At 38.1% G+C, this 72089-nt stretch overlaps 2 protein-coding genes across 6 annotated transcripts; both read right to left on the bottom strand.

Annotated features, from left to right (window-relative positions):
- Window positions 1-33850: 33850 nt before the first annotated feature.
- Window positions 33851-50836, bottom strand: LOC122316011 (riboflavin biosynthesis protein PYRR, chloroplastic). 5 transcript variants are annotated; one of them, XM_043132421.1, is made up of 10 exons: window positions 50681-50836; window positions 49789-50161; window positions 49294-49428; window positions 41090-41189; window positions 40878-41003; window positions 40466-40779; window positions 39407-39526; window positions 37230-37475; window positions 37027-37152; window positions 33851-34449 (listed from the first exon to the last, which is right to left on the bottom strand). In XM_043132421.1, exons 2-10 carry the CDS (start codon window positions 50131-50133, stop codon window positions 34147-34149), a joined length of 1815 nt encoding a protein of 604 aa, XP_042988355.1. In that variant the 5' UTR covers window positions 50134-50161; window positions 50681-50836; the 3' UTR covers window positions 33851-34146. The 5 variants fall into 5 exon arrangements, with proteins under 5 accessions (XP_042988355.1, XP_042988358.1, XP_042988356.1 ...); XM_043132424.1 differs by having other exon boundaries at window positions 33851-34410; XM_043132422.1 differs by having other exon boundaries at window positions 49789-50263; window positions 50681-50832.
- Window positions 41196-48883, bottom strand: LOC122316012 (uncharacterized mitochondrial protein AtMg00810-like). Its single transcript, XM_043132427.1, has 2 exons — window positions 42623-48883; window positions 41196-42523 (listed from the first exon to the last, which is right to left on the bottom strand). Exons 1-2 carry the CDS (start codon window positions 42806-42808, stop codon window positions 41645-41647), a joined length of 1065 nt encoding a protein of 354 aa, XP_042988361.1. The 5' UTR covers window positions 42809-48883; the 3' UTR covers window positions 41196-41644.
- Window positions 50837-72089: the final 21253 nt, after the last annotated feature.

Below are 72089 nucleotides of genomic sequence, written 5' to 3'. Positions count from 1 at the left end.
CAGTTTTAGTTTTGCACATAAAGTAACGAATTCGTCATATTCATTGGGTGATTAAGTTGGACCCGAATGACTTTTAATAGTTGTTCATAAAGTATTTTTAAGGAATACTATGTATTGTGACACATGGAAGGAAAATGCTCATTATAAAGAGCAATACCACCATGGTTCGTATATAGGATACCTTAACAGAATTAATGGCATTATTTTAGTTATTTCGGTTTTACCTATTAAGTGAACCAAGTGAGAGAATGTTAGACTTTTGGTTTTCCTAGAAAACCTTTGTCTTCCCTAAAGTGGTTCACTTTATCTAAGATGATACACTTCATCTATCAAGCATAGGTAATTACCCTTCATAAATAAAGTGGTAACCCTTACTATTTTTTTATGGATGAAATAATGAGGGTAGCCTAAAAGTTGTCGGAGTAATAAATGAGGGTCCCTAGTCTGGCCTATATAAAGGGGTTTGTGTTTTCCATTAGAACTACTCATAAAGTTCTAAGGTAAAAGACTAGAAGTCCATTTCCTACAAAATCTCTAGTCTTTTTTATAGATTTGAAGCTTTCCAGTTATCAAGTATAAATGGCCGGAGGTAAAAGATTCTATAGATCTTTTTATTCATTAAAGTTATTTTCTTACAAATATTGCTTCAAGTGAAAAAATATTTGTTTGAGAGTCTCCGACCCATTATTTCCAAATTATTACGTCATTTGTTTTTGGGCTAAGAGACGCCATAAAAGGCTAGAAGTATTGATTCGAATCAATTGCTTGGAGAAATCAAAAGACCCAATCAAATTTATAACGTCAACGAAGCATTTTGGTCAAATGATGAAATTGAAAAATGTAGAATAAAACATTTTGGTCAATAATTAGGAAAAATAAAAAATAAAAAAACATTTTGGCCTATAAGTTGAACAAATAATAATATTTTGTTGGACAATTATATTAGGCATGTGGGTGGCTCAGCTTCCAAACATAAACAAATTATTTTTTGATTAGACTGATTCATGTTATGTTTGATTGTTGAACTCGATTCAATTTATCTTAAATTAATTATTGATGAGATTTATTATTTTTTTTAATTTTCTATAAAAAATTAAACACATCTCAACCTACTTAATATATTTTAACTTAAAGTGTTAAACATATCTCAACTTAAAAAAAAAAAAAAAATAGAACTCATCTCAATAGAATTTATAAAATAATACTATTCACAACTTGTTTCAACTTACCTCAACATCAAATAAAACATTTCTAGATACATTCAAGAATAAAGGGATATTTCTTATTCTCTACTCAAAATATTTATAATTTGAATAAAGATTTAGTGATGGGGTGGATCCCACTTCTTTGTTGAGATAGATTCATGCACCCTTTCGAATCTGTCTAAATTAAGGTACTATTTGAATAATGAGTTGAGATGTGATCATATGAGATAAAAATTAAAAGTTATATAAAATATTGTTAGAATATTATTTTTTAATATTATTATTATTTTGAGATTTAAAAAAATTGAATTATTTATTTTATTTTATGTAAAAATTTTAAAAAATTATAATAATTAAATTAAACGAAACACTTTTAATATTCTAACGGATGCTAGAAAAGAAAGGCAATTATTATATCAAAGACATGAAGTTAACATTTTCTCAAAATTTCACGTGTTGTGTGGTTGGCGGTGGGAGCACACAACACGTGAAGTAGACGAAGAGGGTTAAGCAATTGAAGCAAAGGAAAACCATGCCCATAGACACTTGTTTTTGGGAAACAGCTAGGTGGAAGAATTGGGCCGTTTTGAAAATGATTGGAAATGGAAATTACTTTCATTTTACTTTATTTTTTATTTATTTTATTTTTGTAAATATGTACTCTTTTTATTTAATTTTTTAAACAAATTACAATTACTTCTAAATTCCCCTTTAAAAAATAAACACAGAAACATTAAACATGGTAGTAACTTATTACCTCAAATCTCAGTCTTCTCAATTTTATCTACACCCTTAGGGAAATGTAGAAATAGTGAAATATTTAGTTTATACAAAAATATTAAAATAATAAATTTATAAATCTACATGTTTTGACGTGGTATGCCGGATTATAATTGTTTTTTTTATAATAGATTTAATGTATATCAGATCAAATTATATTATTATATAAATTTATTTTTATAAAATCTTTAAAGTAGCACCGCCCCCCTCCCCCTCGAGCCCCGTTTGGATGGCGCAGGCAACTTTGCAACCCATCCCCAAGGCTAGGCTTAAGCCCAGCCCAAAAGAAACAAACACACGCCTGATAAGTTTTCCTTTACCAGCAAGGCTGGATGTTCCAAATCTTAAATTATTTTAGGCACATTAGAAAAGTTAAAAGGTTTGGGCTGAAATTGCTGGTATTTAGGTTGGGCCTGAATTGTAATGAGCCCAACAAATCTGGGTACACCAAACCAAAGCCATCCCGAAGGCAAAGAAATTTGGACTTTTGTTATTGTTTACCAAAGATGAAACCGTAAAATAAAAATGTATGCGCTGCTTTCTATCTAAGCCCCATTGGGCGAAGATATCAAAAGTCATTAAAATCTTACCACCCAATTTATAATTATCTTCAAATTATCAATCTTCACAATTACCTCTCAATATATCAAAAGATCGCTCTATTAAAATTTTGCATCAATACTCTTGAAGACATAATAAAAAAAAAAAAAATTAAAAATGAGTATTAAAAATGAAGATTAAAAAAATAAACAAAAATTTAAAGTAAGGAAAAAAGTAAGAAACTAAAAAAGGAATTTGTTTTAACTTCGTAATATTTTTATTCAATTTTTTTTCTCTCATTTCCTAAATTTGTCATCCTACAAATTTCTCATTTTATCTTATTCTCCATACATCCCCTTAGTATCTCTAAAGTGAAATTTTGACTTTTACCTTAAGCCATTTATAGTATGGAATTGTCTAGTGTCCTTTTGACTCCTGATATACTTGAATAGGAGCCTTTTAGTCTCGATCGTCCCATTGTAGGATGACAAAGATAGACTTTCAAGACAACGTGTGCATGTCCTTACAACCTGCCTTAGGTCCAAACCACAGTCTCTCCTTGAATGGGGTCTCTCATGTGGTGCTGGACCATATGTTTGGGTTCACTTGGTATAGTTTGCAATAATATGTTTGGGTTCACTTGGTATAGTTGGCAATATCGTAGCTTTTTCTCTGTAGATCCACTCCAGATGTGACATTTCAAGTGAAGTGTGGGTTTCTGTATATGTAAATGCTGCCCTTTAAGCATTGTCGTGTTATCCCAAAAAACTCGTACATCTACACTAGTCTTGTATTTGACTGTTGCTTGCCTTAAGCCCGCTTCTCGCCTTTGTTCCTTTTCAAAAACTACAATCCTCTTCAGTTCCTCATTCCTTGCCTGGTACTTGCTCACCTGACATGGGGTGAATTTTCTTGTTTATGTGCTAAAAAATAGAAGAATGATAGCTTTGCATAGGTTTCTTAGGAATCACTTTCACTTTACATGAGAGTTAGTCTCTTATCTTATTTATAAGGTTGTGTATACATTTACATATAAGTACATCACAATTAGTAAGATTTCACACACTTACAATTAAAGTCACATAGCATGTAGTATGCGACATAATTTGCTACTCAAACTCTGCTTCTTCATGTAGAAGCTGAATGCTACATAGTCAACAATGAAGGGCTAAGATGTGTAGAGTCAGCTGCTTCAATAGCTTGTAGAGTACAGTCAGTTGTTTTAGTAGAGTCAGCTGCTTCAATAGGCCCCCTCAAATTGAGGCGAGGTACGAGACTAAGTTTGGCATGCAAATGAAGCAATGAAGGTTTACTCAAAGGCTTAGTAAATATATTAGCAAGTTAAGAGGAAGAGGAGACATGCTGAGTTTCTAAAAATCAAAGGGCAACTTGCTCACGAAAGTAATGATAGTCAAGTTCAATATGCTTACTTTGAGCATGAAAAACAGGATTAATGGTCATGTAGAGAGCACTTAAGTTTTCTTCTTCGTGATCTTCAGGTTGTTGTTTCTTCTCGTCCACTTTTACAGGATGAGTAGATGAGAGTTGGCCAATAGATAATAATTGCGTTCTAACTCAGGAGTAAGCAGAACATTATCTAAATGTATTTTGGAGGAACCAAGTTGTATAGACGTATCACCCATGTGGGTAATAGGCAAAGCATTACCGATAAGAACATGATCCTCACCAATATATGGATGCAAGTTACTAAGAATACCTACATCAGATGTCATATGAGCACTAGCCCTCGAATATGTTGTCCATTTTGCATAAGAAACACGATTTTCTATAGTCATGACAGCAAGAGCTCTAGGAAGATCATTAGCTTGATAAGAATGATTGAAGCGATTCCAACAATGGAGGACATCATGGCCATGTTTGCTGTAGATCTGACAGAAAACATCTTTATTTCATTCTTTAGAACCATTAGAGTGGAAAGTTTGACCAGAGAAAGAAGATGTATGAGGTGTTCTATTTGACTAGGGGAAACCTTTGCCTTTAGAGGTGAACTGGCCATTATTGTTACGCCCATTTTTAGGACTGTGAGAGGACGGATTTTTGGGATTATTATGGCCAAAAAATGCAACATAATTATTAGAATCATGGGCATGATAGTAATGTGAGTCTCATAACTCTGTAACAAATGTATGATCTCTCCATATGAGGGCATTGGAGATTTTAACATAGAAGTGGTGAATGGTTCATATTTTCCACCAAGACTATTCAACAAAGAAAAGACTTTAGTCTTGTCACTTATTAGACTTCCAATGGCAGCTAGGCTATCACAAACATTTTTAAATTGTTTGAGATAGTCATTGAGAGATGTGGGAGCATCCTTACGGATGTAAGTTAGTTGTTGTGTAAGTTGAAACTCACGCTCTTGAGAAGCTTGAGCATATGCCTCCTTGAGAGCAGTCCAAACTTGAACTAAGGTCTCTAAGCCAATCATCAGTCCAAGTGCCTCTTCAGATAGAGTCCCTATGATCCATCCACGAAGAAGTCGATCAGCTTTCTTTCATTTTTGATATTCAGGATTTACGTCTTGTTTAGCATCATTGGAGCTGTGACATCCCGTTTTTACGTGTATTTTCACTGAAGGAGTATTTTAATTTAATTAAAATATTAGTTCTTTTATTTTAAATTATTGTATTTTAATTAGTTTTATTTTAGTTTATTTTTAGATTTAAAATTATGTTGTTGTTTTTATTAGTTATTTATTATATTTTAGCTTGATGTGGTGTTTAAATTATTTTAATCGTTTTATAGCTTTTAAAATTATTTTCGTTGGATCAGTTTCTTGATTCAAGATGTGAGAATTGGATCTCACTTTCTTTCTTTCCTTTTTCTTTTCTGCTCTTTTTCTTTTCTCCTTTTTCTTTTTTTTCTTCTTCTTTCTTTTTGTTCTTCTTTTTCTTCCCCTGCTTCTTCCCCCCAGCCCATGCAACCCAGCCCCCCCTCTCCCTCCATCCGTTTTCCTTTAGCCTGCCCAGCCGGCGGCACCTCCAACTGCCGTGACCCACCTCCACCTCCGGCATGTCCCTCCCACACCGGCAAACTCTACTGCACCGGTGGTGTGCTACACCGGCCACCCAATCTCTCTCTTTTCTCCTCCAAACAAATGGGTCTTCAAACATTTTTCTCCTCTTTGAGCCACCATACAAGGCCAAATCAGCCACCAAGCACCACCAATGGATTCACCATATCAAGAGCTTCCTCCCCATGTCTTTCTTTTCCCCTAACTCTCTCTTTTTCTCCGATGGGTCTCCATAGCTAGAGTTTCGGTTGCACCACCGTATGCCGCCGTACATGGCCACCCATGGTTTTTCACCACCACCATCTTGTTCCTCTTATCACCATGACCTTCCCCAAGAAATTTCATGGCCAACGGAGTTGTGTATAGCTCTCAATCTCCCTCACTCTCCCTTGGCCTCTTTTCCTCAAAGTTGGCCGATCTCCACCGTGCGCCGCCACCCACGGCCAACTCTCACTTCCAATAACTTCATAAACCCCTCTAAGCCATTCCCTATCAATTTCAAGTCTTGGTTTGTCCCCGTTCAAAAGTGGGTATTTTACAACCCACGGCCACAGTGTATTTTACACTGTTACGTTGCTTTTTCTCCGTCGTTCGCAACGTCGTGATCCTTCAAAAATTATCTTATAGCGTTGTAAGTAATTTTCAAATTCTATTTTAGATTTAAATATATTATTACTTTTTCAATAAATTCATTGACTGGTTGGTTAATTCCGAACTGAGTCCGAGGAGTCGGGGGTCGGATGGATTAAGGACGGAATTGTTTGGTTTTGTTAATATTTTGATTGGTTGGATGATTTGTATCTTGAGGTGTGCATTGCATGATGCATTCATGTGCATTTGTTAATTTGAGAAAATCTGGTTTTATTTGTGTAAATAGATTTTCGGGTGCATATGTATCACGACCCCAAGCCGGGATGGAGTATTATCTCGGTAGAGCTCCTCTGGTCACTAGGGAATGGATAATACTGAGTGACATCCCCTGGGTTATCGCTGGGTGATGACCTGATCGCACGATACGGTAATACTGTCGTGTCGACTCCGTGGTTCCTAGGCTGGTGGGGACTAGAGGATGGCCTGGTCTAGGTATACGCTGGGCACGAGACTGGGCATCGCTCATTTAGGTGTCACACGCGTAATCATTACCTGCGGTGTGGCACAAGAGCCAGAGTGTGCAGATGATCTTTAGGGGAGATCATGGTGCATGCGATAATTGGAACGAGTTTTGGATATTGGATACGGGTCATTTTCTAGGAAAATGGCGAGGTTATGTTTGAGGTTTTGTGATCCATTTTCTGGAAAAATGGCGGTGTTCTTGATTTGGGCCATTATCTGGGATATTGGCAAGGATTTGTTTAAAGGATATCTTTTGGGCCAAAATGGGAATTTGGCGTACGTGGAAAACTGAGGTTTTATGGGATATGTGCATTTGGCATTCTTTCATGCATATTGTTGAGTATAATATGTTTTTATCTTGTGGTGTTTGGATCTTTACTTACTTGCGGCACCATTTTGGTACCGTAGATTTTGATGCAGATGTCGAGAAGGAGGAGGAGGCTGAGCCCGAGGAGGCCGCTCTGCCAGAATATTGATTTGGAGTTTATGCCTTGTAATTTGGTTTGAAACGATATTTGAGGCTTGTAATATTTTATTATGTACGTTTTAATCGGGTTTGTATTAAACAAAGAAAAATTCTAGTACTTAATTAAGAGACTTTTGTTATCCGCTACATGTTTTTATTTGCACACTTGTTGCATGTACACACACTTGGCACTTGACGATAGGGTGGTGACCTGTGTTGTCATCATCTCTACGTCTTGATTTTTACGTGTCCGTATGTGGGATTTGGGGGCGTCACAGGAGCCATCTGGAACCAATAATAAAAGAGAAGGAACTGAAAGTTCCCCTGTTAGATATCCAACAAGGTCTTGACTTTCTGCCAAGCCAAGAACTTGCTCTCTCCACAATGGATAGTTATCGGGCTTGAGTTTTAATGTAACAAAATTCCCAACATTCAAGTGTATAGGCCATTAATTCCTACTCTCTCTATCTCTCTCTCTCTCTAGAGTCTCTCCTCACATCTCAATGATTCCCCACTCCTCAATGGAATTTTCCCTTTATTCCTAAAATTTCAACCCTGCACTTGCTCCCATCACACTGATGAATATGGATTCTTCTTTGATCTTGCAAACTAAAGCACTCTCTTGGAAAGACCTCAAGCTTGAACCTACAGTGGAAGAAGTGGAAAAAAAATAAAAAAGTTTAGTTGCAGCACGCCCCTTGAACAAATTTTCCATCCATGAAAGCATCAAAGTTGTATGGAATTTCATACAAAAGTTCCTAATTGAAGACTTGGAAGCCAATTTGTTCATTTTCACTTTTCAATCCCCTCAAGACAAGAACAAAATCCTCAACCAAGTCCCATGGAATCTCAAAGGATAGTTGCTAATTCTTAAACCATGACCATTTGATTCTACTTTGCAAGAGATTTGATTGAACAATTCAGCTTTCTACATACAGACTTACGGCTATACATATTGGGAAGGCTCTAGGAAACCTACTAGAGGTTGAAGAAAATTCGCAATTTGGAATTACATACAGGAAATTTATCAGGATCAAAATAGAGATTGATATCACCTCTTCACTACAGCAAGGTTTTATTCTTCCTAGAGACTACAACTACAATACGTGGGTGGCTTTTAAATACGAAAGATTTTTGGACTTTTGCTATGCTTGTGGAGGATTAGGTCACTCTCAAATCTTCTTCACCCTCATTAAATCAATACCTACAGATCTTCCATGGGGACCATGGCTCTGAGCTGAGAACCCCAACTTGACTCAATCTCAGACAATCCTACCCCTAACCCCACTAATCTCGAGCCAAACAGAAGAACCATATCCATCCCCCTCCAACAATTAGTCCCCAACAACATCCCTTCATAACAGATCAATCCCACATGTCCATCCAATTCTAAATATTTCCTCATCACAGAGTACAACTCTTACAAAAAAACTCTTTAGATTTTGGATTATCAACCCTCAACTCAAAATGAAAAGGGAAAAGAGAAAATGGTGGAAGAGGCAATAGAAATACAAGGGAAAATTATTTCAAAATCTCAATCGATGGATTTTATAGGTGGAAAGAGCCTAGAAAAATTCAATTTTGCTATAAAAGCCCCTTAAAGATCTCATAGCAATCGCAAAACCCACAGAACTTGAGGATTCCAATGCATTTTTTGGCAAGCCGAGGTAGGGAGGTACTATTGCATAGCATTTACTCTCCAGAAATTAATTCGTCGGCACCAACCTCACCCAATCTAATCAGAGAAAGGTTAAATTTCTTCACTATTAATGATATCCCATCTCCATCTAAGACATGATTGCACCTCTCATCACTAGAGAAAATTATACCCTCAAAGCTCTGACAGATATAATTCCTCAAGATAAAACTCTCTCTTCAATAGTTGAGTCAAAGAAGGCCTCTTACTGCTCACAATGGAGACAATTTCAGTCAGCAGTGCAAGAGTTTAAAGCATAGAAAGTCAAACACAAGGCCCATCAATTCTTGTCCCTTCAAAGTGAGTCGAACTATCCTTTCTCTCATTTTATTATGCAAGGCTATTACTAGTAAACAAGTCTAGTCAGCCTCAAACACAAAATTGAGCAATCTAGAAATTACTAATATGCTAGTTAACTCAATACCCATTGTTGAGAGCACCATTAGCTTAAATAGCCCATCTATAGTAATAGAGGTCACCCACTCATCCTTGCCTAAGTCAGAAAAAATAACAATGATGTTGAGCACTCCTTCCTTGACTGATGACTTCCAACCTTTAAAAAACTACAAAGAAATCGTCTCTTGTTCAAATGTTGCGCTAAAAATTTGACTCAAATTAGTGTATAAAAAATTTAGTACAATTTTACCTGTAAGTATATAGGTGTTGTAGTAAATAACAGGGTCGAATCCACATGGATTGACTTATGTGATGAAGAAAATAAACTCAAATAATGAAAATAAATTATTAAAATGAACGTGTAGTCAAATAGAAAAGAAAATTACTAAGATGATGAATTTTAAATTAACAGAATAAAATGAAAATGATAAAATAAATTGATGTGGAGAATGACTAAAGTTTTGAGGATCTGTCTAATAATTTATAATATTGTTTCCGATCAATTTACTTCAATTAAACTAAAATAATGATTCCGTTGAATTGGAAGATTTAACATTTAAGGTCAAGAAAAATAGTCACTAATGATTAAGTCTGACCAATTGATAGTTAAAACATTCATAAACTCATTTGAATATCACATGGAAAAAATCATTCATTGTATTCAAAAATCACAATGAATCAAGATAAATATATATATAATAAAAATATCCAATAATAAAACCATTTAGTTAATCAAACTCACAATATAAATTCTAATGCTGATTTGAAAATAATGTCTAAACCATTAGACTTCACGTCTAATCTTAGTACGGAAGTTTAGCCAATCATGTTCAACACAAGAGTTATGAACACCAAATAAATATTCTCCATAATAAAGCTAAAATAAAATATCAAATCAACACTAGAAAAATAACCCTCCAAAGAGAGCAAAGATGAAGAGATAATAGAGCTAAAAGCTCCGTCAAACTGGAACCAGTCCCCTGCCCCAATCTCCTTCCGTTGAAGTGCCAGCGTCCATAGCCTCCTTGTACATCAAAAGTCCACCCAGCGTCAAAATGAAAATGAGATCCTCTCTCATCCTGGTGACCTGAAGCTCTCTCACCCCTGCTCTCCTCTCTCTCATAAAACACTTAGCATGACTGCCTGTTCTTCTCGTCTCTGTCCTTGTCCGAGAACCAAGAAGAATAACATTCTCCTCCAAGCTTTGCTTTCCAGACCAGCAAGAAAAGAGCCCCTCTATTTGGCTCCTTGTCTCCCGAAGCTCTCTCTCTCTAAGTTAGTCTGTCTCTCTCCTCTCACTTAGAAAAAAATCCCAAAACTGTTGTTGAAATTTAACTCTTTTTTTTTTCCTGCTGAAAAATCCACCTCATGCTCTTCGTTTATTTGGTTCTACCTCTCTCTACCGAAACTACAAAAAAAACTCCAACTCCCCATGACCAGAACGAAAAAGAAGCCAAGAAATCACCTCTCCTCTTTTCGCTTTCATCTGCTGTCCATCCTACTCTGCTTTCTCTCTCTCTTTTTTTCTTTTTTTTTTTCATTTTTGTTAATCTCTACTGTCCAATGACCTGGCTTCTACCTCCCTCCCTAGAATCTCTCGCCCAGATGAAAAAGTCCACCCACTTTGTGCTCCCTGGTTTCTTTTTCTTTTCTGGCTTTTCAGCTCCGTCTTTTCCTTCGTCTTTTTTTTTTTTTTTGTAAGTGTATCTCCTTCCTTCCCCCCCCCCCCCCCCCCAAAATCTTTCCGTCCCACCAAGAAAAAATGATACCCAAAACCTCTGGTCTCCTCCGTGAACCCTAGGCTGATTTCCCTAAAACAAATTCTAGTTTATGTGCTACATGTTGGTCGGAGTGTGTGCTGCAGGTCCTTGATTGATGGTTGAAATGCAGTTGCTGTGTGTGTGCATACTTCCCAACATTTCTACATGTATCAAGCACCTACAGAACTTTCCATTCTTATTTGTAGAGTAGCTATGTGTGCAAAGTCCAAAAAGAGCCCCTGTTGCTCTCAACAAAAAAGCTAGTCAATCCACTGTCAAGTTCTTTTTTTCTTCTTCTTTAAAGCCCTGCATTTCAACATGTCGAAAGCCAGTGCTATTTTCGTTTGTCAAGCTTTTTTTTTTTTTAGTTGGAGTTTAGTGTGCCTTTTGAATTTCCTGCATGTAGAAACATATAAAAACAAAAGAAAACAAAAGCTACCATCCATGTACAAAAGCTGCCATCCATCTACAAGGATTTTGGGGGAAAAGTTTATTTAAAAATCATTCTAAAAACAAGAAAGTAAATAACATATAAAATTAGAAACTAAACAACATAAATTAAAATAAAGAATAGAATATCACATTTGTATTGTGCAGATGAGAAAATATTGCCTAATTAAATCACAGGTTATATAGTTAAGCATAAATCATGATGTTAATCAATTTAAAAATTATAACTCATATTTATGCCTATTAATCAATTTTCTATCTAAAACCAACAATAATGTTATGAAATAATTAAAAAGTATTTGTTTTAAATATATGAAATATATAATATTTCAGCTCAATCAGCGAACTAAACCCAGGGCTACCTGAACCTATCATTGATGACTCAACTATGGCTATCATGCTTGTGGAAATGCAATCTGACTCTATAGGGAAAATCAAGAAATACAAGGAGCAACCAAGGGCCACTTCGTACCTCAGATCACAGTCATACATGTCTAGAAAATCTAAAAATGCTGAAAAGGCAAGCTTAAAAATGCCTCCACTAGCTACTTGAAGACAATAGTTTGAAATTACAGGATACTCGCCTGACCCAAAGCAATAAGATCTCTAAGGGCTAATATTATAAAATATAATCCGAATATTATTTTTTTGTTGAAAACTACGGTGCCTACTCTCTACTTTGATTTACTTTGATCCTCCATATCATACATGTCTTATTACTTTTGTATACGCCTTTGTGTAGTGGCATTTTAAAGCAAGCTTTTGGAAACACATGGATTCAATAATCAAGACTTTCTCAAGACCATGGTGTTGTTTAGGTGATTTTAAAGATAGACTTAGCCAATCTGAAAAGTTTTGGAGGATGCCCCTTTGTATCCACCTCAAAATGAGAACTGGAAAATCTAATGGAAAGTCAAGGATTAATTGACATTGGCTTCACAGGCCCAACAAACAAGGTAGAGTGCGACACATGAATTCCTTGGTATTGGATCATCACCTTCTACTATTGAACACATCAACTTAGAAAAATTGGTCAGATTCCTTTAATCTAAAGAATTCTTGATCCATGAACCACTCAGTCAAATAATAATCCAAGAAGCATGGAGCAAACAATTCAGAAGAACTCCAACTTACATACTTTGCAAAAAAGTTGAGGCCACTTAAGATGCTCTTAAACAATGGAACAAAGTCCATTTCGGAAAAATCCATGTCAACATTCAAAACATCGAAAGTGAGATTCTTGAAGTACAATGCAACACTTCAACTATACAAAATCAGATAAGGGTAAAACAACTTCAATACAACCTCCAAAAGCAACTAAAAAATGAAGAAATATTATGGCGTAAAAAATCCAGAATCTCATGGCTAACAACCTCGGATCTCAACACCAAATTCTATCATTTATAAAAAATTATCAGAAGATGGAACAATGTGATCGAATCGATTAAATTGAGCATGGCTAATTGGTCAATGGATTAGTTTTTACTTGTATCTACTTTTATTAATTATTTCTGGACCATACCATATATGCCACCCCAAATCTGACAATCTCGAGACAACCATAAAATCTTTTCAACAAGAAAATCTCGAAACAAGATAATGAATTTCTTAGAGCACTACCCAATGAAGAAGAAATTTTTGTGGCACTAAAACAAATTCCAAATCAAAAAGCTCTAGGTCAGAATGGAATGATTGCTCTTTCTTATAGAGACTATTGGAATATTATCAAGAGTGAAGTCATCATGATAGTGAAAAATTTCTTTCAAAGTGGTGAATTACTGAAACAAATGAATGACACAAATATTGCACTCATTCAAAAAAATTCTCAATCCAAGCTCACCCCAAAATTATTGCCCAATTGGCCTAACAAATGTCATCTAAAAAATTATCACCAAAATCCTAGCAAACCGATTCAAAACCCCTCTTCAGATGGCTTTTGTTCCTAGCCAAAACATAAAAGAAAACTCGATGATTGCTCATGAGCTATTTCACCTCCTAAAAAATAATTAGGGAAAATGGGATTAAGGTCAATAAAGTTTGAGATAGGAAAGACTTTTGATTATATAGAACGGAAATTTTTGTTCAAGATGGAAGTTTTGGAATTCAACACCACATGTATAAATCTGTTAAAGAGAATGTGTCACAATGACATCTTTTTCTATCCTCATCAATGGTTCCCCAAGAGTTTAAAAAAAAAAAAAACTCAAATTGGACTTAGACAAGGTGACCCCATCTCACATTTATTATTCATTTTGTGCATGGAGGTGCCATCCAAACTAATAATTAGATTAGAAGCTCCATGAAAGTTTGAGGTTATTCAAGTAAACAGAAATAGTCCTCAATTTCCCATCTTTATTTGTGAACGACTAATCGTCTTTGAGAGAGCAAATGAATAAAGTGCTCAAATCATATTTGAAAATCTAGGAAAATATTAGGAATGGTTGGGACAAAAAATTGAGATAAAAAGTCTATCAATTTTTATCACTAGCAACACTTATTCTACTATCAAAGCCTCGATTACTCAAACAGTACCATACAAGCCATCCTCATCCAAAATGAAGTATTTATGCCTTCCAAACTCTTTTAACAGAGCCAAAAAATAAAGCTATAAATATTTATTGGAAAAATCAACAAGAAGTTAGAAGGTTGGAAGTCAAAATTACTCTCGCAAGCAGGACGAGCAATGCTAATCAGATCAGTTGCAAGCACAATCCTGTCATATCAAATGTAATTTTTATAATGTTGAAATCAATGTGCAAGTCGTTGAATACTAGATTAAAATATTTCTAGTCGGGTTTCTCCAAAACTCAGAATCGCAACCTCTCTTTGAAGTCATGGAAATCTATTTGTCAACCACAACGTTTGTGTGGATTTGGTCTCAAGTTAATGGAGAACATGAACTTAGCACTATTAGCGTACAGGGGATGGAAATTGAGTCAAGCAAACATTGGGCTATGTAATGAGATTTTATCAAAAAAATACCTCAGCTCAATAGATTTTTTGAATGCAACTCCAAAAATAGTAGACCCATAGTTATGAAGGAGAATCATAAAGACAAAGGAATTAATTTCAAAAGGCAAATGCTATCAAATTTCCAATGGATTATTAATGAATGTATGGTTAGAGCCTTTGATCCCAACTATGAAAAATTTCAAGCCAAAGCCTATCTAGCAAATGAATGAGATATACTTGCTCTTGAAAGGTTATATATATATATATATATATATATATATATATATATATATATCATTACAAATAATCCTCGCTCCTAGAACATTGAGAAAATGCTAACTCTATTTGAACAAGAAACCATTGAAGAAATCCAAAAAAAAAAAAAAAATCCAAATCAAAACGGAAAATTCTCTATCAAAACCTCTTATCACATAGCGGCAAATGGCTCAAGTTTCACCTCTCCAAAATTTCCTAAATTGCAATTTTAAAAAACTCTAGAGTTTGAAAATCCATGATTCATCTCTTCATTGAGTTTCTGATTACGTGCATAATATGGCAACAAAGCTTACCATTAAACCTTACATTACTGGCGATAAACTCAATGACATTGGATACAACTAATAATCAACCTAGTACCAATACTGTGTTTAACTGCCTCAGAGAAACATCCTTTTCAGATTTTTGTAATAATAGTGATGGACTTTATATGGAAGCAAAGAAACTATATTGTCCACAATCAATCTACCCTCTCACTTAGGAAAGCTACAATCCAACTAGAAAAGACATACCAAACTTATAAACAAACATGGTAACAAAAAGTAAAAATTCATCAATGTCTAAGGTGGACACCTTTGCTTTCAAATCAATGGAGCTTCTCTTTTGATGTAGTAGTAAGAGACTTTTTCTCTACATCTTCAATAGTATGTCTGGACTTAGAAGGAAATATTTTGGAGGCATGGCCACACAAATGGCAAAATAACTTCACAAAAGACAAATTGTCCTAGAAGTTGTAGCTTAAATTGTTATAGATCCTATGAAAAATGAAGCTCTCATCAATATGGCAAATAACTCCTATCATAGATAACATCTGTCAAAATCTTCACCCTCAAGAAGATTGGAAAGTAACCAATGCGTGAACACTTTGTGATACAAAGGGCAGAGACTAATTTGATTTTTTGGTTGCATACCACTTAATATCATTCCCAGATGTATCTTATATATTGATTGTGACAAAGATGCTACTTAAACTTTATGTTAATACATCCTTGTTGAAAAAAAAAAAAAAGTGTATAAGCCATTAAAGAGAGAGATGTGTGGAGAAACTAAAAGAGAGAAAAGCCTACTCAAATTCAGATTCCCATATTCAAGGTCCATCCTTTATATTATGTCTAAAACTAGCATCGCAGATAACTACCATTTTTTACGTTGATTTAGCTTTTGAGGCTCCCAATAGAATATTTGGGGATTAAGCAGTTCATGGTTGACCTTAAGATGCCTTACATAATGTAAACATCCCATCAAGTCATATTGCATTTCATTTTTTCATGGGCAAGCAGGCTTTTGGTCGGCCATCGAGGTTCCACTATAATGCCATATTTATTGGCCATTCTCTTGGCAGGAAGCTGGATACTTGCTTGGGTAGATTGTTAGAAGTTGCTCAATCAGGAATTAGGTGGGCAGTTGCTAGAGTTAGAGGTGAGACTATTACTGGCTCACTTTTTGGTTTTTATTTTTATTTTTATTTTTTTTCTAGGCAATTATTCAGCCAAACTCATTGTTTGTTGTGGCCCATTGCGCCAAATTGTGCGCCCATTGATTTTGATGCCGATAAATTTTTTGAACTGTGCAGTTTTGGTAACCCTTCAATAGATTTAAAATGTCTAAAAGGATGTTGAAGATGGTCCAATCTGGAGTTGATGATGCTTCCTAATTTGGAGTTGCTAATTGCATTTGTGAATACTTGCTATCTCCTTCAATAACTATATCTGAAAGGTGTTGGGAAGATGCTTCCTCAATGGCCAATTTTGCTACCACTGCTTCACCATAGGTAGGGTTGACATAATCTATCTGTTGGGTTGCTGCAGAAATAATATCTCCCAAATTTGATCTGCAGATTGCAGCTGTCGTTGATCCATGATTCCTGACTGCTACATCGTAGGACAAGGGGTATTGATCAGCTGGAGGTGGGATCCATTTAGGTAAGATGTTTGATGCTTGAGTCTTAGCCTTCCACATGAGTTGATGTTCTATGAGGATTTTGATCACAAAATTCGTGAATGGGATGGGTGCCTATCAAGGGTGGTTACAGATAACCTGATGTCTTAAAAACCATAAAGAATCCATTGCTATTATTACAAATAGCTGGAAGTTGTGAGAAATCTCTTTATCAAATAGCTTGGATGGGTCCATAATTATTTTCAACCATTTTCTGAAAGTTATGCAGCAAAAGTAGAGAGGTTAAGACACCAGGGAGAAAGTCTCCAGAGGATTTTTGAATGTGCACACCTGAGGAATAAGTGGTATGTGGTTTCTTCTTCTATTTGGCAAGGGAGATTTCAATCTTGTTCTGGTTAGGAGTATGTTAGAAATGAATTTCCAAAGAAACAACTTGAGTCTTTCTTGTGTTTTGATTTTTCGTAGCTTTTTCGAATCTGGTTTCGAGAAGAAAGGGCTATTGACTGGTTGTGTATTTCTTTGTGAGATGTTAAAATCATAAGCTGATTTCACAGAGAAGTTGCCAGATGTATGGTTGATCCAGATTGGTTTTTCAGACATTTGAGGATGATATGATTGGGGTAAGTGAATTCTTGAGATTTCCTATGCACTTTCTAGTTGGAATAAGGCAGTTAGTATAATGTCATTTCATCTATGAGGTTGCTCTAACATTAGTTTAGAGATAGTTAAATCTTGATCAAGAGGAATGGAACTATCTTTGGGAGATGGTTTGAAATTCTGTAAACCCATGGATCTTTCCAGACTTTTATTCTAGTTCCATTAACAATCTGGTGGTAGAAATTAGCTTGGATGAGAGGTTTGCTTATGAGTATATTTTTCCAAAGCCATGAATCATAGTTCTATGGTGTAACTTCTAAGAAGGAAGATGTTTTCAAGTACTTTGAAGATAGGAATTGAAGACATAGACTTGGTGCTTTCATAGTGAGGTTCAACCTATTTTAGAAATGAGTGTAGAATTAAAATCAGCTGATTGTCTTATTCCTAAACTACCTTTGGATTTTGGTTGACAAACGGAGTGCCAAGCTTTTGGGGTGAAGTTTGATCGCTTCTGTGGATGAAAACCCCACCAAAAATTTTTGATTTCAGAATCCATTTTTCTACAGTTATATTTGGGAAGCATTAGACAGGACATGGAGTAGAAGGGTATAAGTGGCCACTAACTTTATGAAGGTGGTGCAGGTAGCTTGAGAAAGAAGCTTTGAACTCCAGCCACTAAGTCTTGATAGGGTTTTTTCAATGATTTCTGCAAAGATAATACTTTTGGATCTTTCAATTTTGAGGGGCAGGCCAAGATGCTTGATTGGTGAGGTGGTTGATTTGAAAGGAAGAATGGAGGTTATGGAAGAGATTATGGTTGAACTGGTGTTTGTGCTAAATTGAATGGTGGATTTGCCTAAGTGGATTTTTTGGCCGGACCAATTAGAGTAGGAGTTAAGACAATTGAGTATTGCCTGTGCTTATTCAGAGGTGGCTTTACTAAAGATAATTAGATCATCTGCAAATAGTAAATGTGATATTGTGGGGTCATCTCTACTTATCCTGATCCCTTAAAAAATATTAGCATTGGTATCTTTGTTAATAAGCCTAGAAAGAACTTCACTTCCCAATACGAAAAGGAATGGGAAAAGGGAATCCCCTAGCCTTAGACCTCTTGATGGTTTGAATAAGCCACTTGGTGAGGCATTTATGAAAATTGAATAAGAGGTGGTGGTTATGCATTCAAATATCTAGTTGATCCAGATTTAGCTAAATCCTAGGCGTTTGAATATAGTGAGGAGGAGGGGCCATTCCATTGAGTCAAAAGCTTTTTCTATGTCCACTTTAATGGCCATAAGCCCCTTTTTTCCTTTTCTTTTCTTCATATGGGAGAAAATTCCTGAGCAATTATGGTATTTTATTGGATAATACAATCCGGGACAAAAGCAGTTTGGAAAGGGCAGATGATGGCTGGAATTATGGACTTCAGACAGTTAGTCAGAATTTTTGAAATGATTTTGTAACAAATATTTGCCAGGCTAATAGGTTTGAATTAATGTATAGAAGTTGGGGATTGAGTCTTTGGAATCAAGGCTATATGGGTATGGTTCATTTATTTGATGCTATGACCATTTTGGAAGAAATTTCTGATTGCTTTTATCATATCCTGTTGGACTACTTCCCAATAGTCCAATTAAGCCATCTGGGCCAGGGGCTTTAAATGATGGATTGTTTTGAATGGCTTTTCTGATCTCTATGGCATTTGGTATAGAGGTTAGGAAGACATTTTCTAAATCTGTGATTTTGGATGGGAAAAAGTTCTCTAGATTTTCTAGGATGTTTGGATATGAGGTGGTGAATATCATTTTAAAATACTCAATGAATGTATTTTGAATGATGTCAAGGTCAGAGGTCCACGTACCTTGGCCTATCTTAAGATTGTCAATAGCATTGCTTCTGTTGTTGATAGTTGTTGATAGATGAAAAATATTTGGTGTTGAGGTCAGTTGTGGTAAGCCAGGTGAGTCGAGATTTTTGTCTCCAAAGTTGTTCTTCTCTCTTTAAAAGCTCATTTAAGTTTTCTTGGAAGATTTTTTCTAAGTGCTTGTCAATGGGCCCTGAGTTGGAGAATTGCATTTCTGTGAGAAATTCATTGATGGATAGAATGCCTAATTGGATGTGCCCAAAAGAATCTTTGTTCCAACTTTTCAAAGCATACTTGGTGGTTTTTAATTTTTTGTAGAAAACAAATGCAGGGGTCCTTGAATTTTGGTGAGACCAAGCAGTTTTGACAATATCTATGCTGGAGGGATCTCTAGTCCAAAATTTCTCAAATTTGAAGGGTTTGTTTTTTTTCCCTGATTCTTATTGCCAGATGTAGAGAGAAGTGTGGGGGCATGATCTAAGGAAGTCATTGGGAGATTTGAAAGGTGGGTATCTAGAAACATAAATATTCATTGATTGATTGTTTGCTATGCTTCTATCTAGTCTTTCTCTAATGTTAGCTAGTCCACTTCTTTTGTTTGACCATGTAAATAGAGTTCCAAAGGCTCCTAGATCTACAAGTCCATTTTGATCCATGAATGAAAAAAGGCCTGAGGGGCTTGAGGTACACACAAAAGGTCAACCCCCTCTCTTTTCTGATTGGTTAGTAATACAATTAAAATCTCCTGTTCCTAGCCAAGGTCCTGAGTAGGAGTTGCTGATTGAGGCTAGTAATTGCCAAAATGCTTGTTTTTGCTTATGCTGGGCAGGGCAATATACAAAAGTAAGTAACAAAGGGTTATGTCCTGGATTAGAATACACCAAAAGAGATATTCCATTACTAGAAATTCTTATAATCTCCACATCAAATCATTTTTTCCACATAAACAACAAACCTCCCCATTTTCCAGTCAGGGAAATATTAACATAAAAAAGAAAGCCTAGTCTATTTACAACATCATGGGTATTCACATGGTTCAAAAGTGTCTTTGCACCAGGATATTTGAAGATGATGCAATCCGTTTGCTTATGACCTTCTGGAGTTGAGTTGATAAGCTCTGAAAGAGAAATGCAATTTTGGCAAAATTTCTCTTGCTCCCGTGGAAGGTTGGTTTATTGAGGAAAGGTAAAATTTTGAAGAGCCCATTGGAATGGAGAGTGAGAGGGGAGTTAAGGTAATGGTTGTTGGATTTTCCAGTGTTGGCTGACGTTAGAAAGAGTTATTTTGTGAGGGTGGGTTTCGGTTGGAGGTTGAGGGGTGATGGGGAGCTAGAGAGATGTTGGGGATGTGATTTGGATTGGGTTGGGTTATGGGTTTACCAGTTGGGCTGACTAGGAAAGAGATCTTTGGGTTTGATTGGGAGAAATCTAATTGGCTTAAAATTTGGTCAAATTGGGAAATGATAGTTTTGAAAAGGGATGACCTAGCTTGGTGGTTTGTTTGTGGGGTTCTAAGTTGGGGAGATAGAGAGAAGGACTGGTCATTAATTAGGTATCAAGTTTTTGGGTTGGAGATGAAATTTAAAGGTTGGGGGGATCTCTTGGATTTGTGTATTATCTAGATGGATGGTTGGATTCAAAGGGGTTGGTGAGATGGGGAACAATATGTTTATTTGGGCATCCCATAATAGGCTCGAGGGGTTGTGCAAGGGGACAAGCCATTGGGTAATTAATGGGTGTGTTTTATCTGAGGGTGCTGATGTCATCATGCCACGTGGTGCCAATTGGTTTGCTGAAGATATCTCTTGCATGCATGCAAAATCAGATATGGCTTCTATAGTGTTCCTATGGTGGCTAGGGTTAGGTGTGGGGATTGCTAGACCAAGGTTTGTGTAATGGGTACCACGAAGCACTTCAGGGATTTTCTCAAATTTTTCCTTTCCCTTGCTAGAAGAGGTGCCAGTATAAGTTGAGAATTGGTTGGTGTTTTCAAATTTGACAGTGGATTGGGAAGGGTTGACCATTGAAATACCTTGAGTTGGGGCCATTTGAGGGGGGTGGATGAGAGTCTAGATTGTTTGTAGACAATTGGTTAGGGATTTCTTGCCTTAGCAAGCTTCATGAATTTACCCTCATCCAAGGGAAAACATTTGGAGTTTCAGAGGGTATGGCTTCAAATTGCCTAAAATAATTTCCAAACCAATAAAGGACGAAAGTGTGTCATCCTTGAACCAGGAGATTGGGTTTGGGTTCACATACACAATGAAAGATTTTCAACCCATAGAAAAACTAAGTTGCATCCTTGAGGAGATGGACCTTTCCAAATTTTTGAGAAAATTAATGACAATGCATATAAAGTGGATCTTCTAGGTGAGTACAATGTTTTTGCTACTTTTAATGTTTCTGATATTTTTCCTTTTGATGTAAGTGAAGATTCGAGGTCGAATCCTTTTAAGGAGAGAGGGAATGATGGGCACCAAAATGGACCTAGTCTTTAAGATCCGTTGCAAGTTTCAAATAGGCCAATTATAAGATCAAGAGTCAAGAAGATCAAGAAAGCAATGTAAAGATTGGTGCAATCCACTTAGGATGAAGCTAGTAAGAGTCCAACACTCAAGATGGGCTTGAAGGATGAAGATCCAGTTTTAATTCATTTGATACAAGCTATGGAAGAGAGCAACATGACTTAAAGGCCTTGGTCACTTGAAGGTTTCAACTTATTTAATTCATTTAAATTTATTATTTCGTTGAACTAAGGTTTCAAGAGGGTTACTGTAGTGCAATACTATTCACGGACTGTAGCGCGACACTGTTCACTCAAGGGTATGTTTGGAAAATGGGACCTTATTTTGGCTTAGGGTTAATTTTATTGGGGAGTATTTAAGCATCTTGGGCTGCCCACTTCAAGTTTAGACAATATTGAATTTTCATTGTGAGTTGAGTTTACTCCTCTTGTTCTTGATTGAATTTTGAACTTATCAAAAGTAAATCACAACTTTTGTGATGTTCCTCCTTATAATCTGGGTTCTTGAGACAAGTTTTTCAATCGGTCTAGATTTTAATATGATCTAGATTCTTGAAACGAATTCTCAATGGGTTTAGATTCTCCAACCATTGGCCTGATTTTGGCTCTCTTGGGTGAGTTTTCAAAATGATTGTGGGTTCAAGGGATTTCAATTCCGCGGGTTCATATCATTTAGGTAAGTGCACTGATGTTGTGTGTGGCCTTGTCTTCCGTAAGACATTCATATTTGAAAGAGATTTTTGCTTATGGTTGGTTGGGTCTAGGGAGATGAAAACCTTCTTGCAAATGGGCTGAAGCCAAGATGTTGATTTTGATACTTAAAAATTTTTTTGGGGAAGCTCCTAGGTAGGATGAATAATCTACACGAGTTGTAGTCAATTTTAAGTATGGTTCTTAGAACCTTGCCTATTTTTACGACATTTTCAGAAGTCATCATCTCTAAGGAAAGCCCATGGATTTGTAGTAAAAAATTGGTATGATCTAGGTCTGCTTCCGAAAGGCTTTGCCTTGGTTTCCAGTGTTGGAGAATCATATGAAAGCGACAAAAATTCCATGGGTGTTGTGAAAGGATGCGATCTTTGTCACTGGCCAATGGGAGTGTGAATCGAAATGTGTTGTTGTCTTTGTCTTCTGTGGTAATTCCTACTGCGAAATTCCATATTACTTTGTTGGTTGAATGAAATGTATCTATTGAGTGGGCAGGAGGAAATTAGACAACCTACCAGTGTGTGATTTGAGGTGAATGTTGTAGCTTCTATTGCAAGATCTAGGAGTAGATCTTCCCACGAAAGTGCTTACGTGAGTGAGATGATGTTTTCCACATCAGGAGGGTCCATATGGGAAAGGTAGATGGGGAAAGGTGGTTGTGGTGCTTTGTTGATTTGAGGTGGGAGATTTTGATGGAGGGCTAGATACTGGAAAGGACCTCACAGAGGGTTAGAGAGAGCTCACTAAGGGGCTTGGTGAGAGAGAGGATGTCTGCATTCTCTAGCTAGCTGTTCCTTTTTTGGTTTCGGTGCTTTTACTCGGTTCAAATATTTTTTAAGCATGTTTAACCTTTAAAAAAAAAATCACAACTTTACTAATATTTACTTTTTTAATAATTAAGAAAAAAAATCCGAGTGGTAACTTTGTAGCGACAAAAACATGGGATTAAATATCACTTTCCTTTTAGTTTATATACATCCCTAGTTTTGATATATGCGTGCATACATGTGTATGCATACTATTTTTCATATGAAATTAGAATTCATTTCTAACGTGTATGCATACTGGTAGGTCATATGTGTATGCATACATGTGTATCCCTATCCCTAATTGAAATTAGAAATGTATTTCTATGTATAATTTACAACTTGAAAATAATTACCCATTTTTAATGGATCCATTTCTCTATGTTTAGATAAATCCCAATCACAATTAGAGGACGTGATTGAATTTGAAGTGAGTGAACTATACTCTCTTCATTTGAATTTTTTGTTTTCAATGCGAGTGGTTGCATCCCCTTTTTGCAAATATTTTCAAATTCTAAAATTGTGTGACTTTTTACAGTTAGTAGCTTAAAGAGTGTACTAAATATGGAGATCTCATTGAAGTTTGATAATTATTCACATGAGTAACATGCTAAATTATTATTTGACAAAGAGTTGATCCCATAATTTTGTTAAGTGACCCAAGAAAGGTCACAAAAGGTGCAATTAAGTTAAAAAACACAAAGGTGACCTATTTGAATTGGTTTTGGAAGGGATGTTCTCATCCCCACTGGGATGGGCCTAACTCAACCTCGAGAAGTCTAGTAATAAAAGTGTAACTGTCCCACCAACCAGCATACGAAGAAGGAAGCCTAGGGCCAACACGGGAAAAGGTCCAATGTGGAAAAATGGGATGGCTTTCGCTCTAACACGGCCTTGCACACACAAGCGGCAACAGAGCCACATCGCATTAAGGGGTCAGAGTGTACAGATGATGGCTGCACTCACCAACTTGCCACATAGGACATGACCTAAGGGAGCCACTCTACATTAAAGACGACAACACGGTACCTAGTATGGAGGATGGACACCCCTGACATAGAGGACGAGGGACCCACCTTAGTAGAAAGTATAAAAGCTAAATTCCAAGTTAGAATTTGGGCTCACTTACTCTCACATATAAAAAATTCTCTCTAAGGACCAAAGGATTGACATAGTCATTGAAGGTGTATCACAATCGGGCCCTCACATTTCTCGTGTTGCAAGAATATCGAGCCTGGTAATCGGTGTGAAAAACACGTCATTATTAGTGGCGCCATCTGTGGGATCTTTGTAATGTAACATGTCATTCACATGCCAATTACAACGCGCTCTCAAACAACCAATAGACAAGAAGCATCTTCAAGGAACTTGGAAGGGAGATTTTCATAAATGGAGGAGCACATGAAGAGAATGGCAGCAGAGATGGAGAACCTCCGACAAGAGAATAAAGTCCTAAAAAGAGAAGGAACAACGGGTTGTAGGAGGACACCTAGCCAAGTCAAATTGAGCATGTCAAATTACAGAGTGCTAGAGGAACATATGTCGACGAAGAGGACAAGAGAAAGATGCACCGAACTCTGTGGTCTCATGGACAAGTAACCAAAAGGATGGGAACATTGTCGTCGGTTGACCAATTACTCACTAGCATGGACTTACCCTACAATACAAAGGTGATGGTAGCACCGCTGCCATTGAAGTTCTCGAGACCTTTAAAGCACATATGACTCTTCACAGATTCTCTAGTGAAATAGGTTAAAAGCCTTCCCTCAAATGTTGAAAGGTGTGGTGAGAGGGTGGTTTAGAGCGTCATCCCCAAGCTCAATTGATGGCTTTAGAGAGCTAGCCCAGCTATTTTGACACAGTTTATGGCAAGCAGGAGAATGAGGTGCCCCGCTACTTATCTCCTGACTATCAAACAACAGAACAAGCCAATAAGCCACTCGTAATACCCCTCACAGGGCCCTAGTCCCCAAAAATAGCCCCTGGGTGTGATTCATTCCATAGCTTGGGGCTTTGCTGAGGGTGGCCCCACATCATCCAGTAGAAAGGCACATTCCATGAGGGCCCCATACGAAGATTTTTTTTTTTACTGAAAGACCCCCGGCTAACTAGATGAGGCATTCGAAGATGATGATCATCTCGTTTGGTGAGGAAGATAGTAAATGGGTATTTTATCCCTACTAGACTCACCACGAACCAATGGGCAGTGCAAGTCCCTTAATTGCAAACCCTCGTACAAAATGAAAGTCAAGTCACTGGCGTGACTTGCCCTTCCCTCGCGTGAATAAAAATGAAAGGTAAAGAACATAGTAGAACAACAAAAGGAAGAGAACGATGAGAAAAAAAAGAAGAGATGGAAGCTATACATTGGGAAAATTCATCTCCATTAGATTTAAAAATATATAAAAAAGGAAATAAATATACATTTAAGAGCCTAGAGCAGTGTTCGGAAAAGCATTAGGCACCAAATCCATGCCTAAGGAGTTGGCAAATTGGAGTGCATGACAATCAGGCTCAAGGGAGATTAGGTCCAAGAGTCCCTAGTCTACGGGTTCTCCAGTAGGTGATCCCTCAACTTGTCCAGGCTCTCATTGTAGTTGTAACCCCAAACCTGGTTGCAAACTATCTTCTCATTTGTGTAGAAAGAGGGGCCAGGGCCCCCTTAGTGTCCACAAACTTAGGCCTTAAGGCTTCAACATCCAAGTCCCGAGAGACCAGGTCCTCTTGGTAAGTGGCTAACCTGGACTCCAGAGCCTCTATTTGCAAGTCTTGAGACTGTAGCTCGCCCTTGGCAGAATTTAGTTTAGACTCCAAAGTCTTGACTTGCTTGTCTCGAGACTTGAGGAGCTCAGTCTTACACTTCCAGGACTTGATAAGGCCTTTGTAGGTTTTCTGCAACCAGTTGTGCAACCTTATGTCTAAGTTATTCTATTTAACCAGCTTGTCCTTCTCGCCCTTGAGGTTGTGACATGCTTTCTTGAGTAAATCTGCCTCATAACAGGCTGACTGGTCTTGCAAATTGTCTTGCTTCTCCTCTATAAGCTTGGTCTTGAGGTGGCAAAGAGTGATCTCAAGTCTCTTAGAGGAAAGTCTTATTTTGGCAAAGTTTGGCAATCTTCTTCTTCTTTTTGCGCTTGTGATTGGAGTACACATGGACGAAACAACATCGTCCCTCTCTTTGTTTGCCTTGCACACTAGGATGGCAAGGGACCACAATTGTTGGACCTCTTCTTCCATTTCCCTATTTTCATCCACTATCAGGGTAGCCAACTGGTCAATTCAAACAATATAAAACATAAGTAGAAAGGAGGAAGTATGGTAATGATAAATAATGATAAAAATATCTTACCAAGGAGAAGAAATCCTTTAGTTTTTCGGCTTCCCAACTAATGGACTTGACCCAAGCTCTGTCAAAACCTGGACCATTCCTTGAATTGCCACTCCCACCGGCTCGAGAGGTCTTCCCCACGCTTCCCAGCTACAAGAGAGGTGAAGGAGGAACCCAAGAAGGAAAGCCTTCACCCTCGTCTGGTGCTAACTCAAGCAGGGTCTCAATGCTACCTGTGGCCAAAACTATAGGCACTTGCCTGGATGTCCCCGGGGCATCTGTATCAACCATTGGCTCTAATTTGAGCATCCCCTTGGTGCCCCCACCAATCGTAACCTTCAGCCGAGGCATGCCCTCATGACTTGCTAGCACTTGCCTGGATGCCCCTGTTCATCAGCGTCAACCACTAGATTCGATTCGAGTGTCCCTTTGGCAACCCCAATGGCCGCGATCTTCTACTTAGTCATTGTCGAAGAGCCCCCATCAACTACTAGCACTTACCTGGTTGGCCCTATGGTGTCCGTGTCAACCATTGGCTCCAGCTGGGGACACATACGCCCCCTCCCCTAGCTGGAGAACTCCCATCAATAGTCGGCTCCTATTCAGACATCACCAAGGCACCATTATCCATCACCTGTTTGACTTGGTTTGTGATGCCCCCAAATCCCACGTACGGACACATGGAAATCGAGACGTCTGGATGATGACAATACGGGGGTCACCACCCTATCGCCAAGTGCCAAGTGTGTGTATATGCAACAAGTGTGCAAATAAAAACACGCAGTGGATAACAAAAGTCTCATAACTAAGTGCCAGAATTTTTCTTTGTTTAATACAAACCCGATTAAAACATATATAATAAAATATTACAAGCCTCAAATATTATTTCAAACCAAACTACAAGACATAAACTCCAAATCAATACTCCAGCGGAGCCGCCTCCTTGGGCTCAGCCTCCTCCTCCTCCTTGACCTCTGCATCAAAATCTACGGTACCAAAATGGTGCCGCAGGTAAGTAAAGATCCAAACGTCACAGGATAAAAATATATTAAACTCAACAATATGCATAAAAGAATGCCAAATGCACATAATTTATAAAACCACATTTTTATTCCCACGCACGCCAAAAAATCCATTTTGGCCCAAAACATATCCTTTAAAATCAATCCTTACCATTATCCCAGATAAAGGCCCAAAATCAAGAAAACCACAATTTTTTCAGAAAATGGATCATAAAGTCTCAAACATAACCTCGCCATTTTTCCCAGAAAATGGCCCATATCCAATATCCAAAAACCCGATCCAATTATTGCATGCACCATGATCTCCCCTAGGGATCATCCGCACACTCTGGCTCTTGTGCCACACCGCAGGTAACGACTACGCATGTGACACCTAAACGAGCGATGCCCAGTTCTCACGCCCAGCGCGTACCTGGACCAGGCCATCCTCTAGTCCCCACCAGCCTAGGAACCACGGAGTCGACATGACAACGTTACCGTATCATGCGATCCGGTGGTCGCCCAGCAATAACTTAGGGGATGTCACTCAGTATTATCCACTCCCGAGTGACCATAGCAGCTCCACTGAAATAATACCTCATCCCGGCTTGGGGTCGTGATACACACGCACCCGAAAATCTATTTACACAAATAACACCGGTTTTTTCTCAATTAAATAAATGCACATGAATGCATCATGCAATGCACACCTCAAGATACAAATCATCTAACCAATCACAATATCAACAAAACCAAGCAACTCCATCCTCAATCCAATCGACCCCAACTCCTCGGACTCAGTCTGGAATTAACCAACCAGTCAAATAATTAATTGTAAGAGTAACAATATATTTAAATCTAAAATAGAGTTTGGAAAATACTTACAGCGCTATAAGGTATTTTTTGAAGGATCACGACGTTGCAAACGGCGGAGACAAAGCAACGTAACAGTGTAAAATATACTGTGGCCGTGGGTTGTAAAATGCCCACTTTAGAACGGGGACAAACCAAGACTTGAAATTGATAGGGAATGGCCTATAAATGTTTATGAAGCTAATGGAAGTGAGTTTTGGCTGTGGGTGGCGGTGGGAATGGCGGTGGAAGCAGAAAAAGGGAAAATCAGAGTTGAGCTCATGGGAGCTGCTCCGACAACGGATCAGGGGCAAAAATGGGTGGGTTAGGACGATAAGAGGTAGGTAATGAAGTGGTGAATAGATAGTGGCCGGAGGTGGAGCGACGACGGCGGAAATGCACAAAAACTGTGCGGCTTAGATGGACTCTCGGCGGCAAACGGCAGCTCGGATGGAGGTGAGATTTGGTGGAGAGGTGCATTAGCCGGAGGGGGAAGTTTCTGGGTGGGTGGTGTCGGCCACGTCGCTGGCGAGCGGCGGTGCTGGGCGGCACAAGCTGGACGGCGTTAGTGAGGAGAGAGAGAAAGGACGTAGTGCACGCGGGGAGGAGAGGAAAAAGAAGAAGAAAGAAAAGAAAGAAAGAAGAAAAGAAGGAAAAGAGAAAGAAAAAAGGAAAAGGGAAAAAGAAAAAGAGAAAAGAAAAAATGGAGAAAAGAAATGAAGTCCAATCTTCACCTCCGAAGTCCAAAAACTGATCCGACGAAAACAATTTTAAAAACTATAAAACGACTAAAATAAATTAAACACCACATCAAACTAAAATAAAATCAATTAAAATAAAATAAATTAAAATAAAAGAACCAATATATTAATTAAATTAAAATACTCCTTCAGTGAAAATACACGTAAAAACGGGGTATCACATGGGTGGCCATGAAGATGCCCCCGACCTATTGATCACATGGTGAACCCATATCACCCGATGGAAAGATCACCACGGTAAACTCCTCTAAGGCCGCCGAAGAAACGACCTCATGCTTAGGTGATGTGTTGAAGGGACATGAATATATGTAGAGCCTCCCATCACTGAGGTCAACGACCAAGGGATGGCAGAGGACAACCCCATGGAGCGGTCTGTGTTGAGAATGGGCATGGCCACCATTGCCCAAGGACCTCGGCACCTTTGTATCAACCGTAGTCTTAAAAGCAACGGCACTCGCTTCAGCATTTTCATTTGGGGAGGTAACCCCATGGAACAGTCAGAGTGTGGAGAATGGGCATCCCCGCCATCGCCTAAGGACATCGACACCTTTTTATCAACCATCCTCTCAAGAGCAATGGCACGCACTTCAGCATTGTCATCTGGTGAGGCAACCATTTACGGGACGTCCTTGAATTGCATGATGGAAACATGAGACTCCCTCAGAGTAGGGGCGAGGAAGGCCAAGAAGAAGGTCATCTTGAGCTTTTCTTCTTCATGGCTAGGGGCCATGATTGGCCCTTCATCTCCCAACGGGGTGGCAGATGGGAGCACCATTCGGGATGAAGAAGGAGGTCGGTTGGACAAGGGGTGTCCGAATGACCCAAGGTAAGTTGCTTCCCTGAGTTGCCTCCAAGGCCCCCGACAAGGACAGGGCCAGCGAAGACTGGCTCAGGGAAGGCATTCCAGCTGATTTGGAGCTACTAGACCCTGATGTCTTGCGAGCCACCTCGTCCTCGGTACGGGACTTCTTCCCTTTCCTCTCCAATGAAACTAAGAGGCCTTTTTCGATCCAACAAGTAGACGACTTTCTCGGGATACAACGACCCTCGAAACAAGATAAATTTGGAGACACCAAAAATCAGTTGATGTTGGCTTTGGTCGGTAGGGCGTCGATCCAAACTTCTTCCTGGTGTGTCTCACCAAGGCATAGACTGTCGCCAATTGATCCTGCTCTAACTTGGTCAGAACCATGCAAATCTCCTTGTCCTCTAGAACGACTCCTCAAATGAAATGGATGGGAAACTCCCAACCTTGACCTGACACAAAGAAGAACCATTTGAACTAGTCCTTGACATAGGAAAAGCAGGGTTCCAAGTGAGCAACCTTGTATCCCCCTCGAGAATGGAAACTGCATAGGTTGTCATCGTGCAGCTGCACCCTGTGAGTAAAAAGAAACTCCCTAACAGTTAGGTTTGGGTAATCTTTACCATGGTCACCAAGAGCATGTGCCAAACAACACAACAAGACATCAGGATCCTTCATGCATTAGGTTGAAATTGTGATAAAGCCAACTTAAGGAAGTCTAAGACATCTGGAATAGGGCAACAGAAAGGAAGCCATAGTTTGTTGGAGAATATAGAAGGTTACAATGCCACTTTCGCAGCAAAACCATTCAAGTCCGCAGACCCGTGGTGAGACCCTAGAATTTCTAAGTTTATGGAGTCAAGCACCCCCAAAAGAAGATTTCATAGACCTCAAGTCTGTAGAAGAAGCAACCAAGGACCAGTGGTACCCCTCGAAGAACTGGGAATTGTCTCGGACCTTTGGAGGATACAAACCCCTTGGGACCCTGGATGTCCCTTTAGAATGGGACGAGCGTGAACCCTGGGATCAGAAAAATGGAGGTGTCCTTAGGCACCATCAGAGATAGGAAGAAGAAAAGTTAGGAATTGTCGAAGGATAAAGGAAGTTGGAGAACAGAAGGGCTAGGAACTCTAGAAGACGATAGCATGAATGAGAAGAGTGTAAAGGAAGGGAGACAAAGGGGGATTACAAGCTTAAATAGAATCCTATAGCAATTGGAGTGCCCCAAGTAGGAGAGTGACAAGTGTCACTAAAGGTGAAACGACGAGAGCAAATCCTACAATTTCAACTGCATGAGGGAGCATGGGGTCAAGCCATCACACGCAAACCCAGACATGGGGAAGTGAACAAGTCCACACAATGATCATCCATTCATTCACATTGGACATTACGAATTGCTAAGGCACTGTGGGGTAAACAATAATAATAAAAGAAAAGGAGGAAGAAGAAGAGGAAATTCTCACCGCACACGTGCGATAGGAATTTGAAGGATAAATGGAAGGGATTTTCTCACCCCTCAACAAGGTTAGGTCTAACTTGACCTTGGGAAGCCCAACAATCAAAGTGTAATTGGCACACCAACCAAGATATGAAGGAGGCCCAGGCCAATGCAGAAAAAGGTCTGACATGGAAAGATGGGACGACATTTGCTCTGACATGCAAGTGGCATCTAAGATTCAGAGCCACGCTACATTAAGGGGTCAGATATGGAATGCAGGATGGAATTCCGGTAGGAGCCTCTGTCTTTGATAAAGTGCATAGGTGATGGTCGCACCCACCACCTTGCCACATAGGACACAACCCAAGAGAGCCACATTGCATTAAAGACGACGGCATGGTACCTAGTATGGAGGACAGATGCCCCTGACATAGGAGACGAAGGACCCACCTCAACAGGAAGTATAAAATCTGAATTCGAGGCTAGAATTTAGGCTCACGTACTCTCACATACAAAAAGTTCTCTTTAAGGACCAACCAACTGACTTAGGTATCGGAGGTGTATTACTACCTCCCAAACCTCACATTTCTTGTGTTGCAGGAATATCAAGCCCGATACCTGGTTTGCAAAATACATCGTTTGATGGCTTTATTTCTGTCATTCATGTAATATGCTATTGTTTCGGGCTTCAAGCCTATGAGCAATCTTACAAGGCCTCAATAAGAATTGAGATTATCTTTGATACAGACAAATTGTTGTAAGACTATCTTTTGCCTATTACTTTCTGAATCTGGCCTCCCTCTTGCAGTGCCTTGTGACTTGTAGCTCTAAGCTTGGAAACACTAGCAATTATATGGTGTGGAAAATTTTAAAAAACAGAAGTAAAAAGTGTAGAGTTATTTCAATTTATTCCGAAAATTATAGTCGATTTGGACTTCGTATTTGTAGAATGAAAATAGACTTGTAACATAGGCTATAAGCCGCTATATAGCCGATTTTTGTAAGGCCTATAATCTGTAAGATATCTATAAGAATCGATCATTGCACACAACCTTATCTGGTGGGCAAATCGCACATGCTTGATAGACCATTACCTAAATGGGTGGTGCTTTGACCATTGGGCATGTCCATTAGTACAAATTTCCCTTTTTATTTTTTCTTCTTCTCTTTTATTTATTATTTATTTATTTTTTATTTATTTTTATACAATTTTAACATATTTAAATATTTTAAAAAATATATACCAATGCGCTAAAGTCACTTTCTTAATCATTAAGTAAAGAAAAAAAAAATTAGATACATGAGCAGTTAAAACGAAGGGGCAAACTCAAGCAGCACATTTCCTTATCTATATTTCCTCATTTTTAGATTAGATAAATATTTTAACCATAAAAGAATTTTATAAAAATAAATTCACAAAATGATATGATACATTAGATTGTAAAGTTACTTGTATTGTAAAATAAATTTATTATCATATAAAACCACATCAATTTAGAAGTTTATTTCTATAAAATATCTTTGTGGCTACTATAACACTTCTCGATAGATTATATTATTAATTAGAAAGATTAAGGATAAATTCATTATCATGCCAATATCCCAAACTATTTATCCCTATCAATCTTTTGGGGACATGTATTCCCTTCATCTCATATAGATCAGGTAATTTTCGGGTTATGTCGGGCCTTAGGGAGACGTAATTGCACAATGAAGTTACCAACTTTGGACGTCGTATATCACTCGAGATACTTATCATGACTCGACTTTTTAGTTCGGACTTCTTAAAATTAGTTATTACCATGTATGTACTAGCTCTGTATTTTATTTTTAAATTAATATTTCAAATCACAACTAGCTCCTAATGAAAGTCTTTTAACTCACCTTATATTATCTAATCATTACAACTTTTTTATAATTCACACACAAAATATAATAAATAATTCAATTTTTTCAAATTTTAAAATAATAATATATCAATTTATCTCTTCTCAACTCACTATCCAGACCTATCCTTAACATTCACGTGTGATCCATGTAGTCAACTTAACACTCGGAAATATAGAGTCAAACTTCTGACCCGAATCTATTCAAATAAGTTCACACATGCCTTTCTGAGTTTTGTCCTTCCCTTTCATGGATCGAGAGATAAAGGCATTTAGGTTGGAATAGGGTTAGGCTTGTAAGACAACAATATAACCAAATGATTTTCTAAAGAACCAACTTCTGTAAGGTTTCAGCTCGTCCTAAAATTTGTGTGCATTATCAGCATTCACTAACTTCTTAGCGGTCTAAGATTCCGCATAATCTTTTGACTCAAAACACATTATACAATTCGGAAAAAGAGACCCACCACTCAACTATCCACAGTTCAACGCACTTGTAAGACAGGGCCCTACTCAGGTTCAATTGGTGTGCAAAGGGTTCCACCACATCGTTCGTGTGTGATGTGACATGCTTTCACATATATGAACACAAAACATTGATGAGTCCTACTACTACCATATATATAAGAAGTCTGTGTGTAAAAACACATACCATGTTTATGATAGCTGATGTGACATGCTTTCAATTAGCAGATATTCGATGTCTAGTACATATGCTTGCAAACCGACTTCTTTTTCTCAAAACTGATTAGTTTGAATAGCCATTCTCAAACAGTCAAACTGCATTGTATAAAGTGAAAATGTTGTGTAATGGTGCACGTGATCAACAAGTGGCAAAAAGCATGAGGTCAAAACATAAGAGAGGTTGCTGTTGCAATGCCGGGGCTCTAATTTCTAACTCTTTGGCGTACATGTCCAGAGACCAATCGTTTATGGATGATTATGATATTACAAAAAGGAATTAATGCATTGTCATTACCAACTCATCGGTGCAAATGTAGTTTTATATATCATACGGCCAAGCAAGAGCTCTCACTTGAGGTCGAAGACTCACCAAGAAATTCTGATCGCAACTGCATCAACAGCCGGCCAAGATAATTTAGGCCCTCTCCATCCCGCCCTCCGCCCCAAAAAAGATCATGCGGTGAAGCTTCAACTAAAACAGAACCAGCAGTAGACAGCAACATAGAATTCAAATGAGGGTAAACTGAGAATTTACATTTCAGTGCCCTGTACATAACGTCAATCTTGACAGTGTCCCAATCTGATCTCACCTGAGAGCCACACAAAACACGAGTTTGAAATTCTTTTCCCTGAGCAAAAATAAGTTTGGATCAAATTGCAAGGCAAAATTAAAAAAATAAAATAAAATAAAATCAGTATGTTTGATCCACTTTTCGTTATGAGATATTGCACGATCACTTTTCAACAGCCTTTAACTTTTTTTCTGCCAGCTGCGAATAGACCTGTCAAGTGAATTTTCTAGAAACATATCGTAGCTGTAGTTCATTTGATAAATGCTTTTAAATAAGAATCATCACACCATGGCCTTTATAACAATAAATGGCAAGTAATATATGATAATGTAGTGTTGCGATTGGATACTAGGACTATGATCTTGAAGGTCTAGAAACATACTTGTGCTAACTAAATAGACTCACTTTGAACAAAACTTATAAAGAGGAAGCTAGATGGGTTTCTCAAAAATTACACCAATCGAGAAGCAATCAATCTAGGTGGCTGTCACTCTAGAACTATAATGGAATGAAGGTCCATAACCTGAACAAACCTAACTGAAATTGGTAGGGATCATAAGCTCTGTTTGGGGTTTGCCGGAGACTAGAGTTAAACCTGTGAATGTGACTAGGGTTTTAAGTGCAATTTACTGTAATTGGAAAAGCTTTGGCTCTAGGGAGGATATGGGCATGCTGGGATCCTCAAGAAATTAGAGCATAAAAAGCAGAACTTCTCAGACCAAGTTATGCCTCGTAATATAGCAGATGTAGACAAGAAATAATGTTGGCCTGTATCTATTGTGTATGATGATAACGATGCAACCAAAAGGAAGGATCTTTGAAAGAAATATCACGCTGCCTTAACTGCAAACATCGTTTGCTTGTCCTAGTGGACTTCAAAGCAACTCATAGCAGGAAAGGGAGATGGTTATGCTCAAAGACTAGTGCCTCCTTGAATGAATGATCTCCATGTTCTACACCAATTGGTTGAATTGAGGATCTGAGGTACATCAGGATGCATTTGACCTAATTTAATCCCAAGCCTAAGAAAGAATCCTAGATGGAGACAACTTGATAAAATGTTAGTCAATGAGGAAAAGATGGTCTGTCACTTTGGCAAGATTCTTACCTGCAGGTATATACGATCAGTCTCCCATTCTCATAAAAATTGGTGTCAAGAAATCCAACTCCAAAAAACCGTTTCAAACTCTTTGATTTATGGAGTGAGCACCCTGAGTTCTTTCCTACTATGGAAAAGGTATTCAGTACAGTTGTGAAAGTTTCTCCTACATTTCAACGTGTCTCAGAAGTTAATGCTACTGAAAGTTGAGTTGAAGATGCTAAACGAGAAGAGAAGAGATGGATGAGTTGCAGAGAAGAAGAATCATGGAAACACTGACCTGCTTGCTACTTAAAGCTGTGCAGTCAAGTATTACAGAAAAATGAATACAGCAATCACCTTTTAAAACATAAGGCCAGAGTTCAATGCTTACTTGAGTGATCAATGCACTAGATTTTTCTTCAAAACAAGATTCTTTCTTCTATTAAAAAGCTTTTTGTGGCTGGGGAAGCATGTCCTTTCAACAGATTAGAAAAGACTATACTCTCAGATTGGATGAGGAACAGCAAGACTGGCTGAGGTAACCAGTTACAGAAAATGGAGTTGAAGAGCTCGTAACTCTCCCAAAGACCACAAAATCCCAGGCCCAGGATTGTGTAATATTTTATTCTTTAAGAAAACCTGGCACAAGGGAGAGCTTTAATTGAAGCTTCCAAGTCCATTTACTTCAGGATAGTTGTTGAAGGTACTCGATGCCACTGCCATTTCACTGGGTCTGGAAGTTGCTAATCCTACTATGGTGACTGATAATAAACCTATTTGTTGATGCACCTGGTATGCCTAATATTAAGATTACTGCAAGAGGATTAAGAATTTTTTGCCTGACCATGTGGAGAAGCTCAAACAGCCTTGTGAAAAATAGAACTGGATATGATATTTTGCTCACTTAGAAACTATTTTGGAGCTACCTTAGAAATGCTGGTACTCCAAGGTTTGGTTTAAAAGTAGACCTCATGAAAGCATGTGGCACCGAAAAAATGAAATTCTAGGGAGGTTGAACAAAGAAGGATGCCTTTCCTAGTAATTGATGGTATGAATCATTAGAGTGTCATTCCCATTTCCCACTATCTGTCTAATTATCGTAAATGGTCTCCTGATAGCTGGCGAAATATTGTCACATGGACATGTCAAACTTATCCACATTGTCCACAGACTGTCTGCAGCACATTATCCCTGGAAGGAAAGTAATTCAAGAGTTTTTGGTGATAAGCAGTAGCTGCCTGAGAACATATTGCATGCAGTCAGGAATTGTGTGAGACATAGGGCTGTGTTAGATGAAGAAAGAGCAGAGAAATGGCCAGAAAAAATTGGCTCTAAACTTCTTGGAGACTTCCAGTTTTAATGTCTGGGTTCTTGATGCTTCAATGTAACTTTAGTTTAGGTTTCTGGTTAGCTGTGATACCATTGTAAAGCAGCGACATTGCTATTTTCTTTTTCTTTTCTTGAGTAATCCCCCGTGCTGTAATGTAGTTTTTTTCACTTCACCTTATTAACCGAAAAAAAAGGAGATTGATCATAAGTAAATAGAAACAAACCAGATGACATTGTTGTCTCTGCATTGACCTTCCTATTCGTGCTGCTTCCTCGGGACTTTTTGCAGATTTTATATTTTTAACCAAATCCCGTGCCAAAGGATCATCCACCTCAGAAAACTTGTGCGCCTACAATTTTATGAAAGATTGTACAAATACTACAAAGTCCCAGTGCACAAAAGGAAACCACTCAGAAAAGGAAGTACCTGGTAATAATGTTCTACACTCAACCAAGTGACATAATCACCATTCTTATCAGGCATTTGAATTGGATGAGGAGAAAAATTTGAAAAGGCACCAAAAGGATCCCATGCTTTATAAAAGAAAATTATGCTTGATTCATGAGGAGTGACGGTAGGATCAATTGCAAAGGTCTCATCCACAGATGGGATAACAGGAGTCACATCTGGTAAGGGCTGAAGGAATCCACTAATTAGCATGTCAGGTCCAACCTGTAGTTCATGTTGCAGAAGTAAAATGCAATATCAATCAATGTCCTGACAACACTACCAGAAACCCAGAATAGTCTACTTCAAATAAGCGCTTCTGTTTTCAACAAAGGCCATAGAACTTCATTTTTTTTTTCTCTGTCAACATCCTTAAGGTTGACCAATACGTCAGCAGGTAAAAATAAGATCTTTTAGGGCCATTTTGCACGTATTCTACAGATTATTCAAAAACAAAATCAGTTGATGGAGGGTAAAAAATGGGTAATCAAACCTTAGATAGGTTTACTTCTCATTATGCAATATAGCCCTTTTTTTCCAGTATGTTGACAGAATCCAACTACACCAGAATAGATGGTAAAATGACCTTCATCCTTTCATAACTTAGGGAAAATTCCAGCTATGAAGGAGACAAGTGGCTACTGGACTACAAGAAGAAAAGGTTATAGAATCGACATTAATGTCATTTAACCCCTCAGCAAAGAGGATAAAAATTGCATTCAAACGAAAGGCTCTCTTTTATCCCATGGAAATCTCTTCAATAAATAATTAAATTGTGAAGTGGAAAGGACACCAATCATAAAAAATAAATTTCAATTTTTACTGTTTCCATGGAGTAAAGCTATTTTACAACATTATTTCTCCCTATAGAACATAAAAGTATCAGTTTAAAAGCATGACCGTTAAACCAAAATATATAGAAATCATAAAAGAAAATAAAGAAACCATAGAAGAAAATAAACAAAGAGTAAAAAAAATAATAGAGAGCTATTATGGAGTCCATTTGAATAGGGAAGTAACAAGTAACCTGATTCCCTAAATTTGTATGAAATTATTTATTTATTTATTTATTTACTTTTTTACGTAGAGTACTCAAGTCATTCTTGAGTTTTTATTTTAATTTCTTTTTCATATTCAACATAGGACAAACAAATTTATATTTTTTTTATCGGTATGGACAAAAAAACATGTATATCGTCAAAGCATATAGAAAATACATTTAGAAATTTATTTTATGACAAGCTAAAAATCATCTTATATATGAACAAAGAAACAATTGTTTGTTGATCTTGATGTAGTACATTAGATTGTAAAGTTCTTTTTCTGACATATCACATCAAACTACATCAACTTGTGAGTTTATTTTGTGATATTCCTTTGTCAATCTAACTCAAGTATATATTCTTTTTTTATTATAAGCAAGCACTTATCAAGTATATAATACTGTACTATCACAGCTTTGGATTCATTTTCTCTGCCCCAACCCAAATTGATAATCACATAAAACACATTCATCATTTTTCCTTTAATGTGATGCTTAATTCCATTTCAATGCATACACAGACTTGTGTACATTCTATATACAAAGTCACAAATATGCATTATTCTTATAGCTCATCCAAGTGCATATATAATAATGGGTGCACTTATTGAGGCACTAGCAAAATTAATCCCGCGCTTGAACTATCAGACCTTAACAAGTTCATCTGCATTTAAAGTGAACGCTGCACATGTCTAGACAAGGCCTGCCCAGTGCCAACCAGGCCAATACCAGATCCTAAGGAATCCACTTGGATAATTTTTTTTTATAACCTTCAGCATTTTTGGTAAGAAGTGGCCACCATACAAACTCATGCACCTATGTTTCACAGCACAAGACTTAATATTCTTTCCAAACAGAAGCTCCTAGTAATAAAACATTTCAATCTGTTACACTTGCAAAGATATAAGGTCTCCAGTCTTTCATGGAGCTGGGAATGCTATATAAGAATAACTTAGTGACCAACAATTAATTACACATTGAAGAAGACATAACATTATAAAAGTACTAAGCTGGAACGAATACCAGCTTAAGAGGGAACACAAATTCTATATTTACAATTATGTGAATAAATTCACCCAACAGCAAGCAATATTTTCCATAAATTACCACGAACCTGCTCATAGCAAACATCAAGCAAATCTAACGCTTGTGACATCTCGACCATCCCAAGTTCAGCCACAGGAGATGGTGCATTCTTACCGCCAATAATTTTAGGAGCAACAAATGCAAAGACCTGGAAAATAAATTCATTGCTTGTGAAAATCCATAAGGTGGGCGTAAACTATTCTAAAACAAAACTAGTCCAAAGAGAGATTGCAATTAAATGAAATTATATTCCCCTCAACATCCTTGTATATTTTCTTGTATTGTTCTGGACCAATTGGTACAGGTTTAACTTGAAAGAAGAAAGCTTTTCTATAAGATAATGCAATTCAAATGAAGTAACTGTAATTTAGAGTTTCAAAACCATAGGACATCTCGAACAGAAGATACAACCATGGTTATGTTCACAAGAAAGTACCCAATCCCACATGTTGAGTCACCATAGATATATAACAAGTACATAGAGTGCAATAGAAGATTAAAATGGCAATCAGTAACTGGTTGTAGCTCATGATACCTGCAACTTCATCTTTACATTAAGTATGGGATGCAAGGCATTTAATACATAAACAACCGTTTTAAAAAGGAAAAATGTAAGTATTAAACTCATGATGGGAAAAAGTGGAGGGCACCATATAGGATTAAAAAAATGATTTAACATATAAGTCAACACCCCACTAATTAAAACAAGCCTGAGTAAGAAAATCATATACGTTCATGTCAATAAAGTATTACAATAGACCAATGGAATAAAGTGTAGATCCAATTTTTCTCCAATGTGAAGTGGTAAAGGTTGTGGGATGAGACTTTAAATAGGCTTGGGATTGCATGGATGATGCCTAAGAGGGGTGGCGGATCTATTGGCTTGTTGGAGGGGAATTTAGGGTAATCGTCAAATTGCTGCTGTTGGAAGATGGTGCCATTATGTCTTATGTGGTGTATGTGGAATAAGATTAACAATTACTTAGATAAGTTATTCAGCAGACAAATCCCCAATGTGCAAAATCTGACACAAATTCAAAGATGAGAAATATTAATAACTTAAAAAACAAAAACAAAAACAAAAAACCTTGTGTATCACTCCTGCTGAAATAGCAGATGCAGCCAGTGTACCCCCACATTCCCACAAAATTGAAAGATACCCCCGATCGTGAAAATATTCCATAACGTCTCTTGGGTTTAAAATGTCAAACTCCACCACCTCTACTCCTTTAGAAGCAAGCAATTTCTGGAAACTTCTCTGAGCACCCCTTTGTGTTACAACTATAGTTGATACGTCAGACACATCCCAAAGGTTAGCTTCCACAGGAAGATTAAGAGTCTGTGTCATTACAATGCGTACGGGCATGTGCCCTCCTCCATGTCTTGCAGTTAGTTTTGGATCTAATATGGAAAAGAATTAGTATAAAGCAATATCTTGAGCACCTGCAACTACTGCGCAAGAAAACAATCACATAGTTGCACGTAATGAAGATACTTACTGTCCTTGCGTACAGTATTTCCTCCAACAATAATGGCATCACTTCTACCACGCAGCTCAAAAACTCGATTTCTGGACATTTTGCTGCTTATCCATGCTGCATGTCCACTACTAGCGGCAATTTTTCCTGTTCACATCCCACAAAGTTATACAATTCACCCCATGAAAGAAATACTATAAAATTAATCCACAAATTATCAAAAAAATGCTCACCATCAAGAGTCATTGCATACTTGAGAACGGAGAAGGGAACTTGTGAAGCAGCTCTACATATAATTGGGGCATTGACTAGGAGGCATGACTTTTGAGCTTCCTACAATACACAATATTCAAACATGTTAGAATATAGCGCAGGAATTTACATCGGTAAATAGCTTGGGTATGACTCACTATAAGCTATGACTCACTAGAGTGATCCAAAACAAAAAGATTAGGAAGCTAATTAAAAAAGCATATAAATCATATTCCGGGCTATAAGAATTAAGGCCTCGTTTGTTCTCAGAGATAAGATGAAATGAGTTAAGATTAAAATTGAAAGTTAAATAAAATATTATTAAAATATATTGTTTTAATAGTATTTTTGTGTTGGGATTTGAAAAAGTTGAATTGTTTATTTTATTTTGTATGTGTAGACGAGATTTGATGAAATAATACTCTATTTTTTTTCTTATTCACAGTGTACACACAAGTATATATATACCCTAAATACAAGAGACCTATATACCCTTATACAAACACATTATAGACAATATATTCTAACACTCCCCCTCAAGCTGGGGCATATACATCATATAAACCTAACTTGAAACAAATAGGTTTTAATCGACTCCAACACAAGGATTTAGTAAACACATCTGCAAGTTGATCTGCGGACTTCACAAAAGGTGTAGCAATGTCACCACTTAGTATCTTATCTCGAATGAAGTGACAATCAATCTCTATATGTTTAGTCCTCTCATGAAACATAGGGTTAGAGGCAATATGCAGTGCAACTTGATTATCACAAAATAGCTGGAGAGGGATAGGAGCTGGAAACCCAATCTCTTGAAAAAAGTGTTGTAACCATGTCAGCTCACTAGTAGTATGTGCCATTGCCCTGTATTCAGCTTCCGCACTAGAACGAGCTACTACTGTTTGTTTCTTACTCTTCCATGTAACCAAGTTACCTCCTACAAAGGTACAATATCTCGTAGTAGATATTCTATCTAAAGGAGATCCTGCCCAATCAACATCTGAAAATGCTTCAACTCTAAGATGTCCATTTAATCGATATAGTATTCCAAGGCCAAGTGCTCGCTTGAGATAACGAAGAATATGAATTATAACATCCCAATGTGAGATCCTAGGCGTTTGTAAAAATTGACTCAGTACACTCACTGCATAAAAGATGCCCAGTCTAGTGATGGTAAGATAGTTCAATTTCCCAACAAGTCTTTGATACATACCTGGATCTCTAAACAACTCCCCTTCTTTCAAGAATTTACAATTGGGATCCATAGGGGTGTCAAGAGATCGTGCACCCAACATGTCGGTTTCTTCTAAAAGATCAAGTATATATTTCCTCTGAGATAAGTTGATGCCCTCTTTAGATCTACTGACTTCAATTCCAAGGAAATATCTAAGCTTGCCCAAGTCTTTCGTCTGAAACTGATCATGTAAAAATTGCTTTAGTCTAATAATTCCAGTAGAGTCACTTCCAGTAATTACAATATCATCCACGTATAAAACTAACAAAATGTGACCTACATCACTATGCAAGTGAAATACCGAGTGATCTGTTTGGCATCTGTGAAGACCAAATGTCAATACAGCATCAGAGAACCTTCCAAACCATGCTCGAGGAGATTGTTTCAAACCGTATAATGCCTTTTTCAACCTGCATACAGTACCTCGATACTCCCCTTGAGCAACAAACCCAGGTGGTTGCTCCATATAAACTTCCTCATGCAAGTCGCCATGGAGGAATGTATTTTTTACATCCAGCTAAAATAAGGATCAGTCTAAATTAGTAGCAAGAGAGATTAGCACTTGAACAGAAGAGATTTTGGCAACTGGAGAGAATGTCTCTTCGTAGTCAATGCCATAGGTTTGAGTGTAGCCCTTTGCAACCAAGCGGGCTTTCAGACGTTCTACAAAATCATTAGGATGAAATTTGATAGTGTATACCCATTTACAACCAACAAGTTGTTTACTAGGTGGTAGTGGAACAAGATCCCATGTGCCATTATGATGAAGAGCATCCATTTCATTTCCCATAGCTGTCCTCCATCCCGGATCAAATAATGCATCCTGAATGTCTTAGGAATAGAGAGTTTTGAAACTTGAGATGTAAAACATGAGAATGAAGGGGATAAGGCATGATACGAAACAAATTGACTAATAGGATGTTAAGTAACATAAGAACGATTATCTTCGCGAAGAGCAATAGGTAGAGAGTCCGAAGTACTGGGCAACTCAGGATCTGAAGATGGAAGCACAACTGGTTGGGGCATGGGAGCCGGCGACCGCAAGCGACGTGAGTAAACCTGTAAAAGAACTGGGGAAGGTTGGGTAAGGTTGGGTGATTGTGAGGGAGATAATGTAAGAGTAGGTAATGGTAGAGGATCACACTCAACACTCGAAAATGTATTTGAAAAAAAAGGTATGGACTCAAAGAAGGTAACATCAGTACTCGTGAAATAGCGTCTAAGAGCAGAACTATAGCAGCAATATCCTTTTTGAGTCTAGGAATAACCAACAAAGAGACACTTGGTAGAACGGGGGTCAAGTTTATCAAAGCCTGGACCAAGGTTATGAACAAAGCAAACACATCCAAAGATTTTTGGCGGAAGAAAAAAAGGTGAAGATGATGGAAACAAGACGGAGAAGGGAGATGAACCATTAAGAACTGATGAAGGCATACGATTAATAAGATGACAAGCAGTAAGAACACCATCACTCCAAAACCGTTTAGGAACATGCATATGTAGCAATAGTGCTCAGGTTACATCTAACAAATGCCAGTTTTTGCGTTCAGCCACCCCATTCTGTTGGGGTGTATATGAACATGATGTTTGATGAATAATTCCTTTGTCACTTAGGTAAGTAGCCAAGGCACTAGATAGATATTCTCTAACATTATCAGAATGCAAAATCTGAACCTTTTTGTTAAATTGAGTTTTAATTTGTTTCCAGAACACTTGAAATATGGAAAGAAGTTCAGATCTGGCCTTCATAAAAAACAACCATGTCACATGAGAGTAGTCATCAACAGATGTAACAAAATATTGAAACTTATTTGATTCAATGTTGATTGGTCTCCATATATCAGAGTGAACCAATTTAAAAGGACTCGATGTTCGTTTATCAATACGAGGAACAAAAGACACACGATGGTGTTTACTAAGTTGACACGCTTCACAAGAAAAGGGAGACGCACTTCCTAAGTTCCTAATTTGACACTTCAAAAGAGAAAGTGAGGGATGACCCAGCCGATAGTGCCATTCAAAAGCAGATGATGAGGGGGTTGTAAGGGCTTGAGTGGGTGACTGTTGAACATTTAGGTAATACAGACCACCAGCTTCATGCCCCGTACCAATCCCCCCCCCCTCCGCGTCTTGAGATCCTGAAAAACACATGAAGAGGGATAAAAAGTCACTAAACATTGTAGATTTTGAGTAATTTTACTAATAAATAACAAACTAAAAGGAAAACTCGGAGCATGTAGGACAGATGACAAAGATATGGAGTCAGTGAGTTTAGTAGATCCAATGCCTGTAACTTTAGCAAGAGAACCATTAGCAAGAGTGACACTTTTTACAGATGGTACAATATTTAACTTAGACAAGGCAGAAGACAAACCGGTCAAATATTCATTAGCTCCTAAATCAATGATCCATGGACCTTGAGTGGATAAGACAAGACATGCGGATGTTATACCTTAGTGGGTAAGAGTAGCTGTGGAAGATGAAGCCCCTGTGTGACCCAAAAACCACTCATACTCATCCTTTGATATATTAATCATATCTGAAGATCGGTTGGAGCTCGTTAACTGTGGATCATCTTGGAAAGTGGCTTGATTAGCAAACCCAAATGGTCTACCATGTAGATCCCAATAATAATCCACTGTGTGGTTAGTGCGACCACAATGGGTGCACTTACGAAATTCACTACCTTGAGTGCGATTATCTCTTCCCCCATGTGCACCTTTACCACTCCGATCTCCACGCCCAGCAGGAGCAACATAGGAAGCAGTTAAAACAGATCTCTCATTACTCTGACCAGAAGATAATGTAGCTCGCTGAAGTCGGAAGAATACATCAGGAAATGAGGGAAACTGTGGACTTGCCAAAATTTGAGAACGCACTGAATCATACTCCGGTTTTAAGCCAACAAGAAAGCGAACAACATTAAAATCTTCTCGTTGTTTTAGCATACTTGGAACATCAAAAGTGACAGGTTGATACATTTTAAGTTCTTCACATATGCCCATTACTTGAGAATAATAGTCTTCCAGGCCCAAAGCATTATGTTCCAACACGAATAATTGTTTACACAACTCATAAATACGAGTTATGTTTCCAGCACCTAAATACATCTATTTGAGATGCCCCCACACCTCTTGAGCAATGTCAAAATGTATTAAACTTGAGCAAATACTAGGTTCAATACTAGTCAACATCAGAGATAATATTTGAGCATCTTCCTACTCCCATTGAGCAAATGTAGAACTAGTCAAAGCAGGAATTGGATCAATCAGATGAGTACGACGAAGACCCTTGCCTTTCAAAAACATTTCAACGGATCTTGACCACAACATGTAATTCTTTCCATTTAACTTCACCGAAGTCATAGGCATATTAATATTTGGTGCAAGTGACATTGACTCAAATTTAGTTGCCATGGAAAAGATACCAAGATATCACAACAATCCACTTAGAAACAAAGATTTCACACAAAAAACATGAAATATGGACGAAAAACTGGAAAATACAATCTGGAAAAGTAGAAATCCAGATTAAAAACCCAAATCTTGGGCCTGTATCGGGTGAAACAAGTCTGAACCGGTCAAAAAAGTGTTGTACCGGTTCGGAACCGGTATGTATCAGCCTGAAAGTGGCCGGAACCGGACTGTATCGGCCGGTATCAGGTCTGTTTCGCCCGATATATGGCCGATATGGACCTGTCTCGGATTGGGTCCGGGTCGGTCTCGGATCGGTTCCGGGTCTGGCTCATTTGGATCTTTCTCGGATAAGCCTATCCTAACCCAGGATAGGTTTAAGCTATCCGTGTTACCAAACGCGTTTTATTCCAACCTGGAATAAAACCTTATACAGGTTCAAGGTTATGCCTATTCCAGAACTAGAATACGAGCTTACCTGCAACCAAACGGTATTAGATCGGCAACGGTGACCCCTTCCGGCGGCTGAAGACGACGGCAACAAGGCTTATTACCAACAGAAACTGCCGGCGAGTTCACCCCTGGTGTTCAGTACCGGAGATGATGCCAGAAAGTGGCCGGAAAGCGATTCAACCACCACACGGCACCTACGAGCACCCAAACCACACGGAAACACGCCGGGGAACACGGTGATCTCACAAACTACACCCGAAAAACACTCTCAACCCATACAGAACTCAGATTCGTGAGAATTGCGCTCTAGTACCATGTAGACGAGATTTGATGAAATAATACTCTATTTTTTTTCTTATTCACAGTGTACACACAAGTATATATATACCCTAAATACAAGAGACCCATATTCCCTTATACAAACACATTATAGACAATATATTCTAACAGTATGGAAATTTTAAAAAGTTGTAATGATTAAGTAAGATGAGATGAGATCTTTTGTGAAAGTGAACAAGAGTGCCAGTACATCATCCTCACTTAAAATTCATTAAAAATCTATGGGTCTTGCTTTACATCCATCTTGGAATCATTTGGACCAAATATCCGCAGCTGACCTCTCGAAGTATTGTTTCAATAGTCTCATTGGAAACACTTGGCATTAGGCATTACTATGTAATACCCTTGTATGATTGTGTATAGGAAGGTTGTGAGGACTGTGCCAAAGCAAGGGAAGAGATCCTCCTAAGGGCAAAGGGCTGTGAAGAAGAGGCAATGTGCGGCCAAACCAAAAGAGTAAGGCGAGTAGCACATTGTAGAAAGCCTGACTGATACGGTCCAGCATCGGGTGATAAAGGACTTTTCAACCAATGCCAAACAGACAAATATTGTGCCAACCGTACAAGGGCGAGAACGAAAAGCTGAAGAGTTTGGTAGTTCTAGAAAATGATGGCTTGTAGTACAAGGCGAGCAATGGTGAAGGATAAGACCAATACAAAAGTGAGAGCTCTCCAAGACAACACAAAGGTACTCAAAGGCGATAGGTGTCATACACAGAGGCCTACATTCCATTAGAGATGTCACATTTGAAGTGAACCCATGGAAAAAAGATTATGAACATGCAGGCCAAATCGTCTTATGTCAAAGGTATGGTCCAACACCACTTGGGAGACCCTCATTTAAAGACAGACTCTGAGCTTTGACCGAAGGCAAACTGCAGAGGACGTGCACACCTTGTTTATGTTAGTCTCTGCCATCCTATAAGGCTAGAGGGCAAATGGATGGATGAGATCAAAGGTCCCCTATTCAAGCATACATGGAGTCAGATGAACGTTAGAGATACAAATGACAGTTCCACAGTTTAAAGGCACTGGTTAAAAGCCAGAATCTCACTTTTGTGATTGTTAAGTGTTCACCCCTACATCTGGTCCAAGTCTTCAAGAAGCGACTTCAAATGGTGCGATGGAAGGAGTAGCACTAGTGCCACCGTAGTAAAAGAAATATCTCTTAGAAGTCTCACTTTAGTGGTCCCACTTGCGATTTCGTTTACTGGAGCCGTAGATCTTGATGCAAATGTAGCCCAAGCGGAGTTCCTCGAGGAAGAAGGATCGATCCCACCCGAGTTGTATATAGGCATGTCTTTGATATTAGATCTTTGTATTCGTTAAGATGTATATTTTAGTTAGGTGACGAACCATGTTCGGTTTGTTGTATTTAGATGTAGGTGATGAACTAATGACAATGTATAATATTATATGGGAAGAAGTGACATTTACATATGTATATTACTATTATTAATGGATGAATGTCCTCATTGGTATAAACCTCTGGTACAATTAGTTTAGTCTCTGACTAAAACTTTACTTATTCTGCTATGACTTATTTCATTTACCACGTATTCAATCCATGATTACGCACCTAGACCTGACAAGAACAACTAGAGTATTGCCAACCGGCTGGAGTCCCTGGCACCACGTATCCCCACCTTGCTCTTTACCGAGAAACGGGGCACCACAGAGGTGTTGAATGGGATCCCATATTGCTTGAGAGGGAGAAGTTCAAGCCCTTTATAATGATTCAAAGAGGCTCCAATTGTATCCTTGACTAGTCCCTTTGAAGCATGCGTCCATATGTGGCTTAGGCCTTCCATGGGTCATTAGATACAAAACCCCAATCTAACTTAAGATATTCTCTATCTGGCCTCCAAACATATTTCAGTCTGCAAGTCATAACTAGAATCAGTTCTCCAGTAAGCCATTATTGTAGTCACCCTTCCAACAATATTTCCAACTTCACTGGGATTTATAGTTCAAATTTATTGCACTCTAAGAGAAAATTAACTACTGCCTTACCTAAAACCCACTCATGTCTTTATTGTTCAATAATTTCCAGCATCTACAAGTCAATAAGTTTTTTCTCCACAAGTCAAGAATGATTCTTTTGTGTTTAATGTGGTGTTTATGGCTGGAAAGGAATCGGAGATGTTTTGAAGACAAAGCGTTCTTTTGAAGATCTTCGAAATTTTTTCTTTTCGACTTTGAGTTTGTGGGCTAAGATTTTGTAAGGAATGATGATAATGTACTGAATTTGTTTCTGTCTTAGTTTCCTACTTTCTAGAGTGCAAGTAGGTACTTCCGTTGTATACATCCTATGTACTTGGGCTGTGCCTATTCTTGGTAATAAAATTCTTATGACTATAAAAAAAAAAAAAAAAAAAAAAAAAAAAAAAAAAAAAGTAAGTTTTTTCTCCACTTTTTTCCTGGGCAGGCAAAAAGCTCCAAATAACTAAATAATTTGTCAATCTTTACAGTTTTTGGAGCAATATGCTTTTCTTTTTTACCAATACTTATGTCGTATAAGCATATGCGTGCATATATAATTAACACCAGCAACAAGAGTTTAAGGCCAGGCCATGCTGCACTTTGCAAATACAAAGCCTTTTTTTTTTCTAAGTTCAGACAGAAAACCCAAAGGGCCCACGTAGAAAATGGAAACACTCAGCAAGTCAGAGCCAAATCCAAGGCATCAATACTTGTATCCAGAAGAATCATTCTAATGAATAACAGGGATTAGAAAGGATTCACACCTCTAAAGTTTTACTTTTTAGATCCTCCCCAAGAACATCAACCTGAACCCCTTGACTTCTCAATGCACGAATCGAGTTTCCACGGAGATGTTGCAAAGGATGTCTCATTCCAACTACAACTCTCGAAATCCCTGCCTAATCAACATAGTTGTCAATTACACCAAAAAAATAAATGAAATAATGTAAGGAAGAAAAGAGGAAAAGAAAGAAGCCAAAGTTATTAACCAAAGCAAAGCATTGTGATTAAAAATAGAAAAACAACACCATAAACGTTAAATGAAAGCAGAATTCTGTGAAGCATTTGTAGAAAAATAAACTGAATAATTATTTGGCAGAATTATAATGAAAAAGGAAAAACCAAAAATAATAAGAATTTTCAATGTGGCTAGAACTGAATATTGTATCCCCAGAGCGTCATTTATCAAACAAAGAAAAGAATACAGCATACAACTAGTGGGCTTTTCCAAAATCATGTTTTCTGAGAAGCGGCCAAACCTGGACAAGAGCCGACACAGCCGAGTGGTCACCGTGGCAGTCCCCGGGCTCCATGTTGAGATATGCGGTGGCAAATCTGCTGCCCGGACCGGCGGCCTCCACGGCCATGACCTCGGCGGGCTTGGTGCCCTGCGCGTAGAGGTAACCTTCACCGGCGACCTTGCCTTGGGCGGTGGTGATTACACACCCAAAGTTGGGGTGCGGAGAGGAGAAGCCAGCGGACTTATCGGCCAGCTCTGCGGCACGTCGGATGTACGAGGCCTCGAGCGAGTGATTAGTGTTGTTGTTGTTGATAGTGGCCCTGCAGAGTATAGGTGGTCTGTATGTTCCTAAAGAGAACGCCATAACTGTGTGTCTCACTCCCTTCTATTGGCTTTGATTGGCAGAAACGAAAAAGAGTACAGAATTAGCAGAAGTGCTAGAACATATCATAAAAGAAATGACCAAGGCAGAAAGCTGGCTCATGGGTCACGGCCTGGGAAGGGACGCCAAGAAAAGAGAAGGAAAACCACATCATAAACAGAGCACTAAACAAAAGCAAATTCAGTAAATGCAAATACCCAATTTAAAAAACTGCAGTACAGCAACACGAGGAGCTCACTGCAGTTCAAGCTTAAAAGCCTTAACAACCCTTTACATACCAATATCTACAAGCCATCTTAGATAGATATCCAGACCGACTTTTAACACGCTTTGTTTCTTATATTCTTTTTCCTTGTTAGTTACCAAGAAAAGTGAGGAATATGATTCAAAAATTTGAATCTCTCATTTCCTTCCCTGAACATGTACATTAAGCATGAGATAGACATCCAGTGACGAGGTTTGGGTGTCATTGAGGTAGAGAGAGAATTCAAAAAATAGCCAACTCCGGGAAACGAAGATAAGAGTGTACCTGAAATTGTGATCGGCTTCTTCTTCAAAGTGAACCCTTCGAATAAAAAGCCGAGTGTTTGGAGGAATGGAAGCGAATTCAAGCACAAGATTTGAAACACGATAAGATATTGCGAACGATGTACGGTTTGATACTTGTTTCCTCTCTAGATAAATAAATTAATAAATAGGTCATCGCCAAAAATTAAAAAAAATAAAAAAAATTGCGTATATTCTTTACCAATACAAATTTATTGAATCAATTTTTGAAGTCTATAATTTCGATTAGGGTACAAAATTAGAAAAAAAAAATTATAATTTTCTCTACCTTTATTTGAAATTAAGCAACATTATTCACTATCATTTGAGTAAACTTATTTATGCCCCAATTATTTGATATCACGTGAAATGATATTGTGAATGTTGATGAGGTGTTTCCTACACATATATCAAGTTCTAGCAACCAAATGCAACTATAGAGACAAAGGTGGGTCATTGATGGTTTGGAGAGCCTCCAATGCTAAAGTCAATATTCTTTCTTGGAGAATTACTGTAGAATCGAAGTGTTCAAAGGATTATTTGTAACTAGAGTCTAGCTTTTATACGACATATCGGAGGGACATTATGGACCCTATGTCAGGGTTCAACGTCATGTTTAGAGTTGCCAGGCCATGGCTTCTGAGGTGACATCATTAATACAATGTGGCTCCCTGGGTGGCATCTCGACTGCAGACGATCAATGCAATTACTTCCCGTCCACATCGTTAGGGAATGGGGGGTTGTCCAGGATCTCCGTTCACTTGTCAACTTTGATTTTTAAATACTAGGTGTCGTAGGAAGGTGTTAGGCTCGGCGTGTCTTATCTGCGCCCCCCTCCCCCAACAACTTGTTTCTTGTGCGAGGGTATCCCTTTTCCTCTGATACAGTTCGTGGGCCAAGTTTCATAGGTGATTCCCGGGCCCATAGGAGGGGAGCAATTTAAGCCAAAATTGGCTTCAGTGTCCTTCCCAGGCCCAACCCAGGGGCAAGGATGGGAATATCCCCTCTAGTTACCCTGCTAATTCTTACAATAAGGGTACGGTAGGATTTCTTCTGTTTTCAAGGATGTTTTGGCAGCATGTTGCTGACATACTGGCGTGCACTTGAGTTCGCCCATCAAGCTTCCCTCGTCTGGGTTGTGCCTGTCAATTCGCCTCTCATGTCGCTTTGTGCAGTGCGTATTGCGAGATCTACACACAATCACTCTCCCTCCTGTCGCTTTGTTTGCCTTCACTTTCCCTCAAAGCCTTTGAACCCCTACCTTCTTGCTCCCTTGTCCTTTCCGCTCCCTTCCAACCAACTCTATTTCTTTCCATGGCTTCCAAGAATGCTTCCCATGCTTCTCATAGGGGCTCACACTCTACTCGCCCAACAGAGTCCTCCGGGACTCCTAGAGTTTGGACCCTCTTGAGGTCTATGCCAAGTTGTAGCACTTTGAGGGATGTAACCGGAGGTTAGAGGTGTCTTTGGGCGACCTTGAGGTCACTGAGGGCCTCCTATGGAGACCCATATGGAGTCCCAAACTCTGTTGTATTCGAGGTACCTGAGGCCCATCAAGGGGCTGTAGATTTCGAGGGTTATGCCACAAAAGTGGCACCATACCCTACCATATTCTCCAACGGACTACGTCTTTCTTTCTGCCACTCGGTCTACGACGTACTGGACTACCTTCGCCTGGCTCCTTCACAACTCCACCCTAACACGTGGAGGATTCTAGTATACTACTGTGTCGTCTGGTGGAGGAAATTAAGATAGACTACCAAGACCTTACTGCCAAGGAATTCCTCCTCATCCACAATCTATTGAGGCAAGATGGGAATTGATGCAACTTTTGCTATGCCAAGGGCAAATGGTTGACCACCTAGACTTGTGGTTTTAGCACGTCAAAGATTGAATCCTGTGATTCTTCTTTGTGTCTGGCAGAGGATGGGAGTACCCTGCCAAGCAAACCAATCGGCAAGAGTTCCATGTTTGCATTGTCTAGGGGGTCATGTCGGAGGACAAGGAGGTCCAGCTAGTCTCAACTAAGGAGAAGGAGGCTCGGTTGGAGACCATTCAAGCTTGGGTGAAGTCGTACCTACAGGATGTTTATATTGACACCCTGCTGAAGGAGGCCAACACAAGTCGATACTTGGCCCCCATGACATGCACTCGTTTCAATGACCATCACATTCTTCTGCGGTCACCAACCCTCCAAGACCATAAGAGGCCTCCTAGCCATTTCTTGGAGGCAAAGAGGAAAAAGCCCTGGGCCGAGGAGTCTAGAGACAATAGTTCAGATTTGACTCCACCACACCTCGCTAGGCAATCCCTCCAGGTGCGACATACCTCAGGCTAGTAGGAGGGCCCTTCTGTCACTCTCATTGCCGTTTCTCAACCAGGACCAACTTCTACCATTGTCGTGGGGGCCACCTCATCCATCTCATCAACTTTTGCTTCTAGGACTTAGCACCCTTCCACCCAACCAAGAGACATGGGCATTTTGGTATGTCTTAGGGGGTTTGGGTCTTGCCGACATGGTTGAAGTTCCCTTGGCTGTTGTCACCCTCTTGTCTCCCAAGCCGTGTCATGTCCTATCCCATCGGGCAACTTAGGGAGGACCAAGATCCTACTTGAGGAAAGGATGAGCTTGAGCTATAGTTTTACTGGGCCCTTTTCGAGCCTACCTCGAGGGAGTCCCAAGTAGTCATTTTGTGGCTAAAGACCGAAATAGAGATTATTCCCTCCCCGGAGGCTGACGAGCTCGTTGAAAGGGGCATGGGGTCCCTTTCTACTAGGGAATAGGCACATGTGGGTAAAGATGAGGATGTTGGCCATTCCTTCATCTTCAATCTCAACGAGGATAGGGTCTCCATCTACAAATCTCCCTTTGATTATTCCCCCAAAGCACAAAGTAGCCCCAACCGAAGTGCCCTTTTAGGTGGCTGCCTTGACTAAGATTGGGGCCTCAGATGTCCTTCCGGTGGGAGATGGATTGGGATCAGCGCTAGAGTCAATGATCGAAAAGGTGGTTCTTGAGGTTGGCGAGGTACTTGCAGTTGTGTCCAAGACGGAGGCCATGGTGGCGACACTAGAAGTCAGGGAGGTGCTTGAGGTCTCGCCGAGACTGAGGTTGTGGTGAAGGCATTGGAGGTCAGTGAGGTGCTTGCGACCTTGCCTAAGATGGAGGTTGAGGGCAGAGTTGGAGCAATCAGGTCAAGAGACGTGGGACCATCAAGCGGAGGACTTGGAGGGCCCATTAGGGTAGGTGCCGACTGACAGTGCCATGGAAGAGCCACAGGTTCCTGAGGAGTTGGCTATTGAAGGGGACATAAAGGACATCACGGTCCTCCCAGATGCTACTCCCAGACTGAATCTTGGGGACGGAGCCAAGGAGAGGTTGCTAAAACACTTAAGGATGACATTACGGGCAGCGTCGGGTCCTCACTGGTCCTTCACCGCTGACTCCTCCCAGAAGCTTTCTCACCTTTTTGGCAGTTGAAGCATGCGGGATCATCCTCTAAGGCTGGTGGGAGCGAGGCTCTATGAGTTGAGTCTGGGTTTAAGAGGGGTGTTGAGTCCATCCTGAAGATGGCCAATAAGCTCGAGGCTTTCTTCTCCGGGGTAGGTTTTGTCACCTATTTTCTCCTTCTCTCTCTCTTTTTTTCTTCTCTTTTTTGACTCGGCTTGTTTCTATGATAGGGTGTGGACCAACTGGCAACTCTCATCATGGATGGTCGAAAAGCTTTGGAGGTTGAAGCCTAGGAACTTCACTCCCTAGCTAACCTTATTAGGCGGCAGGCCAAGCAAGTAAGCAAGGAGAATGAGTAGTTGGAGGAGACTCTCATCAAGCTGGACTTTAGCCGTCAAAGAAGGCAGGAGAGGATAGTTTGGGTCTGTTAGCAGAGGGCCAACCTAAGGTCTAATCTTGCCAAGTCAAGGGAGGAGGCTATCCAGTATCGCCTTGAGGCCAAGCTCTACGAGGACGTGCCAAACAACCTGTAGGGCTTGTTGGATCACCGAACAGGGGAGGTCAACGAGTTGAAGAAGTCGATTTGAGAGCTTCAAGAGGAAAATTTGAGGCTAATGAAGTGGCATGACTTCGACTCTTGGTCATACAACTGGCTCCACAACAAGTTCATGTCCCTCTCCAAGTCCTTGAAGAACAAGTCGTCGCTCCTTGAGTCCTAGGTCAAACAGATAAGGGACATGAATGTTGAGGTGGCACTTGTCCAGGCCATGGCCCAGTGCATATAAAGAAGCAGAGGGTGGAGGAGTTGGAGGTTAGACCACCTCCAACCTCCGACTCTAACTAGAGTCAAAGGTCAAAATGTACTCCTACTCCAATTGGAGTCAGAGTTCTCCGGTTGGAGTGTGATTGGGCCAACTGGCCAAGGCTCAATTTCAAATTCTTGGGTCCACTTTCGAAGGCCCAAGGCCCAATTCTGAATCCCAGGGCCCACTTCCGAAGGCCTAAGGCCCATTATGATTTTTGGGCATCTGAATTACTATAAAAAATACTAACACCCTAGTGGGCTTCCAATTTCCAAAAGATGTGTGAAAAACAATAAAAAAAACTTAAATACAATGATTAAATTACAAACACTACAAAACCAAAGAGTAGTAATTGCACAATGACAAACACAATATGACAATAAAAATTGAACTCGAGAAAGCCTCTTGAAGCTAGTCGTCCTCATAAGTTTTTATCTGCAAAATAATAAATCCAAAAATAGATTAAAAAAATATAGTATGAAATGTCAACAATATTTTCTCTAGATCATTCCTCTTATCTGGATCAAATGATTTAAATATAGTACCTAGATAGTATCACTATAACACAACTCCTCATCCATGCAAGACTCTTAGTCATCTGCAATTATGACAAGGTTCATAATTAGGTCTATAAAATCATAAAAATTAGAAGTTAAATAATTAATGTGATGACCCGCTTTTATATGTATTTTTACTAAAAGGTTATTTTTAATTTAATTAATATATTGGTTTATTTATTTTAAATTAATGTATTTTAAATTGGTTTTAATTTATTTGATCTTGTATTTAATTTATTTTAGTCGTTTTACGGTTTTTAATATTGTTTTCGGCGGATCAGTTTTTAGTTTTCGGAGTGAGGATTGGACCTCATTTCTTTTCTTTTTTCCTTTTTCCTTTTATTTTTCTTCTTTTCTTTCTTTTCTTTCTTTTCTTTCTTTTTCTTCTTCTTTTTCTTCTCGTTTTCTCTCTCCCCGCGCAGCCCCCTTCTCCTACCCCTTCCCGTCGCTGCCTGTTTACCAGCACCGTACGCCGCCGTCCGGCCACCGTGTAGTGCATCTCCCCCACCATTCTCTTCCTCTCCTACCAGAGATCATCCCCACCAATTTTCAAAGCCATCAGACCAGCCGTTAGCCGCCACGAGCCCCTGGAAGTCACGGCACCTGCATGTTTTTCTCCCCTATCGCCGGTTGCTTTCACAGCCCAGAACCGCCGCTCTTCGGCGGCGTGACCTACACCACCCACCCATTTTTCTTCCCCTCTCACCGGTGAACATCCCCACCAAGTTTCATCTCCATCCGAGCCACCGTTAGCCACCACGAGCTCTTCCAAGCTACACGAATTTTCACCGATTTCGGCGCCGTCACACCACCTCCGGCCACTATCTCTTCACAGCTTCTTCCCCTACCTCTTGCCGACCTAAACCACCCATTTTCGGCCTTGCTCCGTTGCCGGATTAGCTCCCACTAGCTTAACTCCGTTCAGCCCCTTTTTGGCCTTCAACCGCCATTTCCACCACCACCCACGGCCAAAACTCGTTTCCTTTAGCTTCATAAATATCTCAAGACCATTCCCTATCGATTTTGTGACTTAGTTTGTCCCCGTTCGAAAGTGGGTAATTGATTACCCACGGCCACAGTATAAATTACATTGTTACGTTGCTTTTCTTCTGCCGTTTGCAACGCCGCGAGCTTTTGAAAAATACCGTATAGCACTGTAAGTATTTTCTAAACTCTACTTTTAGATTTAAATATATTTTTCTCATACAATAAATATTTATTGTTGGTTGGCTGATTCCGGACTGAGTCCGAGGAGTTCAGGGGTCGGATGGTTTGAGGACGGAGTGCTTGGTTTTGGTCGTTTGTGATTGCTTGATTATTTGAGCCATGAGGCGTGCGTTACATATTGCATACATGTACATTTTATTTTAAGTGAGAAAATCATGTTTTGTTGGCGTAAATGGATTTCGGGTGCGTGTGTCTCACGAGCCTAAGCCGGGATGGGTTATTATCTCGGTGGAGCTCATCTAGTCACTCGGGAGTGGATAATATTGAGTGACATCGCCTGAGTTGTCATAGGGCGACGACCAGATCGTACGATACGGTAACGCTATCGTGTCGACTCCGTGGTCTCTAAAGTGGCGGGAACTAAAGGATGGCTTGGCCAGATAAGCGTTGGACGTGAGTCTGGGTATCGCTCGTTTAGGTGTCACACGTCTAGTCGTTACCTACGGTGTGGCATAGAGCCAGGGTGTGCGGATAATCCCTAGGGGAGATCATGGTGCATGCATAATTGAATCGTTTTTATGGTTTTCGGATATGGCCATTTTCTGGAAAAATGGCGAGGGTGTGTTAAGGCTTTTGATCCATTTTCTGGAAAAATAGTGGTTTGGGCCATTATCTGGGATAATGGCGAGGCTTGGTTCTAAACGATATGTTTTGAGGCCAAATGGGTTTTTGGCATATGTGGAAAAATATAGTTTTACGGGACATGTGCATTAGCTTTTCTTTCATGCATGTTGTTTGAGTTTTAATATGTTCTTATCTAGTGGTGTTTGGATTTTACTTACCTGCGGCACCATTTTTGGTTCCGTAGATTTTGGTGCAGAGATCAAAGAGGAGGAGGAGGCTGAGCCCGAAGATGTGGCTCCACTGGAGTATTGAGTGGAAGTTTAAGTTTTGTTGTTGGTTTGAATAATATTTGTGTTTTATAATATTTTATTATGTATGTTTTAAACAGTTTTGTATTAAACTAAAAAAAAAAAAATCTGGTACTTAGTTATATGACTTTCGTTATCCGCTGCGTTTTCTTTTGCACATTTGAAACTTTTACACACACTTGGCACTCGTCGTTAGAGTGTTGACCCATGGTGTCATCATCCGAACGTCTTGATTTTTCCGTGTCCGTGCATGGAGATTTGGGGGCGTCACAACCAAAATATTAAAAATATTTAAATTATCATTTAAAAGCATATAAAGTTATCTGATTCAAGCTTATAACTCTCGGCATCAACAATATTTAGTCCAATGGTTGTTTCACTTAACCAATTCTCAAACAAGAGCGTCCACAATTGTCGATGCCAATGAACTCTGATGAGCATCCAATACACAACCTCTAGTGCTAAATGCCAACTTAGAGGTAACTGTAGTGATAAGAATGGTTAGCACATCTCGGGCTACTTGGGAAAGAATATGAAACATGGTGGGAGGTTATGAAATACATCACTAGGTGCCTCGTCATCTTGTATAAAATAACGTTCAACCTCAGACCTACACTGCATAATATTCCTCAATGCTCGGTTTTGATGATACCTCCATATCAGTCTAGATGAACTCTGTGCATATTTGTTATCTAAGAAAGATGTCGAGCTAGTCGGATGTGAGTAGCTACTACTTGCGGTTGAAGACTAACCACTATTGTAGTGGCTATATAAGTTATCAATATCATTTTTTAGCTCTCTAATAAAACTCTTCAGCCTTCTCTTCCCCGAAGATGTTCCTAATCCAAAATTCTATAATGACTAACTTATATGGGGGTCAAGGATAGCAACCACAAATAATAACTTATTTATCTTCTCAATATTTATCATATTTGGATTTCAGCCATAACAAATAATAATCTCACAGTGTCGACAAAACTCTATTGCAAGTGATCATGAAGCCCGAGAGCTCGTTGAAGTACAAGTTTGTAGTACTATATTTGGATCCAAATATCCGCAGAGTTATATCATAAAACAACTTCAAAAATTCAACCAAATACTTCACATTGGCCCAATCAACTATGTATGGTGCACCAAGCCCCCTTCTCCCTCTTCACATTCTACCTTTATCCAGTCAAACACTCTTTGGTACTTTTGAACCACATCCAACATCATGTATATAGAGTTCTATCTAGTCAGAACATCCAAATACAACATATTAGAACATAGGATATGAAGTTGTTCGGCTATTGCCTTAAACTTGCCAAGCCTTTGGGGGGAAACCCTGGACTTTGGTAATAGAATCATCAATCTCATTCAATCGCTCAGCAACTATGAAGTTGATGACATGAGCACAGTATTGAATATGGATAAACTTGTGCTCATAAATGCTATTCTCTTTTACTGTCGTATTCTACTTGAACTACTTAATTGTAGTGTCATTAGATATAAAGAATTTTTTTAATTCCCCAATCCTTTATACAGTCATCCCATCTCCTCCCCAATGGATGAACCCTTGTGATCAACAGTTTCTTTAAAGCCAATAATTCGCTTATGCAATGTCCACTCACTGTCAATAAAGTTGGTTGTGATACAAATGTAGATGACATTCTGTATGGATGCCCATGTATTAGCAATAAATGACACACTTTGGCCAGTGGTAATAAACATCTCCTTCATTTCGCTTTCTTCTTCGCATGCCTCTTCAAACAATCTTGCACCGTCATATACTATGAAGGCATAAGAAATTGTAGCTCAAGAGTGTGTACAAATTTACGGAAGCTTTTTTTGTCAGCTGTAGCAAAAGGCATCTCATCATAGATGATCATCTCTGCAAACAATTCCCGCAACATTTTCTTATCATATTGAGGAATTGACAACTTCTTAATATGCGTACCATTAGTGGCCGTAGAAGTGTCGTAACTGAGCTTGGTTTGATCAGTGGTCACCAATCCCTTGTGTATCTTATACCGCTGACAACCATTAAGATGTGTTATTAATACATGGGTGTCTTGATTCTTCAAATGACAATCACAAAGTTGCTTGCAGTTGTGGCATCTTGCTCATGGGTTCGCACGATCACCAGAAATTTTGATGAAATGTTCTCATGTCCACGACCTTTTTTAAGTAAGCCATGGTGGTCGATCGTGTGCAATGGGCATCTCTTCCTCATTAAATATGTTCTCATCTTCTACATCTATTGAGAGTCGACTACTTGCACAGAAAATAGCTGCTCTAGATGCAACTCTAGGGGTGGAAGTACATATCGGTGCAGGAACTCTGGCATCTGCCTCATCCCCCTGTGGACGATTGTTTTCATTAGGTGTAGCTTCCATATCACACTCAATTGTGTTGAAAAAATAAATTAGAAAAAATATATGTATGCATGCATGCATATAATATATATATATATATATATATATATATAGATGGAAAGGACTGGAAACGAAGTATGGCATTCAGATAGATGATAGAAAAACTCACAATCTGATAAATGCATCATGCAAACAAAATTCTTTATTCATATTATTTTTGCAAAATTAAAAAAAAAAATAACAAAAGAAAGAAGAAGATAAGGAAACCAGTTTTTCCTTAAAGAAAGATGGAAAAACATTAAAAGGAAAATGACAAACCTAAGTGTACTACATACTGGCATTAACTTTTAATAAGGAGACAAGTTCTAATGGTAGCAGTGAATCTAGTGATGTAGGCAGAAGGGATAAGCTTTGGATATTATTGATGGAGGCAATGGCAACAGTACTGGGATTATAATATTTTGACAGTAGATTCTGTTATCTTGAAGGGGATTTTTTTTAAAATATTTTTTAAATTTTTAAATTTTATATTTGTGCTTGAAAAAGGAGAGGATGGTATGAGAGGAAGGAATGGCACAAGAGTCTTTGTCAAGATAAAAGGTGTGTGTGTGTGTGTCTGTGTGTTTTTTATTTTTTTTTTTATTTTTTTTTTTTTTTTTTATTTTAAGAAGAGCTAGTAGCCACCCACATAGCAGCCTCTTCTCAAGTTTATTAAAAAACCCTCACATATGGCAGAGAAATACAGTGGTTACAAAATAATCACCAGAGGGTTTACAAAAATATAAAATAAACCTAAAAACCCAGGTGATCAATAAAAAGTACCAACCAAAGAAAGCGCTTACAACGGAAAAAGGAGAACAAACAATTATAGCCGAATATAAGGAAGTTCCCACAAATCCGTACGTACTAACCCACGAAGGATTCCCCTATCAAGGTCAAACCCTGTAAAGTACTTACACCGATTAGAAGCTCCCTCTTTAGCAAAATAATCCACAACCATGTTTGCTTCTCTAAAAATATGACGGATGGAACAATGTAAGTCAGCAAGCAATCTTTGGATATTATCTCAAAAAATCCCACAAGTACCATAAGTTGCATTTACTAGCCTCAATCCATCTCACAGTAACTTCAAAATCGAACTCCACCAAAATATCTCAAATACCCAACTGTTGTGTCAACTTTAAGCCATCAAGTAAAGCTCTCCCCTCAGCAACATTGTTGGAGACCTGCCCATAATGATTTGCAAAACCCGCCATCACTCGGCCATCATGATCTCTAATAAAACCTTCGTCAACTACTAAGCCAGGATTTCTAAGTGAACTATCACCAACATTTAGCTTATATTGTCCTCTATTTGGCTTACTCCAAGCTATAACTTTCATACTTTTCTTGACAACAGGAGCAATTGGACAATTTAACTCTTGTAAAACTTTGATATTTTGTGAATGCAGTCTATCAAATTTCCGATGTGGAGAAAAAATATTAGTTAACATCAACTTAATCCACCTCACCACACATTTCCAATCAGTTTTCTTTCCTTCCATTCTATCCTCACACCTTGCTCTCTCCACAAAGCCCACGTGATAATGATCGGCATGATTCCACGACAACATCCTGCTTAAGAAGAATCTGACGCTCGAAGCCACCAAACATTCATAACCACATTCCATTTTTGGAATTGAGGTAACCAAACCCCCAAAATACCTGCAAAATACCTCTAAACCATAGTAGCCAACCCACCACTTCAAAGAATATGATCAACAGATTCTTGTTGTGGTAAAACATAACAATGACACTTTGAAGCTAGAGGAATTCCTAACTTAACAATGATATCATCCACAAGTAACACATGTTTTTTAACACACCAACAAAAAAATGACAATTTTTTATGAACCAATTTATGCCAAAGCCATTTTTTCTAAAGACAAACAGGCCCTTTTCGCTCTAATTAGATGCCAAGCAGATTTGGTAGAGACAGTACCATCCAGATTTGATTGCCAAATACGCACATTTGTTCCACCTGATACTTGAACCGGTGAAGCAATTATTTTCTCAAACATCTCTTCTGACTCCAGCATACGCAATTTTGGCACATCTCAGCTAGTGTTATTTAAGATATCAGCCACCAATAAATTCTCATCTCCACTAACATCTTTAGAATTTGCAATGGCCCCATCCCCCAGCCAATTATCAAACCAAAAGTTACAAGTACCATTTATAACCAATATACAAGAATTCTGTTGCATAATCGGCATCACTGACAAGATACTTTCCAAAATCTTGAACCTATGGAATTAGAAAGAGCCGCAAGGTGCTTTCCAACCACATATTTCTTCTGAAATTTTTTTGCCCAAACCGAATTCCTCTCCAGCAATTTCCAAGCAAATTTCATGAATAGAGACATGTTGACATCAGTGAGGTTCTGAATACCCAGACCCCTTTCCTCAACCGACAAACATATATTTTTCTAAGACACCCATTTTCTTTTCCTTTTATCATTAGTCGAATTTCAGAGAAAACTAGAGAAAATACTTTTGATGGCTTTGAAAACACCCTTGGGTAAATTCATAACAGAAAGAACATGAATTGGCATGCTAGATAAAACATGTTTGAGGATTATAATCTTAACCCAAAAAAAAAGGATGTTACTCTTTCAACCAACCAATTTTTTCTGAATCTTCAACAACAAATGGTCAAATAATTTGATAGTCATCCGTCCCACATGCAACGAAACCCCAGGTAATTACACAGTCATTTACCCTCCATAAATCCCGTGATCCTCAAAACCTCTAATTTTCTAGCAATCGGAAAATTAAAGGAGAAAAAGATAGAAGACTTGGCCGGGCTTACCAATTGCCCAGACATAGATTGGTACGCTTGCAAAATCTTCATAATCTGCACTAGAGATCTTTAACCTCCATTTGCAAAAATTAAAACATCATCAGCATAAAACAAATGAGAAATCAGAGTACCTCTATTAGCATTAAAAGGCTTGACTTTCTCTTGTTGAAAATCATCATTGATCATTCGAGAAAGTAACTCTTGTGATAAAATGAAAAGATATGGCGAGAGAGGATCCCCTTGTCGAATACCCTGGGAGGGTTTGAAAAAGCCCTTCAAATAGCCATTAAGCATCACCAAACACATAGGTGAAGGTATACAATTAAATATCAAACCCCTCCAATGATCTGAAAAGCACAATCTCTTCATCACCTCTAACAAGAACCTCCAATTCACCCTGTCATACGCCTTTGCCATATCAATTTTAATCATTATGTTGCCACCTCTCACTTTCTTATTCATACTCTGAATCATTTCTTGAGCAATAGAAATATTATCAAAAATACTTCGGCCCTTAATAAAGGCTGATTGCTCATCAGAAATTAATTTCTTCATGATAGGTTCCAAACGATTCACCAAAACCTTGGAAATGTTTTTATAAACAATAGAACATAAACAGATAGGCCAGAATTGCGTGAAACCCCTTGGTTCACCCACTTTCAGAATCAACACAATGTTGGTGGCACCAAAGAAAGTGGTTAGTGGCTTCCCCTCAAAAAATTCAATCGCCAACATCAATAAGTCTTCTTTGATAATATCCTATGGATGATGGAAAAAACTAGCAGAAAACCATCAGGACTTGGACTACTATCTTGCAGGATCGACCAAAGCGCCTCCTTAATCTCCATCAAATCTAGAACTCCACAAAGAAACCGATTATTAGCCTCAGTGATAATAGAAGTTATGAGATTCATACCAGGCTCCTCAATAGACACCGTCGACGTGTTTAACTGCTGCTGGAAGAATTCAACAGCCCTCTCAAGGACTGTTTCATCGGAATCAAGAGTACTACCATCTTCAAGAGTCATACTCTCTAGAGTCTTAAATTTCTTTTTACATCTAAGAGAAACATGAAAGAATGCCGTGTTTTCATCACCTTCACAAATCCACTTAATTTTGAATTTTTGGCACCTCATAATCTCCTCTCTATGCAAATATTGGACATGCTTTTGCTTACATCTCAAAAGTTCAACTTCCATCTCCTGGGTATAGTTTTGCTGAACATTATTCTCCAGCTCCAGAAGTTCCTCTTCAATGACTTTAAGGTCTACTTCCACTCTATCAAAGACCTCTCTATTCCACTTCTTCAATACTTGTTTCAATTTTTTAACTTTCTACTGGATTTCACTATTGGACAACCTTGAAAATCTTGGCTCCAACACTCACGCACCACACCTAAGAACTCTTCATGAGAGCACCACATTCTTTGAAAACAGAAAGGCTTGGGGCCAACCCTCCTGTCAACCAAAAGAGAAGTAACCATTGGACAATGATCAGACAACGTACGAGTAAGATACACCATATGACTATTAGGGAATCTCGATAAGAAGCCAGTGTTCACCAACACTCTATCAAGGCGAGCCCATATTCGACCACCCCCTAGCCTCCCATTACACCAAGAAAACCAATTACCAGAATAAGGAATATCAACAAGACTACAATCTTGAATACAATTATTGAAATCATCAAGCCCTCGAGAAGAATGAAAAACACCATCAATTTTCTCACCTTCAGACCGAATAATGTTAAAATCACCTCCAAGAAACCACGGTACATTACCACCACCATCTAAATCCTTAAGATAATTCCAAAGGATACGACAACATTCTTGAAAACAATTGGCATAAATAAAAGTTGCCAAAACTCTAGAATTACCAAGGGAGAACCAACCTGAGAGAGTTTGAACCATCACTGAATGCAGTTGGATGCCATTTGCCCAGAACAACCAAACTTTACCATCCACTTCCACATTATTACATAAATTAGGAAGATGTAACCATTGTGCACAATGGGCACACTTATCAACTGAAAGAAAAGGTTATAAAACTGGAATGGCTAATCTATGTGTTCGCGCCTTTGAACTTAAGATAAGAATAATCATGCAATAAAACACAGCAGGTATACGTCTCAACTCTAGAAATTTAGTAGAAAATTTATGAAAAATGGCTGGTGGGGGAGCAAATAATTCATGTATAGAACTCTAGTTTATTTCATATTTTCTAGGGATTCATTTTTAGAATTGTATGTACTAAATTCCCATGAGTTTATTGAGAGGTAGGACTAGGTTTCCATTTTTGTCTAAATAAATAAATAAAAAGGGAAGAAAGGAAGGAAGGAAGCTAAAGCTAAAGCTCAATTTACTAGATTTAGGGCTTGGCTTTGCAAGCCCATCATTTTTTTAACATACATGATTTCTTTTTTGTATGTAATGGAAAACTCACAACTTTCTCCTAAAGAATCTAATGACCATCATTTCTATCAACAGTCTACATTCAATAATAAATATGGATCTTCAGTCTATGCATTCTTTGATTAAAAAGAAAAAGAAAAAAGTTATTCAATGAATGCTTTTGAATGGTAGTGGAGAGACGACCTTAGCAAAACAACCAGTCAATTGGACTTCCATTAAGTGGCTTTATATGATATTCAGCATGAAACATAAACATGGATAACACAGGTCAACAGAACCGATTTTTGGAGAGAGAAGCTCTCACCTCTCTCTAGAAAGCCAAACAGAAAACCTCCCCAGATTCTTTAGAAAGCTCTCATCTTGGCTTCTCCCTCCCTCTCCTCTCCTTTTTCATGTTTCTCATGTTTTGTTGGTTTTTTCATGTTTATTTTTCTGGTGTGTTTTTGTTTTGGCTCTTGAATATAAAGGGCACCAGGTGCTTGTCTCCATAGCTATGGGGCCGCCGCCTTCTGCAGCCAAAAAAGGAAAACACCTCCCGAGTGCAATCCAGAGGCGTCAGAGAAGAAGATGAGACGCGGCTGCCTATCATCAAAGGGGCTACATATATCATTATAGTTGGTATCTTGTCTTGTGATTACCTTTTCCCTCATATCATTTCCTTGAGTCTCATGTCATTTTATTCTTTTCGTGTTTTCTCTTGTTTTTGTTTCTTGGACCTAATTACTAGTTGGGTTAAAACAAAGTTATATTGTCTTGATTGAATTCAATTAGTTCTTAAAGAATTTGAGTGGGAAAACTATTGAGGTAAAAGGCAAGAAGAAGGTGTGAGATCATTATCGGAAAAAAGCCAATTAAGAGTGATACACAAGTAGAGTGTCATTATTCGAGCGTAAACATGTCAGGGAGTGTGTGAGGTTTTTAACACTAATATTCTTTATATGCAACACATACAATGTATCTCATAAAAGTAACTCATCACCAAAGGGGATGGTAGATTCCTTTGTGTTACAGGCCATGCAACAACAGTTTGAGCTATTGAACATGATGTTAAGGGAAGTGAGGGACCATCATCGAGATATAGTTAGTAGAAATCTACAAGGTGGGAGATATAGAAGGAGATGTGAACATGAGTATGAGAATGAAGGGTATGGTGAGTCTCTTATTGTCAGGCATGCTCTCAATACCCAAATTAAAATAAATGATACAGAGCAATAGAGAGAGAATACTTTTCATACTAGATGCCACATCAACAACAAGGTATGTAGTAGATCATTGATGGAGGAAGTTGTACTAATGTTGCTAACACTACTTTAGTTAAAAAAATTGAATTTACCTACCTTGAAACACCCTAAACTATACAAGTTGTAGTGGTTGAATAATTGTGGAAAGGTTAGGGTAAATAAGCAAGTGCTAGTATCTCTTTAAATTGGAAAATATTAGGATTAGGTGTTTTTATGATGTTGTGCCTATGCATGCTGGCCATATTTTGTTGGGGAGGCCGTAGCAGTATGATAGGAGGGTGATCCATGATGGGGTCAAAAACATATACAATTTTGTAAAGGATGGCAAAACAATCAAATTTGCTCATTTAACCATGAAACAGGTCCATCAGAACGAACTAAAGTTGAAAAGTAAGGTTGATAAAAAAAGAAAGAGTGAAAGTGAGGTTGATAAAAAAGGAATGAGAGAAAGTGAGATTGATCAAAAAATAAAGAGTGAAATTGAGGTTGATCAACAAAAAAAGAGAGAAACTAAGATTGATAAAAAAAAGAGAGTAAAAATGAGGTTGAGCGAAAAAGAAAGAGTGAGAATGAGATTGAAAAAGAAAAAAATAGTAAGACTGAAAATGAGAGAGAGAAGAAATGTGGGTGAGGCTAAAACCTCAAGGAAAAAAGAAAGTGAAAAAAAAAACGAGAGTGAAGAAAGTGAGAGAAAAACAAAGAGAGAAATGAGTTTTTATACTAAGGCAAATTTTACTGCTAACGAACTTAACAAAACTTTGCCTATTATTGTTGTCTCTTTGTTGCAGGGCTATGAGATCGTGATTCTTCAGAGTGTGTTAGTGGATTGCCACCAATTGGAGAGATAGAGCATTACATTGATTTTGTGCCAAGTGCGACAATCTCTACCCGACCTTTCTTTGAAGAACATGAGTCCTTGATGTACTTGAAAGAAAAGTTGAATAGAATTCATACCAAGTGGGTGCAATTTATTGAGACCTTTCCTTTTGTAATCAACTACACACAAAGTAAGGAAAATTTTGTGGTTGATACTTTAGCAGGAAGGCATGTCCTTGTTATCATTATAGATGTAAAGTTATTGAGATTTGAATATGATAAGAAATTATTTGTTAATGATGATGGCTTGGCTAGTGTGTATGGAATACGTGAGAAAGCATCATTTGTTCATTTATATAGACTAAATTGGTACTTATTTAGAGAGAAAAGACTTTGTGTGCCTACTAGTTTTATGTGTGAGTTTCTTGTGTGTGATAGACATAGAGGTAGTTTGTTGGGTAACTTGGGTGTGTTGAAGATTTTAAACATGTTACATAAGCATTTTTGGGAGTATGATTTGCCATTCATTGACATGTTGCATGAACGTTTGTGTCAGTATCATTTACCATTCATTGACGTGTTGTATGAGTGCTTGTAGGAATATTATTTATCATTCATTAAGGTTGCATATAATCGGAGTTGTCATTTTAGTGTAAAGAAGATTTTAAATGTGATTCATCAACGTTTATGGGAGTATCAGAGTCCAACACTCATGACGGGTTTGAAAGAAGGAAAACCAGTTTTGATCTACTTAATCAAGTTTTGAAAGACATGACTTAGAGATAGGGTCTGTTGTTGTTAAGGTTTTCAATTTGTTTCAATGATTTTTATTATTAGTTTAGAATCAGTGGGCTTAAACTAATAATAAAAATCATTTAAACAAATTGAAAGCCTTGACAACAACAGGCCTTATCTGTAAGTCATGTTTTCCAAAACTTAGATCAAGTGGATTAAAACTGGTTCTCTTTCTTTCAAACTCATCATGAGTGTTGGGCTCTTACTAGTTTCATTCTAATTGGATTACATCAATCATTGCATTGTTTCTTTGATCTTCTTGACTCTTAATCTTGTAATTGTTCCTTAAGACTTAGTCCACCTTGGGACCCATCAATATCTCTATTGGAATAGGATGTTAACAAGTTCGAGTTCGAGTTAGACTCAGTCACGATCATTCAAGAAAAGAGTTTGAATTTAAAAACATGACCTAGTAGTTCATTCAATGTAAGATTGGTAATAACTAAGACTGTGTAGAGGACTTCAATTAATCATGATTTTAAATTGAAATAAATTTCTAATGGTCAATTTTTAAATTCTAAAAGAAGTCTAACTCGTATAATAAATAATAAATGACATTTATCCTAGTTATTGAATTTAATTAAAACTCCTAATCAACCTCAATAATTTATCACTCGTTAGCTTATCCAATATGACTAACTCTTAAATATAATTTAGGCCTAAGAAAAATTCTTAATATCTCGACCTTTGAATTATTGGGCCGAGTCATTACATAATCGTTCAATATATACTAATCCCTCCAAAATTGCCTTTGGATATTTTCTCCCTAGGTTTTATTAGGTTTCTGAAAATACTTAGAGAACCTTCAATGCTACTCCTCAATTCTCACACAAACACAATTCATCCTAATTAAGACCTTTGCTACACATAAGCCCACACACCACATTTTTTTAAATATTTTTTAAAATCTTTTGGGTTTATTTTTATTAAACTAATTGAATTATTCTAATCATTATCAATATACCAAATATTTGGTAAAAGAAAAAATAAAAATAAGTATAGCGTATGGTGTATAGGCTTATTTTTAGAAATTTTTCCTAATTAAACCCATTTTTTATAAAATTAATAAAACCAAATTGATCTACCATAGTATTTACATATTAAACTAGATCATTGAAGTAAAATGGGGAACTCAACCCTATGTTGTTAAGAAAATCTCTGATTCAGATGCTTCATATTGCTACTATGAATACACTTAAGCCTGATTCAAATTCATGTTGTTCCAAAATACGAAGATGTATCACTCATGGTTTATTAACTTTGATAAATAAAAATAAAATAAAAGTTCAATTCTCATTTCCTTATGTGGTTTCTGAGATGGTGGAAGCATTTCTACCAAATTCTAGAAATTTTTCGTGATAAACTTAATGGTAGACTGGTCAACATGGTCAGAAGTTCCCTATTTCCCTTTACTTCTACAGAAAATACATAGTTCCCTAGACTTTGAAGTGGAGTTATGCTAAGAAAAATAAACTTCTTGCTCACAATTGGTTCATCAAGTGGTGTGATAGATTTCCTCATACCCAAAACATGATTAATAATGTTAACAGAGATTTTCCTCTAATTTCTTCAAATTTAGGAAGTATTGAGCATTTTCATGTACATTTTCCTACTGCTAAAACACTGGTTCAAGAGCCTGTGTGCCCTATTGCTTAGGCAAAACAACAACCTACTTCATCTAATAAATCAAGTAAATCTTGTAAGTCCAAGAAGAAGTTTGTTCTCTAAGGACTCAAGAAAAAAGATTTAATTATCTATTGAAGAAGTTCCTTCAAGATGACAATAATAATTCGGATAATGAGTCGAAAGCATGCTCTAAAGGCTCTCTTGATAATATTAATCCTTATGATAATATATTTGGACTTGATCTGAAAACCACCCCAAGGCTATCCAGTGATTGATCCCCCATTTAAGAATGATGAAATTATTGACGCTAGTTCAAACCAAGAAAAAATTAACACATTATTACTAAAGACCCCTGCTAAAGACCCTTTGATTCCCGCTTCTAGTTTTTGCAAAGTCAAATACTTCCACTACTTTACCCTTGCTTTCAAGTTACTATTCTCTGGTCAAATGAATAGTAAATAAAATCAAAATTATTATTCATCATTATTCATCCCGAGAATGATTCTACTAGTAAGCCCATCTTTGCCTATATAAGGCTTGGATTAATAATAAGGTAGGACCTTATTATAAGAATCCTTAGGAACTTCAGAACCTAAGAACCCTTCTCTTCTCCTGCTTTTTTACTCTTATATTGTAATTCCTAAAAATTTTCATGTATTGTTGTCCATCTGAAATGAAGAACAACTATTTCAATTGATATTTTATGAGTATTTTGAGTATTTTATCTTGCTTACTTTCTTTACACTTCCATTATTATTTATTTACTTACTTACAACTTGCACTCCAGTCATCTAGTCCTTTTGAACTCCAGTTATCTATTCACTTTAATTTCTTCTTGCTTTACTTCCTTCGTACTTCCACCCTATTTTCATATCACAACTCGATTTGCCTAGTGATAGACGTATTATTTCTATTCATTTTGTTCATTTCTTATATTCTATTTTCCTATCTTCACCATTTATTCTATTGTGTCTATTTCTTGTCACTGTTGGCATCACCCTAGTTTCAAAGTGAATTCTGATCACCAAACAATAAGGCCCATTTAGAGTGTAGGGCATGAACAATATATATGATTGATTAGGATATATGTTATGAAATACAACAAAGACCTAAGAGGAAACATGATAAGTATTGACTTTAGGGTTTTTGTGTGACTAAGAATGAATAGGATGTTTAGATCCAATTTGTCTATTAACTCTAGAACTAATTTACCCCCGATATTATTAATCAGGAAGTCTACTTTGTTGAAGAGTTAGTCAGAGATTTTCACTACTTTACCCCTACTTTCAATTAACTTTTCTCTGGTGAAATGAATAGTAAAAAAAGTCAAAATTATTAATCATCACTATTCATCTCAAGAATTATTGTACTATTAAACCCTTTTTGCCTATATAAGAAGGGCTTGACTTTGTTGAGAGGTGGGATCTTAATTGGAGAGTCCTTAAGAACTTCAGAAATATATATATACACTATATATACATATGTATGTATGAATTTGGGTCGGGGCCCATCCCGGGCTCCGTCCCTTGGTAGCCAAAAGTGTGGGGCATTCGCTCCCTTCTCAGACGAAGCCCTTGCTCCGACCAATCAAGGGCTAAATGAGGTGGGTGGGGTGGCACCCCTAGTATATATCTTTAAGAAATGGGATGTCAAGGCTAAAACTTTGACAAGATTTTAGGGAACCATGGATACTCTTAGAGAAGGCTTTTTGTATTTTTTAGGAAACTCGGGATTTTTAAATATTTTTTAGGGATCAAAAATACTTTTTCTAATTTTTGTCTGGACCCAAGAAATATTTTTTCTTTCCTTGTTTTTGGGGCACCAATTTTTTTTTGGACCCATAAAATATTTTTTCTTTTCATGTTTTTGGGGTTGCCCTCTTGCCTTCATGTAGCTTTACCTTTAGTCATATTTGGTTGTTCAAAAAAATCAACTTCAATCTAAAAATATTTCAAGTCTAAAAAAGTAATTAGTTTAAACTTTTCATATAATCATTCAATTTCGAGAAAAAAAGTAAAACACACAAAAATTAAGAAAACTTTTTTAAAAATTACTCTACAAATTATATTCAAAAAATTTTCAACTTCAAACTCTCTAGCACTATAGAAGTTTGATTTGCACTTATAATTAGATTAAAGGGCAGCCAATTTAGGTTAGGAAGGTGGTAGGCTTTACAGAGAGATAAAAAGAGGAGGATGTTGATCACCTTGGAAGCAATAATTGCTCTTAATTCATTATTTTGCTTTTACTTATAATAGATTTTATTTAAATTATTTGATAAACTTAACTTCAAATTCAATTGTTGTAGGGACAATTTCAGAAAAAGAGGCTCAATCTTAATGTGACGTCCCCGACATTTGCTTGGGATGGAATAGAGATTTAGAACGTCAAGACATATA

The sequence above is a fragment of the Carya illinoinensis genome, chromosome 7 (genome assembly GCF_018687715.1).
Source record: "Carya illinoinensis cultivar Pawnee chromosome 7, C.illinoinensisPawnee_v1, whole genome shotgun sequence".
Classification (NCBI taxonomy): domain Eukaryota; kingdom Viridiplantae; phylum Streptophyta; class Magnoliopsida; order Fagales; family Juglandaceae; genus Carya; species Carya illinoinensis.
The sequence above is the reverse complement of the archived record's forward strand: the minus strand, read 5'-3'. Positions and strand labels throughout refer to the sequence as shown.

What these genes read in the sequence shown, in the direction of transcription:
- LOC122316012 (XM_043132427.1), bottom strand. Translation starts at nt 42,808, where the DNA reads ATGGAGCAACCACCTGGGTTTGTTGCTCAAGGGGAGTATCGAGGTACT. An exon ending in TATTTCACTTGCATAGTGAT is followed by an intron (nt 42,524 to 42,622) that starts GTAGGTCACATT and finishes TTACATGATCAG; the next exon opens with TTTCAGACGAAAGACTTGGG.
- LOC122316011 (XM_043132421.1), bottom strand. Translation starts at nt 50,133, where the DNA reads ATGGCGTTCTCTTTAGGAACATACAGACCACCTATACTCTGCAGGGCC. An exon ending in GTATGCAATGACTCTTGATG is followed by an intron (nt 41,004 to 41,089) that starts GTGAGCATTTTT and finishes GGATGTGAACAG; the next exon opens with GAAAAATTGCCGCTAGTAGT. An exon ending in TTGATGTTTGCTATGAGCAG is followed by an intron (nt 37,476 to 39,406) that starts GTTCGTGGTAAT and finishes CATGAACTACAG; the next exon opens with GTTGGACCTGACATGCTAAT.